The sequence below is a fragment of the Melanotaenia boesemani genome, chromosome 8 (assembly GCF_017639745.1).
Source record: "Melanotaenia boesemani isolate fMelBoe1 chromosome 8, fMelBoe1.pri, whole genome shotgun sequence".
NCBI lineage: Eukaryota > Metazoa > Chordata > Actinopteri > Atheriniformes > Melanotaeniidae > Melanotaenia > Melanotaenia boesemani.
The window spans coordinates 4,226,883-4,298,442 of NC_055689.1; the positions used below are offsets into that span (position 1 = coordinate 4,226,883).

At 43.3% G+C, this 71,560-nt stretch overlaps 3 protein-coding genes across 8 annotated transcripts; 1 reads left to right on the forward strand and 2 right to left on the reverse strand.

The window, feature by feature from the left end:
* Positions 1 to 8,243: 8,243 nt before the first annotated feature.
* ccr12a (chemokine (C-C motif) receptor 12a) lies at positions 8,244 to 14,310 on the reverse strand. Its single transcript, XM_041991301.1, has 2 exons — positions 14,230 to 14,310; positions 8,244 to 10,410 (listed from the first exon to the last, which is right to left on the reverse strand). Exon 2 carries the CDS (start codon positions 10,394 to 10,396, stop codon positions 9,287 to 9,289), a length of 1,110 nt encoding a protein of 369 aa, XP_041847235.1. The 5' UTR covers positions 10,397 to 10,410; positions 14,230 to 14,310; the 3' UTR covers positions 8,244 to 9,286.
* Positions 14,311 to 20,443: 6,133 nt separating this feature from the next.
* Positions 20,444 to 28,346, reverse strand: blvra (biliverdin reductase A). Its single transcript, XM_041993069.1, has 7 exons — positions 28,169 to 28,346; positions 27,328 to 27,447; positions 26,991 to 27,110; positions 24,923 to 25,020; positions 24,641 to 24,748; positions 21,723 to 21,891; positions 20,444 to 21,090 (listed from the first exon to the last, which is right to left on the reverse strand). Exons 2-7 carry the CDS (start codon positions 27,444 to 27,446, stop codon positions 20,835 to 20,837), a joined length of 870 nt encoding a protein of 289 aa, XP_041849003.1. The 5' UTR covers position 27,447; positions 28,169 to 28,346; the 3' UTR covers positions 20,444 to 20,834.
* Positions 28,347 to 36,290: 7,944 nt separating this feature from the next.
* Positions 36,291 to 56,221, forward strand: LOC121644320 (cytochrome c oxidase assembly factor 1 homolog). 6 transcript variants are annotated; one of them, XM_041992195.1, is made up of 5 exons: positions 36,291 to 36,383; positions 43,032 to 43,146; positions 46,821 to 46,972; positions 54,469 to 54,545; positions 55,194 to 56,220. In XM_041992195.1, the coding sequence occupies exons 2-5, from the start codon at positions 43,053 to 43,055 to the stop codon at positions 55,324 to 55,326; spliced, it is 456 nt and encodes a 151-aa protein (XP_041848129.1). In that variant the 5' UTR covers positions 36,291 to 36,383; positions 43,032 to 43,052; the 3' UTR covers positions 55,327 to 56,220. The 6 variants fall into 6 exon arrangements, 5 of the variants coding, with proteins under 5 accessions (XP_041848129.1, XP_041848127.1, XP_041848128.1 ...); XM_041992193.1 differs by having other exon boundaries at positions 36,291 to 36,375; positions 42,996 to 43,146; positions 55,194 to 56,219; XM_041992194.1 differs by having other exon boundaries at positions 36,383 to 36,455; positions 42,996 to 43,146.
* The last annotated feature ends 15,339 nt before the right edge of the window (positions 56,222 to 71,560 follow it).

Below are 71,560 nucleotides of genomic sequence, written 5' to 3' on the forward strand. Positions count from 1 at the left end.
TCGTCTGTGAAGGCAAAAATGTCTCTAAATTCTAGCAGTAGCTGCCACAGCCCCTCCCGCTGCTCAGCCTCCAGACCTTCACAGTTGCGTCTCCATAGCTCCTGCACCGCCGCCAATCTGACAGTTTCTGCGTCTGGGGGCTGCAGGACCATAGTGGGGGTTTGGACCGTGACTGTAGCACTGGAAGGGAGGGGTGCCGGTAAAACAGCAGGCGCCTGAAGCGGATGGTTGGTCTCCTGCTCCGTCTCTGCTGCTCTCAAGACTGGTTGCTGGGGACCTGGGGTCTGAGCGGGGTGTATCATTTTGACTGCATGACCTCCATCTACAGTCAGCGTGTTACTTCCCAGGTCTAGGACACAGTGGATGGTCCTTAAAAAGTCCAGCCCCAATATGCAAGGGTCCTTTACATCCGCAACCCACACCTTAAAGTCCACAGTTAATCCCCCCACTGATATAGTCACCACTCCTCGTCCCAGCATCGGGGCCAGCTCACCGGTCACCGTCCGAAGCTTCACAGCTGTCGAGTCCAACTGTGTGCCTGCTGGGACTACATCCGGCCTCATCAGAGTAGCAGTTGACCCCGTGTCCACCAGTGCAACACATGGAGTCCCAGCCAGAATGATTGGCACATGACAGACGTTCTCAGTGTGAGTCCAACCCACCACGCTGGCGGATTCAGCCCTATCGGCTGCTTCTGGGGGAAGTGGATCCCCACTTCCCCGGCTGTGGGGCTGGGCCGTACCTGATGACAAGGCTACAGTATGGGACGCTGCAGCAGGGATCTGCGTGGTCCCATCTACGCAGACCCCGGGCCGTTTCCCTGTACCCCAGCGTGCTTCGGGCACCGCACGCTGATGTGGCCAGTCTGTCCGCACACCCAGCACACAGGGGGATCCCGGGCCCGGCCAGGCCGAGAGCTGCTGCGTGGTGGTTGCAGTGTGACCGCTCGGATGAGTTCGGTTAACTCGGTCGCCCAGGCTGGTCTCTCCTGGTCGGGGCTTTCTCCGGTCGCCGTTCTCACATCAAGGCTAGTTTCACTTGAGGTGACCTGTCCTGCTCCAGCTCCAACCACCTCACGTTCCACAGCCAGTTCTAACGCCTCCTGCAGGGTACTGGGGTGAGCTAGTTGTGTCTGCACGCGCAGCTCTCTGGGGTTTATGGCTCGTATGAACTGGTCTCTTGCTAACTCACTCTGTACATCGGCAGGCATGTGGCTGTATGCCCGTCTTGCTAGGGTCTCAATGTCATTAGCCAGCGCCCTGAGTGGTTCTCCAGCCCGCCTCATCCTACTTGCCAGCTCTGAACGTAGCACACCCGGTTGGTTATACTGTCCAAACCGCCGCTTAAGAGCCCCAACTAATGCCTTATAGTCATTCCGTTCGGCCGGGCTGAGCAACAACAAACATGTCAGAGCCTCGTCTGTGAGGCACAGAGCCAGCTGAAGTGCCATGCCCTCTTCAGACCATCCGGCTGCCTGTGCTAACAGCTCGAATTGGGCATGGAACGCTTCCCAGTCCGCCTTCCCATTATACTTGGGCGTTTTCATTTGAAGCTGGCTACCATGGGCGCCGCCATCTTTGTTTACATGCAGTCTGGCGGGATGCTCGGCGACTCTCGCGGGGTTTTCAGCCCTCCCGGCGCGCTCTGCAGCGCCCACTGAGCCAGTCCCAGCCACACTAGTTAGCTTCATAGCCATATCCTTCACATGAGCCTTGCGGTCCGCCGGCCGGTCGAGCTCCTCGTCCCAGTCCGAACCCTCGTCCGGGTCGCTCATCAGCTCTTCCTTCACCCCAGGACAGATGTAAGGCACGTTGCGTCGAGCAGCCATCTTCCTCGTAAGACGACAGGGGTAGCCACGGAAAACGACAGTGCGGAGCAATTGGCTGTTCACTTCTGACACCAATGTAACGGCTTCTCGACTGTAAGGATGACTCGATCAGTTGCTTTTATAACTGCGCTTTTAATCAGCTGAACATAGGTCGCTGTTGGCCGCGACCACGCCGTACAACTTCCCCCGGAACTCTCTCTCTTCTTCTACGCTCTCCCCTCTTCTTCTACGCTCTCTCATCATTAACACTGCAGCATAACAGATGAACATGCAACTTAAGTAACACAGACTCAATGCTAAACACAACCATTACAGTATTAAGTGCTTCAAAAGTGTCAACATCAGCACTTCTCTGACAGCCTGGTGGGAATTTCTAAAAAAAAAACCAACTCTTCAATAATACCATATAAACTCACACCCATCTGGAACAATCCTGATATTTTACTAAACAAAAATATGCTAAATTTTAACCAATGGATTAACAAAGGAATCAAATACTTTCAACACATTATCCATAACAGAAACATTTTATCTTTTAATACACTCTCATCACAATATGGGATTAACAGCAACAGAATCTTAGAATATCAACAACTCAAAACCATAATACACACAAAATTCCCCCTTCACCGAACAGATCTGGAACTTCCTCCAATAGTAGCAGATTTTATGGACCTCTGTACCCCAAAATTACTTTAAAAAATATACAGATTAATGTTAAAAATAGATAGACTGGTGGGCAGTGGGGGGGGATTAGGGCTCATGGGGACATGTTCTTGTCCCTGGGGTGCCTAACCTTGGTGTTGCGTTGGCGTGGCCAGCGGTGGTTTAGCCTGGGGTGGTCGGGCCCCGTCGGGTTTCTGGGCGGCGCTCTGCTGGGGGAATGGGTGGCCCTTGGGCCTGTGGGGTGCCTGCCCTACATGCGGCCCAGCGCCTGCTGGGCCTGTTCACTGTCGCTCTGTGTTGCCCGGTGCCCCTGCCCCATTGCGCCGGGGGGCTCCAGTCTGGGGGCCCCTCTGCTCTGGTCTGACTGGGTCACAGCTTTGTCTGCTTTGGCTGTCCTGAGCTTAGTGCTCTGTGGACCTGCTGGGCCTTTGGGGCCTCAAGCTCCCCCCGTCTCCCACTGATGCTTCGAGGTGGGGTGTGATCACGGCCCCCTTGCAAGCACACATTTCTTCCTTGTTGCATGGCCACACACGCACCTTCACACGTGCATGCTCACAAACGTGCTCGTCTCTCCATCTGCTTCTGACTAGATGTAGCTGATGTTTGTGTGTTAGTACGTTTCTCTGCAGGTACGTTTGATGACTACTGTACTTTTTCATATAATCATTATCCTATTTTTCTTTATGTATCATGTAGTACTGTGGTAGTTTATATTGTTTTTTGTTTTTTTTTTGTGGTGTGTTTTAGGCAGCCTAGACAACTGTTTTTTACACATTTTAATCCTGTCCTTTTCTCCCTTTTTTCCCTCTTCCTCTATCTCCCTGTCAGGTTCGGCACTGACATATAAAGCCTAAAGAAAATAAGATTAAAATAAAAATAATAAAAATATCGAGGGCAGCCATGTATATAACATGTCTCCTTTGGTAGAGCAAATCTGTCAAGCAAAATATGGCACCCAGACCATCGTTCTGTATGTTAGGATGCTGGACAGGACAGAAAAAAAAAGTGAAGTTTTAGGGAGTTTGTCCTGTTGGACTGATCTCCCCTGCGTCCTTTTTTAAATAAACTTTCTGGTCGCAGTGATCAATAATTACATGGCAGGATTTTTATTTTTTTCTTACATATTGGATTTACTTTTTTATTTTGGACACTGTGGAGAAAAACAAAATATAGGACATGTCCTGTCAGGGTTCAACAGAATAAATTAAAATAAATAAACCTAAATGTTCTGGTGACAATGATACTGATACAATGATATATAGATATGATGTCCATGTGTTGTGACAAGCACCACCTTGCCTTAATTTTCTTTTGAGGATGAACTGGTTGATTATCAGGAAGAGGAAGAAGTGGATGAGGACTTTGTTAGATCCACAAGGACGGCCGATAGACCTTTTTGAACAGCAGCTTGCCACAGCTGGAATATTTGGTGCATGTCCCAGGTATTGCTGTTGATGCATTTTTATATGAGCTGAACAATTTTTTTAACTCTGCTTCACTCTCAGTTTCCAGTGGAGTTGTAAAAAAGGTTCTTGATCAACATAAGGTTCAACTTGAAGACAATTTAGTTAAGGATATAACAACTGCATTACCTTCATCCAATCCAATTTGATCCCTCTCATGAGGGATTGTTATTATTGCAGGGCAATATATTATAGTTGCAGGGCAGGAAGCAGCATCTCCTTTGGGGTGTAGGGTAGAGAGAAGTGGTCCTCTATTCTTAAATCTGCCCTTCTCCATTTGATGGCTTATCCCTTGTAACTTTTGCTTATCCTTGTTAGCTCCTGCTGCGCTTTGTCATTGTAATGCAGTGTGTGGAGCACGAAAGGCTCTGAAAGACTTTCTTCTGATGAAACTTTACTACCTAACAAAAGCCGCTTGTTTTTTAATGGTCTCTTCATCTCTGCTGCCCCTCCGTCACTATGCTTTGTCACACGTGAGACCGTACTGTGTTGATAAATTGTGCTGCACAGTTGCACAAAATGAGTCCTCAGCTTTTATCATGTGTATATTTTTAAAATATACATTTTTTATGTATTTATTTATTAACTGCTCATGTATTTAAAAATTTTGTTTTAAATGGCATATATGGTATTTATATTGGCTAATACTACTGCATAATATATAAATAATCATTCATTCAACTTTAAAAAACTCAACATCTTACACAATCAACCAGACCAATAGTGTAGGCTACTGAAAACACTCACCAACACATTGTACATGCCTTGTAAGCATCTTCACTGACGCTGCCCAGCCAAGGATGCGCCTCTTCCCACTCACGTCTGTATTTCTACAAGCGCTTTCGCTTTGGAGGACATAGAGAACCAGATATAGTAGACATTTTTAAAAGGCGCGGGTCCCAGGGTAACGTCTGGGCAGCAGGCAGGCACAGAGGGGAGGAGGCTGGGGCCTGTGAAGATCCTGCCCGAGACAACTTTTTTGCTGGCTGTTGTATTTCCTGTGATTTATTTGGTTAATTCTTTTTACATTAAGTATTGATGTGTGTGACCGACGTGTAGGCTATTGGACAATTATCAAAATACGGAACAATGCGCGTCCGGTATTGGTTCAATCCGGGACGCAACATTTATTTGTCAATTAAAGGACAATTACGTATTTTACGGGACGGGTGGCAACCCTAAGTCACTCCAAACGTCTCTATGAATTACACCAAACATAATTTAAATGAACTCAAAATAAAAAATAAATAATAAAAGAAAAAAAACAACAGTTTCCCCTGAAGGAAACTATTACAGGTTTTCCCTGTCTTACAAGGTTAGCATGCCTAACATACAATTTTTTCTACTTTACTAAGCAGCAAACATGGCATTTACATTGTTTTGGGACAGGATAGAGATGCTGTTTAAATTAAAAAGCAAAGAACAAAGCCATTGTTAAGTTTTAAAGCCTTAACAACATCATTATTCTCCTCAGCTAAGGCGCTTTAAGCTAGTTCAAAATTACTGCCTCACAAGCAGGCTTTAAAGCATACTAAACATAAATCCCTAACTAAACTAAAACTATTCACTTGTAACACATTGTGACCATATTGTGAAACTTACTGTTCCAAACTTTTAAGTCCAAATGCAGAATTTGTTTCCTTCTCAATCTGTTGTCTTCGCGCTGAAGAAAAGTCTTCTGGCACTCGTTTAAAAGACTCCGGCCCGGATCTGCTTTGACTGCTGATTCTTTGATGTTCCCGCCCTCTGACTCCGGGACGGATCTGTGTTAGAGTCAAAATACTGATGTGACTGTTACACGGATGTGCCGGCCTGGAGGCGGATCCGGTCGGGAGTCAGCTGATGACCCAAATAGGGGTCCTGGACCCCAGGTTGGGAACCACTGCCTTAGACTATGTTACTAATTTCTAGGACTACTTCACTACTGTACGCAACAGGGTTCCATGTGAATTTCAGCCTCTGGCTGAAGGGGAATTGGAATTTCAGCTTGTTAACACGAAAATTGCTGTTGTTGCATAACAACACGTGTGAATGTGTTACTGCTGATTACCTGTATAATAGTACAGGATTGAAAGTGAAGACTGAAGCAGTTAGCAGACTTCATGTGGAATGATGCAGCTGGACTTGAATCCGTGACCTTTGGAACCATCCTATTTAACCACTAGACAAGTCACACAATACAGACTTGGAGAGTAGAAGGATGTGTCCTAATATGTTTTAAAAAATAGTTTGCAGAAATAATTCTCAAGCAAAGTCAGTAGTAGAAAAATTGTGTTTGAATGTGCTAAAATGTTGAATAATTTATTGTAAAATTGAAAAAGTCACATTCAATGTTTCAAACTTTTTTCAACTTCAAACACTTTTTCATTTTTGTGCAGCTTCCACCCATTTGGATTCTGCAGCAAGCAGACTTTCCCAATTGCAGCACAAAGCTGAGAGCAAACATGCAACTTTGCAGCAGCGTTATTGGTATTAGCAGAAACAAAAAGTGGAATGCCAGCATGAAACCTGCACCTTAAGGCCAAAGTTGTGGCAAAGAGCAGCTGCATGGGCACAACCCTGCTGTGAGATGCTGGCAGCAACAATCAGAACTACAATGTAAAAGCTGTCAGTGATGAAAGACGTAGCACACGTCTGCAGATCGAGCCGAACATTTTGACACGTGAACGGCCGCAGTGGCACAAACAGCACAGGAGTTAAGTGCTGATGGTTTGCAACAGGAACTCGAGGGTGTGAATACGTAAATGCTTTCACACTAATAAATAGTTTGATGCCAACAATTTATCCCTTCAACTTGGCAAAACTAAATTCAGTATATTTGAAAATTGTACGCAAGAGTTTTAGGGCCACTGAAGAATAATATATATATATAATTCTGAGATTAAAGTCAGAATTCTGACTTTAATCCTCTAACAAGGATATCTGGTCTTCTGAGGCGCCTCTGTCTCGAAGAAAATCATTAATATCCAACTTTGTTATTTCTCTCCTGCTCTCCCACAATGACACAGACATCCTGGGGTTCCTTGTTAGCAGCAGTCTTGGGAAAAAGTCGATTCTGACATTAAAGTCAGAATTCTGACTTTTTTCTCAGAATTCTATTTTTCTTTTTTCTTCAGTGGCCCTAAAACTCTTCTGTAAAGTTGTATAACAACAACTATAACAAATAATTCTGGACAAATTTTAATGAGTGATGTGGAATTATTATCATTATTATTATTATTACTATTATCATTATTATTATTATTACTATTATCATTATTATTATTATTACTATTACTATTACTATTACTATTACTATATTACTATTATTATTATTATTATTATTACTATTATTATTATTTTTATTGTTATTATTATTCACAATTATGAATTATATAAAAAATAAATATAAATTATGCATTCAGAATTAATAATTTCAAATGACAAATAATCCAAATTTTCAACTTTTAAGCTATTTTAAACAAAATTGTCCACAGAGTATGGGTCTTACACCATCAAACGTCTGCTGACCGGACTATCTCCGCCAGCCCACTGACTCACCTTCTAGGGACGTTCGCTTCTCTCCGATCGTGCCCCCCCCCCACATCCCTCCCTCCCCTCCTCCTCCATACATCCATGCCTTTGGGGGTTTTGGGGAGCATGCCATGGCGGGGTGTGATGGGAGAGTGGCCGTCCCTATGGCTGGCTGCCTGGTTCTGTACTCTTAAGATGTTTCTTTATGGGTGTAGCAGCTGCTTGTCGGGTTTTTCTGTTTGGGCTAGGTTGCATAGTTGTTTCTCTTTCTCCTTTTTTCTTTCTTTACTGTCTCCATTGCTCCTCTGTTTACTTTCTCCCTCTGTTTTTCGTCGGTCCAGTACAAATTAAATAAATAACTAAATAAAATAATAAACAACAATATTTAAGATTCAAAGAGAGACTCATATCCTAAAGAAGGGTGTCCAAAGTCAGTCCTCGAGGGCCGCTGTCCTGAAGGTTTTCAATGTTTCCTGCTTCAACACACCTGACTCAAATGAAACGGCTCCAACAGCCTATTAAGTTTTGCACAATGACTGTTCAGTTTGAGTCAGGTGGTTTTTGAGCAGAGACACATTAAAAACCTGCATGTTTGTGGCCCTTGAGGACCGGAGCTGGACACCCCTGTCCTAAATGCTCGTCTTGGCAAAGCAAATTTGTCCAGAAAAACACGGCAGCCAGACTGTCATTCTGCTGTCATGATGCAGGACAGGTAAAAAAAATATATATATATATATATTATCATTAATGTTAAGAACAATAAAACATTCATTGCTTTATTTGCTTTATTTTCAAAGCTGTTTTACATACAAAGAAGAGAATGAAATGCAAATTATTAGAAAAGAATCAAAAGTAAAAAATAACATCCAGTAAATTTAAAAAATAAACATCAAAAACATTTTAAAAAAGGTGTGTTCTAAGAACTGATTTGAATATTGATTTTTTTGTAAAGAATTTATTGAACCTTGAGTGTATATTTACAACCACACCGATCTGAACAGCCCTGGTATCAGTCTTCATTTCTAATCCTTATCTATACATGTCATTGATATTTTTTTTAAAAACAAAGTAATATAAATGTCTGGTGTATCTAGACAGAAATAAGGCCATCTCTTCAGGGTTTAGTCCATGGGTGTCAAACTTTTTTCAGTTAAGGGGCCACATTCAGCACCGTCTGATCTCCAGTGGGCCCAGCCAGTAAAATAACATCATTACATTCAATGAAAACTCCACATTTTATGTTTTTTTTTTTTAAATACAAAGAAGTACAAGTACATGATCAAGATGTTTACATTTAATGAATTATGATTTTAGAAAACATTTTGAACAACCTTAAATTTCTAGAGATGATAAGTTTCGACAATGTTGTGCCTCAGTTACACGTTTGCATGTGCATTACAATCCACATCCCAGCCAGAAAGATAGAAAAGAATGAACAAGTCTCCCCCTGCCTTGGAAATATTTTACACTTACACATAAAAAACTAAACCTCATGTGGACAAATTAGGAATTAGTTACTTTTATTTTGAAATATTACAGTTAAAATTTTCTATATTATTTTCACAATGACCAAATTCATCCTGTGGGTCAGATTGGATCATCTAGGGGGCCAGTTTTGGACCGAGGGCCACATGTTTGACATCCCTGGGCTAGATCTTTCATCACCTCCTCGTTATTTCTATATATTTAAATGATTAGGATGTAAATGTGAAATTGAGGTTTGGCCACATTAGCAGAATTTTGATTCTACTAATTTCTTAATTTTAAGAAGTAAATTTGCAGTTTAAAGGCCAGCATGACATTAATCTGTGTCTATTCAAGCATCTGGGCAGTGTTGTGTATATGTGAGCTCATTAGCAGAGTGTGGTGCTCTCTGGGATGTGCTTCTGGTGCTCTGGCTGCCGATGGGGAAATGCCTCTTCAGACAGGGAATCTTCCTACTGATCAGCCTCCTGAAGTGGCTCTGAAACTTCTTTCCCAAGAAGGTGTAAAACACAGGGCTGATACAGCAGTACAGGTAAGCGATGTTCCGAGTCACGTAGAAGGCAAAGTCTAGACCGTCCTTGTCAGAGCATGACTCCTCTTCATCACCGCTGTAGGAGATCTGAATGGCTCGAAGGAGGATGACAATGTTGAATGGTGTCCAGCAGACGAAGAAGGTGAAGATGATGACAAAGATGAGCTTAATGGCTCGGCACTTTTCCTTCATGCGGGTAGACAGGATGCGCACAGTGATGCTGATGTAACAGTACATGACCATAATCAGAGGAAGGAGGAAGAAGAGCAGAAACTGTTGATAGTAAGTGACCAGATTCCAGCGTTCCATGGATCTGTCCGACAATCCAGACTCCTCACAGATAAATCCGTTTATTGGGTGCTGCCACACATTTCGTAGAACTAGCTCCTTCGTGCTCGCTGCGATGCTGATGGCCCAAACGACCACAGAGGCAATGATGGCATAGAGCTTCTTCCGGCTCTTGGCAGCTGCCACCGCATGCACTACTGCCAGGTATCGGTCAAATGTCATGAGTGTGAGGAAGAGGATGGAGCTGTAGAAACCGATGAAGTAGGCACTACTGACCACCTTACACAGAAAGGTCCCAAAAATCCACTCAGACCAATGGTATGTGGCCCAGAAAGGCAGACTGGAGGCAAAGAGAAGGTTGGAGAAGACCAAACTCAGGAGGAAGATATTTGTCACTGCAACAAGCTTCTCGTACTTGAAGATGATGAGCAGGACAAGCCCATTTCCAATAAAACTTAGGAGGAAGTTGACTACATAGAAGACTGGGATAAATTTGGAAGCAAACTCATTGACAGTCTCCTTTGAACAGAGCATGACGGTTTTACTAACGACATAGGCTGGGTCAGATGTGTTGTAGGTGTCATATAAAAGATCCAGGAAATCCCGATACTGGTCTTCCATGGCTGACGACAGCTCTGTGGCACAAGACACATTAAAGATCCATGTTAGTCAGATCAGTGCTAGTCAGGTCTATGTTGGTCAGATCTATGTTTACAGCATCCGTTATCTCAACTGGCTCTAATTGGTTATGATTGGCTATGACAGGTTCTACCTAGTTCTGACTGCTCCTGACTGGACTTGTCTTGTTCTGACTGGTCCGTTCTGGTTCTAATTAGTCCTGACCGGTCCTGGCTCATCCTGACTGGTCCGATCTGGTTCTGATTAGTTCAATCTGGTTCTGATTAATTCAATCTGGTTCTGACTGGTCCGTTCTGGTTCTAATTAGTCCTGACTGGTCCTGGCTCATCCTGACTGGTCCTGACTCGTCTGACTGGTCCAGTCTGGTTCTGACTGGTCCTGACTCATCCTGACTGGTCTGTTCTGGTTTTGATTAATCCTGACTGGTCCTGACTGGATTTGTCTTGTTCTGACTGGTCCTGTCTGGTTGTGATTAGTCCTGACTGGTCCTGGCTCATCCTGACTGGTTCTGACTGGTCCAGTCTGGTTCTGACTGGTCCTGACTCATCCTGACTGGTCCGTTCTGGTTCTGATTAGTCCTGACTGGTCCTGGCTCATCCTGACTGGTCCTGACTCGTCTGACTGGTCCAGTCTGGTTCTGACTGGTCCTGACTCATCCTGACTGGTCTGTTCTGGTTCTGATTAATCCTGACTGGTCCTGACTGGACTTGTCTTGTTATGACTGGTCCTGTCTGGTTGTGATTAGTCCTGACTGGTCCTGGCTCATCCTGACTGGTTCTGACTGGTTCTGACTGGTCCAGTCTGGTTCTGACTGGTCCTGACTCATCCTGACTGGTCCGTTCTGGTTCTGATTAGTCCTGACTGGTCCTGACTGGTCCTGACTCATCCTGACTGGTCCGTTCTGGTTCTGATTAGTCCTGACTGGTCCTGACTGGACTTGTCTTGTTCTAACTGGTCCTGTCTGGTTCTGATTAGTCCTGAATGGTCCTGGCTCATCCTGACTGGTTCTGACTGGTTCTGACTGGTCCAGTCTGGTTCTGACTGCTCCTGACTCATCCTGACTGGTCCGTTCTGGTTCTGATTAGTCCTGACTGGTCCTGTCTGGTTCTGATTCATCCTGACTGGTCCTTACTGGTTCTGATTAGACAAACCAATTAATTCCTGAAACATTTAGGTGTAATTTGTGCAATTTGAACTGTTGTTAAAATACAGTCTAGTACACGATTCAGAGCTTTCAGAGCAGACTGTTACAGACATCCTGGGTGGTGGAAGCTTCAGAACAACTTCTCTATAAGATGGAGAACAGTTTTTTCACCATTTTTTTGTACTCTTTGTGTTTCTTATGTTTTTTAAACATTTTACCATTTTATGGAAATTCAATTTAGCTCATTTTGAATCTGGTGACAGCAAGACATCTAGAAAAAGTTGGAACTGGGGCAACAAAAGGCTGGAAAAGTAACTGGTACAAAGCAGAAACACCTGGAGGAGCATTTGACAACTAACCAGGTTAACTAGCAACAGGTCAGTAACATGACTGGGTATAAAAGGAGCATTTCAGAGAGGCAGAGTCTCTTACATGGAAAGATGGACAGAGGTTCACCAATCTGAGACAAATTGGATCTAAAAATTGTGGAACAATGTTCCTTTAGAAAAAATGACCAGAAAAATGCTATATATTAATTTATAAATGTCAAGACTGAAAATTTCCCCATCTACAGTGAATAATGTCAGAAACTGATCTTTACCTGGGTAAACTTAGATGTCCAAGTACAAGTGAACACACTTTGTCATGTACTTCCATATGCTGCTCTACATCAACTTTACCATGTTCTATATCAGTGGTTTCCAACCTGGGGTCCCTAACTCCATAAGGAAATCACAAACAGCATAGGAGGGCTGCAAGGTTTAGACTGATCCATGGCCTTTTTGATAGTAGAATCAAGGAAAATACCACTGATGTAGGCGACGATGCGGGATTATGGGCCCGATACACAGGAGGCGACCAACAACAGCGACAGGTAAAACTCATCGCCATCCAGGTGAAACCAAACACACGGGATGCAACAAACAGCAGCGGCAGCGTCGCACATCGCGTTCTCTGCTCGCTTTTCTCCAAGATATTTGATTGGTTGAGATATTGGAGGGAATTTTGACTTTTTAAAAGCAGTCCGTGACAAAAAAGACATGAATTTGTCAGTAGTCGCGTCTTTGAAATAGAGTTACCAGAAAAACTGAAAACTTGCTAAATATAGCATCAAAATAGTTACACTGGCAACGCTGATTTACCGCAAACCGGAACGCTGGAATTCAGAGTGGGATAAAAATGCGTTAATTTATTTGTAATTATTTAATCGTATTATTTTCACCCCTAATATATATAAAGCTGTCGTCTTTTTTTGACAATAGTTTACATTGCAGGATCTCATAATGATTTTTTAATAAATGTACTATGAAGTTTCTTTGAGCAAAATCATCAATTTTATCAGGATTTCTTCATCATTATTGGTTGCTTAACTTCACATCTGGAAAATAAGAGTTATGTGTTTTGATTAGCTGCAACACAGATGAAATGATCAACAAGTAAAGGGAAGAGCTGAAGGGCTAATGATGCTGCATGAGAAAAAGACAGAGAGAAGCTTCATCCTGACGAAGTCTGACTGACAGGACTATGAGACTGATGCATTTTGCTGTCCTGTTCACTGAAACAATGCTAAGACTTCATGTGTTGGTGTGACAGAAAAGCCAATCAGCTGATCACTGACAGTCGGTGGCTGAAATAAGAACAGGAGGAAGAGGAGGAGGCAGTCATGACACACGGGGTCCTGTGAGTGACTAACCACATTTATGCAAAACTGGAAAAAAAAAAAAGTCTGGTTGTTGCAACCGCCACGTCCCCCACGATGCAACAGCCATGGTTCCTGCTGACTCTGTCAAACTGTGTTGATTTTGTGTTGTTGGAAAGAGAGAAGAGAAACTGCTGACTGGAGAAAACTAATCCTGACTGATGTACCCGAAATGAGTTGAGTTAAACAAGTTTACATTTTTCACCTCTCCTTTAATAGTCATCTCTGTCGTGTTGCTGGTCATCAGAATGAGTTGCTTTGCCAAATTAAACACAGCTTCACTCTGTATTTTGTATTTTTATTGGTTTAAAATGAAGTCTTGGATCTGCTGCTGTGTTTCAGCATCACTTCCAGGATACAGGGAAAAATTCTTTGTCCTCCTCTGAAATTGAAAGCAGCCACGTAGCCTTGTTTCTCTCCGTACAGACATCACCGTCCGTGCTTGTATTCCTTTAAAAATGCTCTAACTGCTGCAGTTTGTACCTTACAAAGACCAGTTATGGGTGCAGTCTTGTAGGTACTTTATTTTCGGTGTGTAATAATGGACAATGTGATATCCAAGATTTCCAAAGAGATTTAAATTCTTCTGACCACAGAACAGTTTTCCACTTCGCTTTGGTTTAATTGCATCGGTCTTTGGCTCAGAAAAGACCGGGTCAGACCTGTTTGTAGTTAGGGCCCCTGAGGGCCTGATGTTAAATGTACAATGCTAAATTTTGCTTTTCAAATTTAAAATGTACAAGAGATTTAGACAATTCTCAACTTCAGCCTACTTTTACAGCTGAGAGACTCTGCCTCTCTCAGGTGCTTTTTTTCTACCCAGTCATGTTACTGATCTTCCTCCAGGTGTTTCCTTCAACATTCAACAGGTTTGGTGATGTGGTGTATAATGAAATATTGGTTTATGAAGTTTGAATATCTCTTAACATATTCCATACGAAATATTTAACACATTTAAATAAAAACACTCACCAGTGCAGCTCCGTAGATTTGTGGTGGAAGGAAGACAGAGGTTTCTGGACTGAGCTGTAGCGAGGAGGGCTGTCTTACACCGTTTTCCTGTGTGGGTGTGGAGGGGGGGGGTGTCAGATAATTTATTTAGACTTTATCTGTATCCTGTTTTTATTTAAACACAGCTGAGTGTGTGTGCAGCTGACACACCAACATGGTCTTTTATAAATACAGAAAATAAAAATGAACTCTTCTGCTAAAGCTGAAATATGCCTGGAAATAATTTTCTGTCCTCTGTGGAAAGTGATTTAAGACATTTTAAGGAATTCTTGCTTGTTATTTTTTTTAAACAAAATACAAAGATGGGAAAAGAAAGGTGTGAGAGTTATGATTTGTAGACGTGTACATGTCCTGTGTACTTCTGTTTTTCACTTCTCTTTATCGTTCATCTGAAACTACCAAAGTTGGCAATGAGGTTACTGGTAAAACCAAAAAAGAAAAAGGGGAGAAGGATATCTGACAACCCCAGTCTTTACCTCTCAGCTGTAGAACCAACAGCTGAGCTTTCAAGTCAGAATGAAAAAAGCTGTTGTTTTTATTTACTGCTGACATTTTTCTTCAGAAGAACCACAGATCTGTTATCTCTGCAGCAGAATCAGTGGTGAACAGGAAACACTGCTGTGGTCTGACTGGACGATCAGTGGCTTTACACCCAGTCACACACTTACAGTAAACATTAATGCAGCACTGTTGTTTCCCATCACTCATATTTACACAACGCGGGGTGCAGCATTTTACCACTGGTCCTGTGGTTCTATCTTCTCACATCACTTTTACAGACACAGTCCAATTCATTGTAGTCCAGTTATAATCCAGTTACAACAAAGAACATATGCATCATCTGGAGGTAAAACATGACCACAGAGGGAGATGGCTCTGCCTCCAGGAACAGCATCCAGTGCTTTCTCAGTCTTTAGTAAAAACTGGTGCAACGAAGGAATGAACCAATACGAAGGAATGTTTCAACTCTGGATTTTAATCCTGAAACAGTTTGACATCTCAATCTCCAGGGCCCGGATTTAGTCTGGATCAAAATTATCTGGATTGGATCAAGTCTTTAAAACAGGCTGTTAAAAAAAAAAAAAAAAAAGATTATGTAATCTGATTACATCACAAAATACAACCTTTGATTTTATCTGAATCAAAGCATCAGTTTGTGTTGTTTAAAACTTTTGGATTAGGACACATTTGATCCAAAAAAGCTGGTTTACTCTGATCCCAGGAGAAGGATGGATTCAGCGTGGATTCCACTAGTAACATGTAATTAAACTAATTTAAAACTGCTCAAATAAGATATTGTATCATGTAGCGTTTATTTACACAGTCAGTTTAATTTGCAAATGGTTTGTTCTGCCATTAAAGACAAATTACAGGAAGAAGGCAGATCCTCAATGGGAGAGCCCGTTGTCAGGGCAACAGGACCTCAGAAAACTCAACCAAACATGATGATGATGCCTACAAGATGCTTCTTACACAAGAAACTGAAAGAGCAGGTGTGCGGATTCATCTAGCAGACAATCACTCTTGCTAAGCTACAGCAAACCAAAGCCAGACTTGAGATCCTAAAAGCACTGCTTTTAGGAGACACTGAGTCTTTGTTAAGGGGTGCACCAGTCTTTATTGTTTTCTCTAACCCAGGGGGTGGACACATCTCTACCAACCTGCAGCATCAGCAGATTAATACCTTTGTTTTAGAGGAATAAAAGCAAATATCTAAATTCATCTCTAGAGTTACTCTGAGAAAACAGGATATCCTGGTAGTTACATGAAACCCTAGCAGGATGCAAAGTAGAGAGAGAGACAAAGCGTTAGAGGCATAAAAACAGTAAAATGAAGCTTCACACTTACTGAATGTTTTCATCATTTCTGTGAAATCAGGTTGAATTTTGAAGGTGTGAACTTTGCGGCAGCTCCAGGAAACTTAATACTGCAGATATTTACTGAGGTGTCACGTTTAGACTGCCTAAAGAATGATGTATTTTTTTGGTTTTGTTCAGGTTATTTAAGTCTGTGTTAGGCTGAGCTCAGGCAGGGGACCCAAAAGCAGGACTTCCAAGACAAGTGAAGTTTAACAATTTATTCCAATACAGGCTTGGATTCGGATCAGGTTGTCTCAGATTTAACGATCTGGCAACGGGCTAAGGAAAACACACAGATTATATACAGACAGGAAGAAATGGATTCCAGGTGAAATCAATCAGTGCAGGACAGACACAAAGGCACCTGAAATGAGAGGAGAGTTAGAACTTCAAAATAAAAACACACTAACCAAGTCCGGAAACAGACTAGACAACAGCAAACTTAAACATGATGGGACACAACAGTCTGTGGTTCTGGTGGGGTTAGATTTAGACTGAACTCTCCACCACAGACCGACAGAAGATATGAAACATCTTGGTTTAGACATTGAAGGATCTCAGCTACTACCAGCAGTACAGTCTGATCTGTCCATTCTTCTAGATCATGGGTACCCAAACTTTTTGTAAGGGCCAAAGTGAAAATGTACCAGTGAGCTGCAGGCCAAACAAAGCGATTTTAAGGGTGAAACACAAATAAATATAAATCATAGTTCTTTTCATTAATGTTCATGCATGCAAATGCATTCTTTTCCATCAGTGCAAATAGCACGTTACAAACATCAATATGGCAAAATAAAAATAAAACCATAGTTAGAAGGACAACAACATAACTGAAGGGCACTAAATTGTAACCAAATATGGTCCAAAATGTCAACAACAAACCAAATGTTCAACAAGACATTTCTAACTACTGGGACACATGACTCTAATCTTTGAACATTACTAGCCTTTCAATGTTAGGTTGCACCTGGCTCACTCGCTCAGGTGTGAGTCAGTCAGGGTGTCTCTGAGTCTGGACTTATTAAGGCTCATGACACAGGTGTGTTTTCTCTAACCCAGTAAGGTGGACATGTCTCTACTAACCTGCAGCATCAGCAGATTAATACCTATGTTTTAGAGAAAAAAACACAGGATCTGTAGGATTTCTACACACAAACAGGTGTGGAGAAATCCTTCAGATTCAGCGACATGAATCTATTTTCTAGCTCAGTATCAGATTGAAACTCAATCAGTTCCATCTGAATGTGGTCTGGGACAGAGTCAGGGCTAACACTGAAGGGTTGAGAGAATAGTTCCATGTCTCCAGCACGTTTCTAAAGTCCATAAAAAGCACATCAAACCCCCCGTTTAGGTTTATAACAGGTTCTGCATATACAGGCAGCTCCTCCTCTACCAGGTTTACTTCTCTCAGACTGGGGAAGTTAGCCACATTTCCTGGGAAAAAAGTAAACAGCACACAAACCGGCACAGCTGCCATATAAGCTTAAATTTACAAACAGCATGCGGCTCCAGTAAAGACATGCATCGATGCCATTCACCATAAATTAGAGTGCACAAATACAGTTTCACAGACAGGGGCAGCACAAACTTAAATCAAGTATAAATACAACAGATATATATAAAAAATACATTGAATAAGGTTGTCAGTATTGTGAACAGGTGAACAGGACACAAAGCCGAGGGGGCCAAAATTAGTCTCGAGGGGACTTATTCTCTGATACTGACTGCTGGTGTTTCACCAAAATCTGTGACCCATCAGAATCTGTGACTGCCCAGGGCTTAAGTGTGCACTTCTCAACATATACGTCTTAGAATACGAGTGAAGTCCTGAAAAGACTTTTACTGAAGTCTCAGTTAATTATAATGCAGGTGCAGTAAAGTCACACATTCTGAACTGCTGAGTTTGACTCATTCTGGGTGCGTGCTCCGTCAAAAATAGCACAAGTTTAGCGGAGGGCCGCCACAAGGCGCTTTTGGGACGCTTCTGACGCGCACCGTGGCACCCAGTAGGAACCTAACCAGCGGCCCATGCACCAGGTGGAAATGACAGATGATGGGTTACAGATTTTGGTGTAACACCAGACAATACATTGTCCCATTTATAATACAACTCCTTGCCTTTAAATACATCTTCATTTGTATTTGACTGATGTCGGGAGAGTAGTCCCAGCTTCATTTGAAAGGCCTTCACGATGTCAGACAGCTCCATGATAATCTGCTCCTTGCCTTGAAGCTGAATATTCAGTAAGTTGAGCAGGTCTGTGATGAGGGAATTGGAGGTCACTGCCCTTGGTTTTCAGAAACTCCATGATGGCATGGCGCAGCTCAGAGAATCCTTTGAGCTCTTTCCCTCTGCTGAGCCAGCAAACTTCTTGGTTGTACAGCACATCACTGTATTGCACATCAACTTCTTCCAAAAGGGCTCTAAACTGGTGGCGTGAAAGAGCCTTTGATTGTATGCAGTTTGATTTTAATGACATTGCACACCGTGTCTCCAAGCCCAGTTGATTACCAACTTTCCTCCATAATCGTCAACTTTCTGAGCAACCAGTGTGGTGAGGCCTGCTTTTTTACCAATCATGGCCGGGGTACCATTCGTTGTTAACCTGACCATTTTCTTCCAGCTCAAATAGAACCCAGCTCCTGTGAGATTTCCATGATGTCACTCACTCCTTGGATGGAAACTAAAAGCTGTGCTGGACCCGAGATATCCGTGCTCTCATCACATGCCACTAATAAAACAGTAAATTTGGACGTTTTGGTTTTAGTTTTTCTCATTTGCCAAATGCTCAGTTGCCTCAACCCACTGGTTGAATCAGTCACTCTTTCGACAAAACCATAAACAGTTTTCAAGAGTTTAGATGCAACCTGCCAACACATTTTCATTGTGATGCACCTGTGTCGCATAATGGTGAGCACTGAGCACAGGCGGCAAAAGTCAAACAATTAAAGCAAAGGTGCCACCAGGTGAACACGACTCGAAAAGATCGAAAGCTTCTCTCCTTTTCTCCACAAAACCTCAGGCTCTTCTTGCAAAACCAAACTCCCCTCAAAACAGTTTAATCTGCCCAAAACTGAACTATGTTGTCACATCGTGTGCCGAGTCAATCATAGCTAAAAACACGACTGAGCTGAGGTTTTGTGCCTGTAGCTTGAAAATTGGGTTTTGTGTTCACAGTTTGGAGAAAAATAGAGAAGCTTTCGAGAAATGTGTCTTTGCAATTGAGAAAAATTGTAAACCATTCCGTAATTTCTCAACTCATGTTGTTGGCAGGTCACTGTGCTGCAGGAAAGGCTGATTTGAGAGACCATCGCCTGAGATGGCACACTAACCCTAACCTGCTATGGACAGAAACAGTCCCCAGTTGAAAAGGATCTTCCAGTCTTGGAAATTAGAGCTAAAATTTCATAGCTGGCCCGTGTCATGCTGTCCTGGATAGTTTAGGGCCGTGCGAGGTCACTTTGCTGTGAGCAAAGTTTATACCAGTTCTTCTTTCCAGCCTCTCCTTGGTACTTAGAAAACGCCGCTGCTTATGGTGCTCCATGTTGATGGCTGAGCCCGCAAGCTTAACACTGAAAGGCTTATGGGGGATCTTTGTTATAACACTGTGTTTAATGGCCTTTAATTCCTCAAGTTGATAGAAACAGCAGAACCATGAGTGAGGTGTGTAGTCCCACACAGCCCTGAAGTACTGGAGACCTTAATATAGAAAATAATGTGGTAACCACCATTACTGTCCGAATTCTCAGAAAATGTGTGTGATGGCAGATGACAGGACTCAGAGTTGTATTTGGAAGTCTGAGGTGTACAGTGTGAAGAGAAATGGTGAGAGTCCAGGCCCTTGTGGTGCTCCAGGTCTGCTGACCACCATCTCAGACACACAACCTCTCAGTCTCATATGCTGGTCTGTTTGTCATAAATCCAGGTGGTGGTGAAGGTTCCACCTGGAATTTATGCAGCTTCTCACATAACCGAGCAGCTGAACTGTATTAAAGGAAATGAAAGAACATGATCTTCAAAGTGCTGCCTGGTTGGTCCAGATGGGAGTGAGCTCTCTGAAGCAGGTAGATGACGGCGTCCTCAACCCCAATAATATTACAATAAGAAAACTGTAATGGGTTCTTAGAGGTGTTGATGTTTATTTCCTTTATTTTCATTAATCATGAGTTGACGCAGATTAAAAGACAGAGAATAATCCCATGTAAATTTTATAAATGGCAAAGATAATCTGGACACAGATTACATCAGCTGTTGTAGCTGACGTGTAGATAGACCTCCACCTCTACAGAAAAACTCCATTAAACAGACTTAGACGTGGTCGGAAAAGGTCTTTTAATAAACTCTTCAAAGTTTCTGTTCCATATTCATTCTTTCATTTCTGCCTGAGGAAGAAAAGCTTTTTCACCAGAACTGAGTCAGACCCTGCCAGTTTTACAACGGTTAGTTACTGATTAGTTAAATAAATACTCTGTCTGGAGATAACTAGTCAGACTAAGATAAAGACCTGCAGCTCCTCAGAAGGCCAGACTAGTTTTAGATCATGCCTAGCCTAACTAGTCTCTGCTGGAGATGACTTCAAACTGAAATAATGTGAAAAAAAAAATGATGACATGAAGCTTATAGAGATCAGTACAAAACTTAAGGACACGGTGATGAAAAAACAAAGTTCAAATCAAATCAGACATGAATGACTTAAAAGTCCTGGTTTAAGTTTGGGAAAGTTGCCGTATCTTCTCTGCCACCTCCAGGCAGTGCAGGATCCTGGTCTTCTCTCTCTGGAGCTCCTGGGGGTTCACCTGGCCTGACAGCTTGGCCGAGAACTGGATCAGGTCTTGCATAAAGAGTCCTACGGTCCCCCTTGGAGCAGGAGGGATTTGGGTCAGAGTGCAGGAGTCAAAGACGAAGTTGACCTTCTTCTTCCTCGGTAGGCCGGCCTGTCGTTCTTCCACCCATGTCAGAGGTCTATGAGGAAAAACAAAACCTCTGTTTCAGATGTTTCATGTCTCTTTAACCAATCAGACCCCCCAGTGGCTTCTGATCTTATAATCCTTAATCCTGATTAATCCAAATTAAATGTGGAACTCTAAACAGACTGGGCTTATTTCAGAAGAAAAGAGCCTCCAAAGATGCTGGATGTCAGAGGTTCAACCAGGCTGCTGGGAGATGTTGGCGTCCTCCATCCTCCTGGATGGGGTTAGCAACTGACCGTAGCTAGAAATCAGCCTCTACACCATCGCCTATCTGCTTGCTCCACCCCGTCCAGGCAGATCGGATCCAGTCCTGGAACCTAGCTGTTAGCAGCTAATGGTTCTGACAGAATCTGGCCATACTGGGAAATCTAGGAACTACCATGTGAAAGTGGTCAGATTTCTGAATCAAAGAGAAGATTTGATCCATTCTGTTGTTTTCCTTAGCTAGGTCATTATTTTATGAACTGGTTTATATGAACAGTTACTATAAATGGACTAATGTGGATCATAGAATGGGTTTCTTTTAACTGGATTAATTTAAAGGGACTAAACAACTGGAAGAAGAGTGGTGTAGTAAACAGGAATAAGTGATGAGAGGGAGGCGGACAGGTGCATCCTTCTCACTTGTTGTCGGCTGTCAGCAGCTTGACGGTCATCTTGGTGTAGCCGTTTGCAGAATCCTCCTCAAACGTCGCCGCCATCACCGACAGCTCACCAAACAGGTCCACCAGCCAGGTGAGGCGGGATATGCCGCTGAAGGCTGGGAAACCAAACCCTGGCTTCAGAGCTCCTCCTGACACATTTAAGAAGAAATCATGTTAAACCACATGCTCTCCATCTAAATCCTTCATCCATAAATCACATTTCAAGCCACTTTTACAGAAAAGGTCTACTTCCACCTCGGCCTCTCATCTTCTTCTACTCCCACAGTTCTCATACTGTAGTACCACTAGTGCTACTCTCATCACACACCCACTAGTGGCACGATGAAGAACTTTCTCATATCAACCTAGTCACAGATCACACACAGTGACCTGTAGATTACATCAATATTATTGTGTTAATCAATCTAAACCATCTTTCTCTGGTTTTCATGACCCATCAATGTCAAACAAACTGGGAGAGATTCAGATCTAAACTGGTTTATGCCACAGTTCTGTGAAAATGTCACATAGCTGAACATAACGCGGTGATCACAGATTGGAGGATTAGGGTGATAAAGGTGCACTAAGGATTTTCTAGTAACCAGACGGTTTTCAGACAGATGAGTTTGTTTAATGACGTTCTCCTGTTGATGTGAGAGGACGGAGACAACAGGTTAGAGACAAGAAGGTCTCTGTCCTCTCAGGTCTGAGATCGGTGGGATCAGATCATCGTCCAGAGTAACATCAACCCAGCTCACCTGGAGCTGCCGTCACTGGAAGGTTCACATCTAAAACTCTCTCCCAGTGTCTGTGTATGTTGATGGATACCAGTGAGACGGTGGTTTACAGTTAATATTATACGAGTGTGAGGTAGTCATTTTACTAAACAGAAAAACGGGGTGTTTGTGGGTTAATTGGTTAATTGTACTTTTATCAATTCAGATATTTTTTTTTCTGTATTTTGGGCCCAATATTTTAATAAAATAGGTTAAAGTGAAAAGAAAACTGAAAAAGAGATATTAAACGTGGTGTAAACATTTTTTATTTGGTATAAAAAGGCCAAATTAAAATCAATCCATCAATTGCTTCTATCTCCTGTATCTTTGTCTCCTCTTCCTTTTCATTATTCTCCTTTTTTTTTTAATTCCCTCTGGTCAGGTCCAGCGAGATTACAAAAATTCCATAATTCAAAATAAATAAAATATGAATGAATGAATTCAATCAGATCATCAAGAGGAGCCTTATACCCATAAAGCTCCACTTGGCAAAAAAAATTTGGTCGGCACAACACAGCAGCCAGACCATCATTCTGCTGCCACCGTGCTGGACATCAGAATCTGTGACCTTGGTCTCCATTTCTGACAGGTATGACAATATGTGCCTTTACTGTACCTGCATTACAATGAACTCAACCCTAAATACAAGTGTTTTCTAGACTTCGCTCGTTTTCTAAGGCGGTCATGCAGAGAAATGTACACTTTCGCCTTCTGTGGTCACAAATTCTGATGGGTCACAGATTTTATTGTAACAAAGGCAACAAACTAGAAACTGCTGACTCACTGCAGCCACATGAGGCCGAGCATTGTCCTGCATCAGAAGGAACCAGGTCCCCCTGCAGCAGCATATGGGCTGCCAAAGGGGTTGAGGAGCTTATCCCAGAAGCTCATCCCAAATGCCAACTAGGTGCATGGTATGAGCACAGGCCCCACTTGTGGACATCGGACCCTCAAACCACCCTCATGAAGTCTGTTTTTGACAGTTTGAGCAGAAACATGCACATTAGTGGTCTGCTGGAGGTCATTTTGCATAAAGGAGCAGATTGCGGTCCTACTGCTGGGTTATTGTCTTCTTGCGACCCCCTCCACGTCTCCTGGTATCTCTTCCATGCTGTTCACACTGTGCTGAGAGAGACAGCAAACCTTCTTGCCACAGCATTAATTAATGTGCCATCCTGGATGAGCAGCACTACCTAGTGGCGAGGAGACTGGCTACATGCTAATGTGAGCAAAAATGAGTCAGAAAGGATGAAGACGGATAAATGGTCTGTGGCTTCCACCTGCAGGATCATTCCTTTATAGGGGTTGTCTTCCTAATTGCCTCATTTCCACCTATTGTCTGTTTCATTTTTACAACAGCAGGTAAAACTGATTCACAGTGTTGATTCCTAACTGGACACATTGATATCCCAGAAGTGGGACTGACGTTGAGTAATAATTATGTGTTCCCTTCATTATTTGGGCAGTGTATTTTATTTGGAAGTAACCTGAAGTCTGACAGAAGACTACTGGCTCTAATGACTAATGAGGTGGTATGTGATGTAAAACAGAACTACGAGCTGTGTTTCCATTACAGTTTTTCACAAAATAATTTGTGATTTTTCTAAAATTTTGACAAAGTACATTGCGAATTGCAGGTGTTTCCATTGAATGGAGTTTAGCGCATGAGCAGTAATTCTCATGAAATCTCGTCATAAAATCTCACCCCATGTAATTTCTTGAAACAGCATTTCGTTGTTGTTTGCTATCAAGGACGGCGGTTATACTTCCCTCTGCTCCTCCGTCCATACATACCTATATCTTCACTTGAAATGAACTGGTCACGGGACTGCCTACATCACGTCCGGTGATGTAGAAATGTGAATAAAAGTGTTTCTATTACACTTTTGTGATATACTTTTATATTAAAATGTCTAAAAAATAACCCACCTCATTAGAGCATAAAACCTTTTAGCAACATTTAAGTGGTTTTTCAAAATTTAAGTGTTTCCATTACCAGTTTTTTTATTTGGGTTTTGCACAATTCTAGGAGTAAACAGAATCCCATCTATTTCAAGCTTCTCCTGTATTTATGAACAGATGAAGTCCTCAGCGCGGTCCACGGAGGACGTCCGTCTCCTACCTGTAAAATGAAGACTTCCTTCCAGCAGGGTTTTTCCCTCCACCTCTTTCTTCAGAAGTTTGTAGTCCTCCGTCAGCAGCTCAATGTGTTCTTCATGAAGAATCACTCCTGACACACACACATGGACACACACACTTCCTGAAAACATTTCCTACAACCAGATGCTGGATCTCCTTGAGTCACCAAGCAAAGGCCTGATCCAAAGAATCATGACTCCTACATCCCTCTGAACTTCTCTTCGGGTAAATGCAGTCATTTAGATTCAAATGACTTCAGTCTCACCTTTTTCCTTGGCCAGATCCCAGAGCTGCAGGGCAGACTTGTAGGACATAGTCATGGGATACTCCACACAGACATGTTTCCCTGCCTGCAGAAACGCTCTGACGAGACAGAAGGAAGACAGTGTTCTTAGACGACCATCACAGTTCACTTTACACTCCTCATAAGAGGATGTTTACACCTTGTGACTCCTTATTATGTCGTCCTGATGGTGGAACAAACCTCCACCTGCTGACCAGAGGAATGTTACGTTCAGGACATTCCCGTCTCATGGTCTGAAACCTTCTCCATAACAAACACTTCCATCACGAAGCAGCAGCAGAAACTGAAAGTAAACGAGTCAGAAAAGAGTTCCTGTGCTGTGGGAAACGTCCTGCCATGTTCCAGTTCCTAAAAAATCTGAACCAGATGACTACAGAGCAGAAGCCCTGACGCAGACCTGGCATTGTACGGCCCATGGGCCACACACAGCCCTTTGGTTGAATTTTACAGGCCCATGTAAGGTTAACTGAAAAAGTAAAATAAACATATTTACCAATTTTACCTCATGCATGGACTTAAGAAGTCAGCTGATCACCTCTGCAGGTACTCGTCCATGTGAGAAGCACTGCATGGAGAGTTTTCACGGCGATTTGAAGATCAATAACGATCGAGGATGAAATGCACACGAATTTCTTTCTCTTTACCTGCAGCGTGGATACTGGCAGAACACTTTTAAGTCAGGATCACTGCTGGATTTTTACTCTTCTCTCAAGGATGAGAACTTTCCACACTTGAGGAGACATGCTCAGAAGATGCTGGTTCTCTTTGGCTCTACCTACATATGTGAACATTTTCAGTGATGAAGTTTACCACATCCAGGTACAGATCCTCTCTCACTGATGATCATTTGTCAGCTGTGCTTTGCATCTCCACGTCAGTCATTCAACCTGACTTCGATGCACTTGTTAAAGCCCAGCAGAGACTAGATTTCTCTCATGGAACAAAAAAGAACTAAAAAACACCAAACCATGACACTTCCGTTGAGTCCCCTTTTCTTAAAATCACAGTTCAGTGACAAATATTATTATAATGTCATTGCTTAATATTTGGAGTACAAAGATAATATCGTGGTATTTAGAAAACTTAGAACCTCTTCCCAACAGCATATGAAACTAATTACAGACTTTGTAATGAATTAATCTTGATTAATCGCATTTTAATAATGTAACAATATCTGCCTTGAAAATACATTAATATTATAAACTCAAGCGCTAGTAAGCTTTGAAAAAATTTATTAATTGCATTTTTAATTCAAAACAGTGTGAAAAAGAACTAGAAAATATCCCTCACCAAAACTGAACAGGCCTAAAGTTAAAGTGTCATTTTAAGTATTTAAACTAGCATATATATATATATATATATATATATATATATATATACATACATACATACATACATACATACATACATACATACATACATACATATACACACACACATATATATATATACACATTCAAATATTTACTGTTACCTGACCCTCCCTTGGGTAAACATCAGATGTCCAAGGGTCAGTAAATGCAGCATGTAATGTATTTCTATATGTTGCTCTCTCTGTGAACATCTCTACCACGTTCTGGATCAGTGTTTCTCAGTCCTGGTCCTCAGGGACCCCTGCCCTGCATGATATTGCATATTAAAGTGTTTCTCTTTTCAGGTAATGAAGCATGCAATGTTGCCAGAAAATAAAGGAAATAAAAATTTAAAATAAATAAAATGGAGATGTCTGTTAATTTCTTTAAATCAAAGTATTTTGACAGATTTGATCAGTTGGACGTATCCTGAACAAAACTTACTCCCTACCAGGCCATGTTCACAGCATATGTTTCCATATTAGCTTACCTAAATTAGCCATTTTGGAAAACCCAAGATTTCCATTTAGTCTAGGTTAACATAGCCAGTTAAACCATTCAACCAGCTTTTTGGAATACCCCCTGGCCTCTGGTGGATTTTTAAGGGGTAAACAACTGAGGGGTGTTTCTGTGGATCCAGGTCTAAGGTTTCCTGTATTTGGTAGTCTGATGCATACCTGACGTTGTCCTCATGGGAGTCATTCTCCGTGCAGATAAAGGCAGCATGGATGTCCTCTCTGCTCAGAGCCTCCTCCATTGAGATCTGACTCACGTCCTGCTCGGTGTTCAGGTTTCTTCTGTTGGACCACAACATCCATTTGCTCAGCACAGATAAGACACTCACACAGACAGAATCTGTTAAATCTGATCCTGAGTTTGGAGTTGCTAATTCCTGCTCAAAAACCACGCTGTAAAATGACTGCTTTCTAACTCTCCACCTCATACTCCTGCCATGGTGGGGGGGGGGACATCCTGCAGACCTCCTACAAAACTTTACTGTCTGATAACTATTACCTGGATATGAATCCTCTTACAGAGAGTTTCTCTGCAACACTGCCAGGATGGGGATTCAGCATGTCTCTGATCCGGACCAAGCCTGCTGCACCGATGCCGATCACCACTGCCCCGAACATACTGACCAGGAAAAACAGAAAACAGGCTGGACATCAGAATGTCCTGAAAACATTTATAATGTCCAACAAACTGGATGGATGGATGGACGGACAGACAGACAGACGGATGGACAGATGGATGTTAATATAAAACATTGAATAGTCAAACCAACATCATACATACTTACATATCTAATAAATTAATATAAGGCCTTAACTCTGGTTCTTTGTGGATTAACTCTGGTTGCAAAACTCCTTCTAAAGGTGAAATAGTTTGTTTCATCATGACAGAGTTGAATAATAATCATTCTAACAGGAGAAGCTGACAGCAGGAATAACTAGGTAAACAGGTTTTACCCTCAAATGTGAACAACACATCACAGGATCAGGAACTCAAAACTAGCTGAAATGACGAGATTTTACTGTCAATAGAAGCTGACCAGAGTAGAGATCTCGCAGCATCAGAATCAAGCTATTGATCGGTTTTCAAACAGATTAAGATTGAGCAGAATCTCCGTCTTTGATGAGAACCGACGTTAACTACCACGTGCGAACTTGGCTCATCACTCCTGACGTAACCTTGTTGAATAACCAGAAAGCTTTTTGTTTGTTGGGGTTTTGTAGCATCATGGAAGGACAAATGTGGCTTGGTGACTATTTAAAGCCGTTCAGTGCGTGTGTCCTCCTGTACAGAAGAGTCCAGCTAAAACTGTTGTGTTCATGTCACTGCGTGTTTCTCTTACCTGCTTTATTTTCCTCTTCTGCCACCGACACGGAAGAAAAAAAAACAACTTCTGTTGGACAAACCAGCAGCTGCTCGCAGAGGTCCCTCAGGATGAACTGGAGGACAGTCCTGCTGAAAAAGCCGCTGGAGTTGTGTAAGAGTGTGTTGTAACATGTCATCCTACCCATCGAGATGTACGTTAACTAGAGAGAGGGGCGGAGCTACGGACCGGAAGTGGCCCCAACCAAAATAAAATAGAATTAGATAACTAAATAAAATACATTTAAATTCAATAAAAATACAATAAAGTAAAATCAAACTAAATTCATAAAGGTTTAGTTAGTTTTGAGTCTCTGTCTAGTAATTGTTATCCATTTTGTTTTTCCCTGTGTGTGTTGTTTGGTTTGGCCAACCAGTATAAGTTAACCTCATTGTCATTGTATCAGGTCAGTTTTTTCTCTGTGGAGTTTGATTTGCTTACGTTACACTTTTGAGTATCATTATATTTAGTTGACCTCTTTTATTGGCTGGCTAGTTTATTCATACTTTTGGGTTTTTGCATTCATTTTGGGTCAATAAAAACCCAGTTTTGAAATGACTTTGTGTCCTCGTTGCTTTACTGCCTGGTCCCTGACACATAGACTGTGTATCTGTCTATGGGTATTTAGTTTGAAAAACTACAACTGAAATGCATGAAGGATTGTTCTGCTTCTATATCAGATGAGTTCACAATAACAACAACAACAACAATAATAATAACAATAATAATGGTTTACAGTTATCTGGCCATGTTTTGGGTGGAAACTCAGTGACATAGTAAAAAACATCTCAGACACACCCATTGACTGGAGACAGATTAGACAGAGACCAACTGTCCGTTAACAGCAGAATCTCTAAAGTGGCTCGTTAATGATGATTACAGTTCATCTTTACACTCGTGTGGTTACCACCTTTTTCCCTTTTAATATGATCAAATAATGAATAATAAATGGTTAGAAGTCCTGTATTCACTACATCTCTTGTTTCTGATAGATTTACACTATAAACCAAACTCACCCATTATATACCCACTCCATCCAGATGCTCTCTGCCCTCTATATTTACGTCAGCAGATGTTATATGTTTACTATTCACTAGTATGTAGCTTGAACCTCTCTTCAGCCATGGTATATAAATTCTGCTGTAAAACGGTGCTGCCAGATAATCGGTAGAGGACGGATGGACAAGCAGAGAGAATCAGAGAGCAGTGAGAAATAATAACTTTCAATGTACAATGTTTTAATCAAAAGTCAGATGGCGTCTTTGTCCAACGCTTCTTACAGTCAAGCTTCAGAACTTAAAGAACAAAAATGTCAGATGTTGTCTTTACTTGAACTGAAAGTGTTGTGATTTCATGAAGAAGTGGACCCCAAATGCAGGATGGAGAAGACAGGAGGCAGACGGCCGTGGAGCCGGTGGTGACACCGCAGATGTGTGCCGCCAAGATGGTGTAGAGCAGGGGTGCCCAAGTTCGGTCCTCGAGATCTACCATCCTGCAACTTTTAGATGCAACCCTTCTCCAACACGCTTGAATCAGGTACCATCTGCATGTCATTCAGGTCTGCAGAGGCCTGGTAACGAGCCAGTCATTTGATTCAGGTGTGTTGGAAAAGGGTTGCATCTAAAAGTTGCAGGATGGTAGATCTCGAGGACCGGACTTGGGCACCCCTGGTGTAGAGTGACAGACTTCAAGCAAGTTCTTAAATGGGGCGGCGTGGCTCAGCAAGGTAGAGCAGTCATCTTGTAGCCTGAGGGTTGCCGGTTTGATCCTCGGCCAAGTCGAGTTCATGTTGAGGTGTCCTTGAGCAAGACATCGAACCCCTAATTGCTCTTGATGGGTTGTGGTTGAGTGCATGGCAGCTTCCTCCAGCAGTGTAGTGCGTGAATGTGTGAGTGAATGAATAGTGGACACATTGTAAAGTGCTTTGGGTTCCTTGAAAAATGCTGCGTAAATCTAATCCATTATTATTATTAAATCTTCTTTGGCTTCAGTCAGCGAATCGACTACATCCAGCAAGCTGAGGTACCAGGGCTTGGCAGTCATCAGATCCACTACCCCATTGGCTGCTGCCATCTGTACCAGGAGCGGGTAAGGCCCCGCCATACAATCAAAGTAGGCCTTTGTAGCCTGGTGTACCTTCATAATAGCCTTCTCATTGTCTTCACAGGTCCATGGTAGTCAGATCATTCTGTCATGATTTAAGGAGGAAGTAGGCTAAAATGCAGAACAGAGAAGGCAGGAGGTGGATGGGTGCAGAAATAAAGGTTTTAATAAAGAAACACTTACATGACCAAACAAAGGAGACACGACTGGGAAACACAACAGACGATCTGACAAAGGACATCTGAAAGCAAGGGGTATAAATACAATGAGGGACTAATAAGAAGCAGGTGACGTGAATGAGAAAATCAAACCAGGGGAGCCAGTGAACGAGAAGCAAAACAGAACACAATACACAAGGGGAAATAACCTACAAAATAAAACAGGAAACCAGAGCTAACCAGAACATGACAAGGCAGAAAAAAGAAGATCATGACAGAAAGTGATTCTAATGTCTACCAGAAGGAATTTGAGAGAGAGACACAAGAGGAGAGAGTTACAGTCGTCCGTGTGAGAGGTGATGAGGCGGTGAACAAGGACAAAAGTGGTGAAAGAGGTGAGGGAGGGGTGGAGACCAGACATGTTGCGTAGATGGAAATATGCAGAGCAAGTGACATTACTGATGTGCGCATGAAATGATAATGAGCTATCAAGGGGGACACCCAGATTCTTAACTTGAGGGGAGCAGGAAACTGGGGAGCCATCGATAGAGAGGGAAAGATGGTCAGCGTTGGATTGTGCAGATTTGGTTCCAATGAGGAAGATTTCTGTTTTATCGCTGTTTAGTTCAAAGAATTTGGAGGTGATCAGGATTTTATTTTAGATAAGCAGGTTGTGAGGGAGGAGGGTGGGACTGTGAAATTAGGTTTGCTGGAGAGGTAGAGCTGGGTGTCATCCACAAAGCAGTGAAAATAAATGTTGAATTTGTAGAAAATATTACTAAGAGGAATGAGGTAGATGATAAGGAGGAGGGGCCCCAGGACTGGGCCCTGGAGCTCACCTGATGTAACGGAGGAGGGGTGGGATCTGAAGGACAGTCAAGATGCAGATGTTATTGAGGGGAATAGTGTGGGAAACTGTATCAAAGGCTGCACTCAGCTCAAGGAGGATGAGAACACAGAGTAAACCGGAGCCATGAGGGCGTCATTGGTCTTTTTAATGAGAGCAGTTTCAGTATTGTACGTTCCACCTCCTCGTCCAGCTGAGCGAGGTGTTTGGGTAAATTCTGCATTGACAGAAAGGGCAGCTGGTGTAGCTGTGTTTTCTGGATGGATCCAAGTTTCAGTCAGGGCTAGGACCTGAATGTCAGAGACATTTATCAATGAACTGATGAATTCTGTTTTGTTCACTGCAGACAGACAGTTCCAGAGACCAAAGGTAACAGAGGGTGTGGCTGACGTGCATGCCTTTGGAAAGGACAGGTTTTGCGGATTGCGGTGTCTATGGGTGACATGCCTTTTGTCATTGAAGAACAACATTATGGAATCACAGGGGCCAGTTGAGTACAGGTTGAGAGGGATTTCAGGGGTGAAATGGGGGCTCACTGCAAGAAGGAAACATAGCATTTTTTTTGCTGGAGCAAGACAGTTAAGAAAGTTATTCAAACTGTTGTGAGAAGCAACTAGTTCATCTGGGGTGGAAAAAGGGTTAAAGATTATAATGTTGATGCTGGAGGAGAGAGTTTCCGTGTCATTGTCCTTAATATTCTGGAAGGAGATTAGATGTGGGGTCTTGGTCATGGAGAGACAAAGTGTAACATTAAATGAGAGAAGGAAATGAGTTTATTTGCTGTACAGTAGGAAGGGGGTAGACCTGATCAGCAGAAAACCAGGAAAAAAAACACACTTCCATCCAGTTACCATCCAGTTTCATTAATGAACGTAGATCTTAAAATAATCAGCAAAGCCAGGATAGAAAAAATAACCCCTCTAATAATACATCCTGACCAAACAGGCTTTATTCAAGGTAGACATTCCTCTAATAACATGCTTAGATTAATTAACATAATAAATTATTCTAACCTACATAATCTGGGATTCACAGTCATTTCTTTGGACGCAGAAAAAGCATTTGACCGAGTAAACTGGAAATTTTTATTTACATTAAGCAAATGTGGGTTTGGGTCATCTTTCATAGACTGGATAAAATATTATATAACAACCCAAATGCATGTGTGAAGACCAATGATCAAACTTCTCCAAGCTTCTGTTTACAGAGAGGCACCAGACAGGGCTGCCCTCTTTCTCCATCACTCTTTGCTATTTTTATTGAACCCCTAGCTGCTGCCATAAGAAAAAATAAAGAGATTAAAGGAATCCATGCCAAAAATATAGAACACAAGATAAGCCTTTATGCTGATGATGTATTACTTTTCCTCCAGAACCCACTGACATCTCTCCCCCAGACAATCACACTTATTAACACATTCTCATCAATATCTGACTACTCTATTAACTGGTCTAAGACTATTATTATGCCCATTAACTGTGACCTACAAAACATACCCAATACTACAATACAGCCAGGAAACATTAGATATTTGGGTATATTCAACTTTATTCAATATTTCTTAGCTAACAAGCTAAAGCAGAAGGAGGCGGTTGGCCCGTGGGCCAGGGTCCGGGCTGGCTGCACATCCACACTGAAAAATATGACTGGCTGTTCTGTTTTTCCAAATTTAACATTGATGACCACTTAACTTGTAATAATCCAATAATTACTTACTAAAATCTAGTCCTAAAAAAATCTCATGTGTAACACTTTTCCTGGTCAGTGCCTAGCCCCATCATCAAGTCTTTTCTAGACCTGCCCCTGCATATAAATCTATTACCTGTCATCCACCTGGTTAGAGAAGGTCCTGCTCGGATTTGTTCAAATATCAACCAGTTCAAGAAAATGTATAAAATGTGCTGTTCAGTGGGTGATTATTGTTTTTATTTTTTATTATTTTTTATTATTTCTTAATTGATATGACAATGAGATGAGAGGTGGAGAAGTCTATGTACTGAATATTCTTTTCACTCCTTTTCAAATATGTTAATCATTTTCTTTCTTTTTTTGATTCCATAAATTAATTCTATATTTTGTTGTGCAAAGAATTACTTTAATAGTAATAGGGAAGCCAATGAATGATTGAATGAATGAATGAATTAGAGAAGACGTCCTCTTGTTTAATCTTGACACCCGTTAGATGTCTGAACCTGATACATCTGGCTGTGTTTTGACCTGCAGATTTACAGCTGTCACCAGCAAACCTCAGCTAATAATGAAAATAATAGAAAATGAATGCAAGCTACATAATTAAAATGAACTAGGAAACCTGCTAGTTTCCTCCTCCCCAGCACGAGCTGAACGATAAACAAACAACAAGAGAGACCATGCTGGGACAGAAAAGGATCAACTTATCACCACAGTTGCTCAAGGAGCATCAGAAGAGGAGAGGAGGCAGCTGTAGACAGAGGCGGTCCTAGCTAGTTTTGCGCCCTGGGCGAACCATCCATCAGCGCCCCCCACACCCAACCACAAACCCCGCCAACGTACAAACACAAGGATATTATTTATGTTATTTTTTATTAATATTATTTATTTATTATTAAATACAAAAGTTAACAAGAATAGATAAAACAATAAGCTAGATAAATGAAATAGAGTTAGTAAACACCAATGTAAATTGTACAAATCCTTCATCACACAAATACAAATGAATAAAATAAAATAAATAAAAAATAGTAATAATAATTAACATAATCTTAATTCAGTGCTCAGACTGTAGCAGATTTTTCAACCTGGGTCTTTCATCCTGTTTACACCTGGCACACACACACACACACACACACACACACACACCTGACATGTCCTGAAAAGATGTGGCTGCAGAGGGAGGTGGCTCTTCATTTTGGCCATTGGGAGCTGCTCCAAAATATTTCAGAAGTGCCCCTGAGTTTACAATTAAGATACAATGTGTAAGTTAGATCACACTTAACATGCATCAGTTACCCAATTAAAATAAACCATAATAATGCACAAATTATCTTCATTTGTCAACATCCTATTAATTAAGCATAACACAGTACAAATTATTAAAAAAAAACTATATCACATAAAGCTTACAAAATGTCATGTCAGTGTATATTGACATGAATGTTATATAAGTTATTTAAGTTAGCATAGACCCACGTATAGCATTAAAAATTCCACAGTCAGGACGTCTCTGCACTTGTTGTGTTGCAAACCCAAACTAGCCTATTGGTGAAATTAACTGCATATGCCTCAAATTTAAAAGTTGCTTAAGTAAAGCTAAAAACGAAATACAGTCGTCTTCTGTGGCTAAGTAGCAACATATTAGCAAGAGGATAAATAGTGTGTAGGCTACTGTTTCATTACATACACAATTAACGTCACTCATAGAGACTTGCATACTTTTATCTTTTGAGGGTTTCTCTTCTTCTTTTCCTTCTCTTTTGTGTCACCCTTTCTGTCCGTCAAACACCCAGAGGATCATCAGGCCCCTCCTTGCTTTTCCTCTGAGACTCAACCTGCTCACAACCTCTGCAGTTGCGAGCTGATCCCCCGCCCGTCTGCCCCCTGGCTTTTCTTCTAACACACACACACAACCTGTATACATGACACACACACAACCTGTATACATGACTCTCAGCAGCAAGTTTACACGATAGTATAGGCGCCCCAGCGCCCATTAACTTGACGTGGAAATGAGCCGTATTAGTCTAGAAAACTGGCGTTTTTTTGTTTTATTTTTATTTTTATTTTATTTTTTTTTTTGAGGGCGCTCGTGCACCCCCAAATAGATTGCGCCCTGGGCGGTCACCCACCTTGCCCATAGCAAAAACCGTCCCTGGCTGTAGATGTTGTTGCGACCTAGAAATATTGGAGAAAATACATTTTATGGAAAATATTCTCGTCAAGCAGAAACATTTCTGTTACTTTTTGTCATGTATTAATTGTTCTATGCCGACTTATTGTTGTACACACAGAAATGTGGGGCAGTTGTGAGCAGCACGGTACATCACCTGCCTGCGTGCAGGCATGTCTGAGTTAACATTGACATTTTGGTTAATGACATCTACCAGTGGTTACGCCTATGGCTGTCTTCTGAAAATAAAAATGACATTTAAAAGGGCTATATGCACCGCTGGGACTGGGAGAAAGAAGTTGCTGACACAAAGATGAGGTCCTGTCTGCTGTAATTGTGCAACATTAACAATATCACGGTGTCCTCCAAGCTTCACCAGATCTCTCCAGTGAAGTACAACTTAATCCCATTTGTCTGGCCATAGCGGGCACAGTTTCCCCATAAAAAGCCACACACATTTTTACCACAAAATGTTATAACGTGATAAGTTTTGCCTTTTTTACTATAAACTATCACATAATAACGTGATAAGTTCCACCTTTTTATTATAAACTATTATAACGTGATAAGTTCCACCTTTTTATTATAAACTATTATAACGTGATAAGTTCCACCTTTTTATTATAAACTATCACTTTATAACGTGATAAGTTCCACCTTTTTATTATAAACTATCACTTTATAACGTGATAAGTTCCACCTTTTTATTATAAACTATTATAAAGTGATAAATTCCACCTTTTTATTATAAACTATCACATTATAACGTGATAAATTCCACCTTTTTATTATAAACTATCACTTTATAACGTGTTAAATGAATAAAAGAAATTCAGGGCATCTTTGTGTTGCCATGGTGACTAGTGCTTTCCTTTTCCGGTGGAGGTAAGAGGGTGTCCCATTCCCACCCAGCTTCTTTATGCCCTCCCCTCTAATTAAAGTACCCTCCACAGCTGCGAGTGTGCCTTTATTGGGAGTGATGGGTAGTCTGTAGGGGCGGTTTGGGATCGAGCCTTCGTCATAACTCTACTATCATGTGAGAAGGGAAAGAGCATACGTGTCATGACTCCTCCAGACCAGCGGGGGGCAGTAGTTCAATAAAACCTGGCATGTAACCCACATAAAAACCGAAAAGGAAGAAGAGAAAGAAACGAAGAAGAAGAAAACGTCAACACTTCACGTCGAATGTTCTGATTTCCTCCAAACGTCCAAGGTGAGGAGGTTTTCTGGGTGAAACGTTTCTCTGGATTCAGACACGAGGTTGGGCAGATTATAGGAAGGAGGGAAGGAAAAGTAAGACCGTTGTTGACTTTCTGTCCACATTTATGTCCAGAGTTTTCACTCTGATCCGGGTTTTATAACCGACCTGAGAACGAGAAGCTGTATTTCCCCCTCAGAAAGCTGTCCATGAGGAGAGATGAAGTAAGGATTAAAAACAGACCTGACTGGCTCCCGGTGTTACACCAAAATCTGTGACCCATCAGAATCACAGGAGGCAACCGTGTAGATTTTTCTATTTTCTTGTGTCACGTTTCAAGCCCCCATGTGCACGTCTGCGTGAACGAGCCCAACATTTCACATACTGTCGCTTGGCTGGAGGAGGCAGCGATTTTCGCCTCATCACGCAGGTTCCATAGAAAATGATGGAGAAGGAGCGACGTCACCTCCTGTGTGTCGAGCCCATTAGAAGACTAGCGAAGGCTTGACCTAGGTCACCCCTCTTATAGGCTGGACTCTTCTAACATAATGTGACCCTCATAAAGCCAGGATCCCAGCGGTCACCGTTTCTAATAGCCATCAGAATGTGTGACTTTACTGTACCTGCATTACAATTAACTCAGACTTAAAAATAAGTATTTTCAAGACTTTACTCTTCTTCTAAAACAGGAAAATCTACCCTGTGGTCACAGATTCTGATGGGTCATAAATTTTGGTGTAACACCGGAAACATCATCCTGATGGAGGGTTAGTTCTGATGCACTGAACTGTTTTCATAAACTTAAACCAGACCTGACTCCTTCAGGAAGTCTGAAACTTGTTAGCTTACGTTTGGTCAGGAGTTTTTTTTTCTATATTTTGGTTGTAAATGGACACAGTAAGCCAGAGAGAAGATTTTAGTTTGTTTCTGCTATTGTCCACATTATCTACTTAGTTTTATATTTCTGTTAATTTCACAGTGAATTCAATAGTCAGGTGTGCAACAAACCAAGCCCTGCAGAGTAAGGACGAATCTGTCCTGCAGAGTGAGGACGGATCAGGTTGTCTTTGTCTTGCAGAGTGAGGACGGATCAGGTTGTCTTTGTCCTGCAGAGTGAGGACGAATCAGGTTATCTTCGTCCTGCAGAGTGAGGACTGATCAGGTTGTCTTCGTCCTCGCTCCGTCCTGCAGAGTGAGGACGGATCAGGTTGTCTTTGTCTTGCAGAGTGAGGTCGGATCAGGTTGTCTTTGTCCTGCAGAGTGAGGACGGATCAGGTTGTCTTCGTCCTGCAGAGTGAGGACGGATCAGGTTGTCTTTGTCTTGCAGAGTGAGGACAGATCAGGTTGTCTTTGTCTTGCAGAGTGAGGACAGATCAGGTTATCTTTGTCCTGCAGAGTGAGGACGGATCAGGTTGTCTTCGTCCTCGCTCCGTCCTGCAGAGTGAGGACGGATCAGGTTGGCTCCGTCTTGCAGAGTGAGGACGGATCAGGTTATCTTCGTCCTGCAGAGTGAGGACGGATCAGGTTGTCTTCGTCCTCGCTCCGTCCTGCAGAGTGAGGACGGATCAGGTTGGCTCCGTCCTGCAGAGTGAGGACGGATCAGGTTGTCTTTGTCTTGCAGAGTGAGGACGGATCAGGTTGTCTTCATCCTGCAGAGTGAGGACGATTCAGGTTGGCTCTGTCCTGCAGAGTGAGGACGGATCAGGTTGTCTTTGTCTTGCAGAGTGAGGACGGATCAGGTTGTCTTAGTCCTCGCTCTGTCCTGCAGAGTGAGGATGGATCAGGTTGTCTTTGTCCTGCAGAGTGAGGACGGATCAGGTTGTCTTTGTCCTGCAGAGTGAGGACGGATCAGGTTGTCTTTGTCCTGCAGAGTGAGGACGGATCAGGTTGGCTTCGTCCTGCAGAGTGAGGACGGATCAGGTTGTCTTTGTCTTGCAGAGTGAGAACAGATCAGGTTGTCTTTGTCTTGCAGACTGAGAATGGATCAGGTTGGCTCCGTCCTGCAGCGTGAGGACGGATCAGGTTGTCTTTGTCCTGCTGAATGAGGACGGATTAGGTTGGCTCCGTCCTCGCTCCGTCCTGCAGAGTGAGGACGGATCAGGTTGGCTCCGTCTTGCAGAGTGAGGATGGATCAGGTTGTCTTTGTCCTGCAGAGTGAGGACGGATCAGGTTGGCTCCGTCCTCGCTCCGTCCTGCAGAGTGAGGACGGATCAGGTTGGCTCCGTCCTGCAGAGTGAGGACGGATCAGGTTGTCTTTGTCTTGCAGAGTGAGGACGGATCAGGTTGTCTTCATCCTGCAGAGTGAGGACGATTCAGGTTGGCTCCGTCCTGCAGAGTGAGGACGGATCAGGTTGTCTTTGTCTTGCAGAGTGAGGACGGATCAGGTTGTCTTAGTCCTCGCTCTGTCCTGCAGAGTGAGGATGGATCAGGTTGTCTTTGTCCTGCAGAGTGAGGACGGATCAGGTTGTCTTTGTCCTGCAGAGTGAGGACGGATCAGGTTGTCTTTGTCCTGCAGAGTGAGGACGGATCAGGTTGTCTTTGTCTTGCAGAGTGAGAACAGATCAGGTTGTCTTTGTCTTGCAGACTGAGAATGGATCAGGTTGGCTCCGTCCTGCAGCGTGAGGACGGATCAGGTTGTCTTTGTCCTGCTGAATGAGGACGGATTAGGTTGGCTCCGTCTTGCAGAGTGAGGATGGATCAGGTTGTCTTTGTCCTGCAGAGTGAGGACGGATCAGGTTGGCTCCGTCCTGAAGAGTGAGGACGGATCAGGTTGTCTTTTTGTCTTTGTCCTGCAGAGTGAGGACGGATCAGGTTGTCTTTGTCCTGCAGAGTGAAGACGGATCAGGTTGTCTTCGTCCTCGCTCCGTCCTGCAGAGTGAGGACTGATCAGGTTATCTTTGTCCTGCAGAGTGAGGACGGATCAGGTTGTCTTTGTCCTGCAGAGTGAGGACAGATCAGGTTGTCTTCGTCCTCGCTCCGTCCTGCAGAGTGAGGACGGATCAGGTTGACTCCGTCCTGCAGAGTGAGGACGGATCAGGTTGACTCCGTCCTGCAGAGTGAGGACGGATCAGGTTGTCTTTGTTCTGCAGAGTGAGGACGGATCAGGTTGTCTTCGTCCTCGCTCCGTCCTGCAGAGTGAGGACGGATCAGGTTGGCTCCGTCCTACAAAGTGAGGACGGATCAGGTTGTCTTTGTCTTGCAGAGTGAGGACGGATCAGGTTATCTTTGTCCTGCAGAGTGAGGACGGATCAGGTTGTCTTCGTCCTCGCTCCGTCCTGCAGAGTGAGGACGGATCAGGTTGGCTCCGTCCTGCAGAGTGAGGACGGATCAGGTTGTCTTTGTCTTGCAGAGTGAGGTCGGATCAGGTTGTCTTTGTCTTGCAGAGTGAGGACAGATCAGGTTGTCTTTGTCTTGCAGAGTGAGGACAGATCAGGTTATCTTCGTCCTGCAGAGTGAGGACGGATCAGGTTGTCTTCGTCCTCGCTCCGTCCTGCAGAGTGAGGACAGATCAGGTTGACTCCGTCCTGCAGAGTGAGGACGGATCAGGTTGTCTTTGTCTCGCAGAGTGAGGACGGATCAGGTTGTCTTTGTCCTGCAGAGTGAGGACGGATCAGGTTGTCTTCGTCCTCGCTCCGTCCTGCAGAGTGAGGACGGATCAGCTTGTCTTTGTCCTGCAGAGGGAGGACGGATCAGGTTGTCTTTGTCCTGCAGAGTGAGGACGGATCAGGTTGGCTCCGTCCTGCAGAGTGAGGACGGATCAGGTTGTCTTTGTCTTGCAGAGTGAGGACGGATCAGGTTGTCTTTGTCCTGCAGAGTGAGGACAGATCAGGTTATTTTCGTCCTGCAGAGTGAGGACGGATCAGGTTGTCTTTGTCCTGCAGAGTGAGGTCGGATCAGGTTGTCTTTGTCCTGCAGAGTGAGGACGGATCAGGTTGCCTTCGTCCTGCAGAGTGAGGACAGATCAGGTTATCTTCGTCCTGCAGAGTGAGGACGGATCAGGTTGTCCTCGTCCTCGCTCCGTCCTGCAGAGTGAGGACAGATCAGGTTTGCTCCTTCCTGCAGAGTGAGGACGGATCAGGTTGTCTTTGTCTTGCAGAGTGAGGACGGATCAGGTTGTCTTCGTCCTGCAGAGTGAGGACGGATCAGGTTGTTTTCGTCCTCGCTCCGTCCTGCAGTGTGAGGACGGATCAGCTTGTCTTTGTCCTGCAGAGTGAGGACGGATCAGGTTGTCTTTGTCCTGCAGAGTGAGGACGGATCAGGTTGTCTTTGTCCTGCAGAGTGAGGACGGATCAGGTTGTCTTTGTCTTGCAGAGTGAGGACAGATCAGGTTGTCTTCGTCTTGCAGAGTGAGGACAGATCAGGTTATCTTTGTCCTGCAGAGTGAGGACGGCTCAGGTTGTCTTCGTCCTGCAGAGTGAGGACGGATCAGGTTGTCTTTGTCTTGCAGAGTGAGGACAGATCAGGTTGTCTTCGTCTTGCAGAGTGAGGACAGATCAGGTTATCTTCGTCCTGCAGAGTGAGGACGGATCAGGTTGTCTTCGTCCTCGCTCCGTCCTGCAGAGTGAGGACGGATCAGGTTGTCTTCGTCCTCGCTCCGTCCTGCAGAGTGAGGACGGATCAGGTTGTCTTTGTCTTGCAGAGTGAGGACGGATCAGGTTATCTTCATCCTGCAGAGTGAGGACGGATCAGGTTGTCTTCGTCCTCGCTCCGTCCTGCAGAGTGAGGACGGATCAGGTTGTCTTTGTCCTGCAGAGTGAGGTCGGATCAGGTTGTCTTTGTCCTGCGGAGTGAGGACGGATCAGGTTGCCTTCGTCCTGCAGAGTGAGGACAGATCAGGTTATCTTCGTCCTGCAGAGTGAGGACGGATCAGGTTGTCCTCGTCCTCGCTCCGTCCTGCAGAGTGAGGACAGATCAGGTTTGCTCCTTCCTGCAGAGTGAGGACGGATCAGGTTGTCTTTGTCTTGCAGAGTGAGGACGGATCAGGTTGTCTTCGTCCTGCAGAGTGAGGACGGATCAGGTTGTTTTCATCCTCGCTCCGTCCTGCAGTGTGAGGACGGATCAGCTTGTCTTTGTCCTGCAGAGTGAGGACGGATCAGGTTGTCTTTGTCCTGCAGAGTGAGGACGGATCAGGTTGTCTTCGTCCTCGCTCCGTCCTGCAGAGTGAGGACGGATCAGGTTGTCTTTGTCCTGCAGAGTGAGGTCGGATCAGGTTGTCTTTGTCCTGCGGAGTGAGGACGGATCAGGTTGCCTTCGTCCTGCAGAGTGAGGACAGATCAGGTTATCTTCGTCCTGCAGAGTGAGGACGGATCAGGTTGTCCTCGTCCTCGCTCCGTCCTGCAGAGTGAGGACAGATCAGGTTTGCTCCTTCCTGCAGAGTGAGGACGGATCAGGTTGTCTTTGTCTTGCAGAGTGAGGACGGATCAGGTTGTCTTTGTCCTGCTGAATGAGGACGGATTAGGTTGGCTCCGTCCTCGCTCCGTCCTGCAGTGTGAGGACGGATCAGCTTGTCTTTGTCCTGCAGAGTGAGGACGGATCAGGTTGTCTTTGTCCTGCAGAGTGAGGACGGATCAGGTTGGCTCCGTCCTGCAGAGTGAGGACGGATCAGGTTGTCTTTGTCTTGCAGAGTGAGGACAGATCAGGTTGTCTTTGTCCTGCAGAGTGAGGACAGATCAGGTTATCTTCGTCCTGCAGAGTGAGGACGGATCAGGTTGTCTTCGTCCTGCAGAGTGAGGACGGATCAGGTTGTCTTCGTCCTGCAGAGTGAGGACGGATCAGGTTGTCTTCGTCCTGCAGAGTGAGGACAGATCAGGTTGTCTTTGTCTTGCAGAGTGAGGACAGATCAGGTTATCTTCGTCCTGCAGAGTGAGGACGGATCAGGTTGTCTTCGTCCTCGCTCCGTCCTGCAGAGTGAGGACGGATCAGGTTGTCTTTGTCCTGCAGAGTGAGGACGGATCAGGTTGTCTTTGTCTTGCAGAGTGAGGACGGATCAGGTTGTCTTCGCCCTCGCTCCGTCCTGCAGAGTGAGGACGGATCAGGTTGTCTTTGTCTTGCAGAGTGAGGACGGATCAGGTTATCTTCATCCTGCAGAGTGAGGACGGATCAGGTTGTCTTCGTCCTCGCTCCGTCCTGCAGAGTGAGGACGGATCAGGTTCGCTCCGACCTGCAGAGTGAGGACGGATCAGGTTGTCTTTGTCTTGCAGAGTGAAAACGGATCAGGTTGTCTTCGTCCTGCAGAGTGAGGACGGATCAGGTTGTCTTTGTCCTGCAGAGTGAGGACGGATCAGGTTGTCTTTGTCTTGCAGAATGAGGACGGATGAGGTTGTCTTCGTCCTGCAGAGTGAGGACGGATCAGGTTGTCTTTGTCCTGCAGGGTGAGGACGGATCAGGTTGTCTTTGTCCTGCAGAGTGAGGACGGATTTTTGCTCCATCTTCATGATCTTGTTGAACTTTCACCACATTTAGATGTGTAGAAGTTAAAAAAACAAAGAAAAAAACACGATCTTAGCCTGAGGACTCCTGGATGCAGGTCTGGGTTCAGGATCTGGGTTTAGATTTGGGTTCAGGCTGAGTTCCTGACTGAGGATTCAGACCCACACTGGTTGAGCGTTGTCATGACCAGATTTATGTTTTCCCAGTTTCCAGACCTGCAGTGTTTTTTCCTCCAACCAGAGAGTGCAGGGAGGAAGACCACCATGAGGGCTTCCACCAGTCACCTGCAGCAGCTCACCATCTTCACCACGGTGCTGACGGGCGGCGGGGTGGGAACCATGTACTACCTGCTGCAGAGTGAGTGTTGTCTCCTGAATCCACATCTTTCTTGATGTGTTCCTGTGGATCACCAGAATTTTTATCCATTTTAGTCTCCATCTTTCATCAGAAACTGGTTCAGAAGTGAGGACAGGAAACCAGACTGAACATCCGCAGACCTGATGGGGTTTATTCTGATGTTCACACTGAAAATAAGTCCAATTAAAGCCGCAAGCGGCATCCATCGGGTCCGAGCGTCCTGGACCCCGCCACCCGATGTTGCCATGACAACAGGTGGTGTAATGCGTCAAGGACCAAACAAGTATGAATACTGTCAAGTTTGGTGCAGATCCCACGTATTGTTATGGAGATATAAGCAAACCGTGTTTCATGGCGAGAAGGCATTTTTCCGTCGGTTGCCACGGTTACACGCTTTTTCCTATTACAAAGATTTGAGGAGCGTTTGGTCCCCAACCTGTCAGGAAGCTTCCCACCAAGTTTGGAGTCAGTCGCACGAATCCCCTCAGACTAGTTCGTTAAAATGGGAGTGAAATCCAAGATGGCGGGCAGTCCGTTGTCATGGCAACAGGTGTTTGATTGACTTCTTTGCTGGACTTGGGGTGTCACACGTATGATTACTGTCAAGTTAGGTGCAGATCCCACGTATTCTTATGGAGATATAAGCAAACAGTGTTTCATGGCGAGAAGGCATTTTTCCGTCGGTTGCCACGGTTACACGCTTTTTCCTATTACAAAGATTTGAGGAGCGTTTGGTCCCCAACCTGTCAGGAAGCTTCCCACCAAGTTTGGAGTCCGTCGCACGAATCCCCTCAGACTAGTTCGTTCAAATACGATGTGTGTAAAGTGCAAAAAATGGCAAAAAAATGACCGTACACGCCAAGATGGCGGGCGCCCCGTTGCCATGGCGACAGGTGTTATATTGAGTTTTTTGGTCAACACGGGGTGGTACACGTGTGTGCCGAGTTTCGTCTTCCTACGTTGAAGTAGACTTCCGGGGCCCCATTCATGTGGTGATTTTTGGTGACTGTAGGTGGCGCTGTTGAGCCAATTTTGCATTGAATAGTATGCGGACCTTATAATATCCGATTTTCGCCGGGCTTGATGTGTGTGCCAAGTTTCACAACTTTTCATGGGTGTTTAGGGGGTCAAATTTGGCGTCGAAGCGCTTAGAAGAACGAGGAGAATAATAAACATTTCAACTACAATAGGGTCTCGCCATACTTTGTATGGCTCGGACCCTAATAAGCTGGTTTGTACTGGTTCAGAATCAGCTGGATATCAGATGAAGGTAAAGTTACAGGAATTTTATTTAAACATGGTTTATTTTCTAAAACAAAACACGATGAGATTTATTTTCTTTTTGGACATGAACTGAGACAAGTTCCCTAAATAATGGAAGTTTTACAGATGATTCCCAGTTCAGAGTCCTGGTTTATTTCTGATGTCCTGCTGGTTCTCCTCAGGTACAGGTACTGTACTAAAGTAAGCCCGTGGTTGTCATGTTTATCCACTTTTATCTCGTTTCCAGTGTCAGAAATTGACTCTGAAGGTCACACACTCTAACATCAGGTTGGCCCGGCATTAGTGTTGATTCCAGCAGCATTCGCTGTGACATTGTTTTCAATAAACTTCTGCAATGTCACAAGATTTATTTCCATCCAGTGTTGCATTAAGATCTTGTGTTGATGGTGGAGAGTCTGACCACTGAGCGAAGCCTCTCCAGCACATCCTAAAGATTCTCTTTGGGGTTCGGGACTGGACCCTGTGGTGGCCAGTCCATGTGTGAAAATGTTCCACTGTGGAGCCTGTTCACGCTGTAAATAACATTTAGTGTTCTGATCAAACAAGCATACAGTCTCCTGTCCTCATAAAAACATACATTTCAATTACTGATACCTCTTCGAATGTTTTTGGCACATCAGCTGATTTTAATATGGAAAATATTGATAATTACGTATGACAGGCCCAGTATGCGGACTTAAATTGTAAGCCTTAAGATATTTAGCTGTATGTTTTTTTACTAATGACAAAATGACTTGACCAGTTATTTCGAATCTTTAGTTTCAGTTTCCATGGTCGGGTTCTGCTCATCACAGTTTAGTTTTCATTGTATTCAATGTCAAATGTTTAAATTTGGTTAAGATTTTAGGTACCTTGCACCACAAAGAAGTGAAAACCATTAAAACCATATTAATTATAATTAGCCTGGTGACATTAACCCCAGCACCTTGTGTATAATAGCGCGGGAAAAAAAAAACTTCTGCCAATGATTCAGGTGAAAAAGAACATAAACAGAGTTTTTCACACAGTTACCAGCAAATCTGAAGAAAGAGAAGAGAAGTTTTCATACAAAATGATTTGTTATTTGTTGTTCAGCACTTGGACGAGGGGTGTTGTGTTTAAATTGCTCTATAAATAAACTGGGTTGGAGAATTGCAGTGAAGACATCATCGGGCGCCTCCAGGCCAGTGTTCAGGGCGTACTGAGAATAAAAACTATTCAATATGAACAGCTTTACAGTCAGCAGCATTTGGCCAGACAGGTAATGAGTCTTTCCAGGAGCATAAAGATGCCACAGTCCTTCTCATGATTGTTGAGGAAAATCCCAGCTTTTTAAAAAAGGAGTTTGTAGATTGGTTTGTTTTACAGTTCTGTTGAATTCAATTATACTTGCTGTAAAGTTTTACCTGCATTTGCAAACGAGCTCCTTCCCACTTCCAGGATTCCAGGATGAAAGTTTTCTAAAACTGAAATAAAGCTGCATTCACAACCAAGTAGTTAAACAACAAACATTGAAGACATCTATCTACAAGCAAGTTAAAAAAAATAAATGAACAAGAACAGACACACACAGTTTCTCTGCACGTGGAGGTGCCACTGGAGGCTGGACGGCCTGGTTGGTTTGAACAGTGATATAAGCTGCAGCAGGTTGTGCATGTTTTAATTTCAGCTTTTCCATTGGACAGAACAGACAGGTGCATCTATAAAAAACAGAAGAGCTGTTGGTCATGACACATACAGGAGGGATCCAGCGCTGTGCCAGAATTCGGACATACTGTCGTCCATGGGTGTCACCCATGGGCTGGGTGTTTTAAAACCCACACTTTTCATGATGGAAAAAGTGTTTTGTTTTTTTTTCTCGTTGTTTAGGTTGTTTAGTAATGAGAAGCTGCCCATTGCACCAACTTGTTGCATCTGAAAGATAATCATCCATGCTGCAATTATCCAATAGGAGGAGGCTCCTCGCTATAATAATAATAATAATAACAATATAAATTATTATTGTTATTATTATTATCATTATTATTAGTAGTAGTAGTAGTAGTAGTAGTAGTAGTCTGGGGTGGCTACAGCTCAGGAGGAAGTCTTCTATCAAAATTGGTGGCTCGGTTACCATGACTACATGCCGTAGAAGTGTCCTTGGGCAAAACAATAAACTGCAACTTACCTCCTGATGTGTCTATCAGGTTATGAATGTCTGTAATTAATAAAAACACACACAGTATAACAATGGATGTCCTGTATGAGTGTGTGGGTGAATATGACATGTAAACCACTTCGAGTCGTCACGGAGAGTAAAAAAGCGGTGTAAAAGTACAGTCCATATACTATTTAATTCATTTTAGTCATTTATCATTATTATTGGTAATCTTATACACATTCTGTCACCTTTCTGTCTACTATCCAATCAGAGAAGTTCTCTGAGTCTGACTATCATAGGCTGGCTGTGCAGGCGCTGGAGGCTTGTCCGGTTGCCATGGAGAGTCTCGGAGCGCCGCCTTTAAAGGTCCATAATCTCCACCTGACCGACAGAAGCAACCGAATATATCAGCTGACTGCACAGGTACTGAATTTCTGACTAGATCCCTCTTTGTGGGCTGGGCTGGATTTACCTGTTTATGAAGACGGGGACGGAGGCAATGATGGGGGGGGGTGTAATGGAAAATTTATTCATATACCCTTATAGTTTGTAGGTTACACTTTGTATGTCTGTGTATTTAGATAAGAACTCCTTCTCACACCTTCCCCCCTTTTTCATCCCCTCAACAGATGTTTACAGTTTAGTGAGCTTCCTCCTTTTGCACCCTTCCCCCTTTCTTTTGACACCTTAACATTTGTTGACTGCTATGTAGAGAAAATTACAACAATGACCTCCTACTGTGATGTTATCAGCTCATGCCTGGTATATTAACCAAGCTCACTGGTATCTCCCCAGACTCACACAGACAAACTCCTTTGACTGTGGGACCCTCATTGCTGATCAGCTCTTAATAAATAATACTTTGTTCGATTCTCACTTAGTGTGTGATCTTTGATAACTAAAAATTCCACAACAATTTGGCGTTGTCGGCAGGATATCTTGAGTGACTGACCGGAGGACCAGAACCCGTGATTGCGCATCCTGAAGGATACTTCAGCCCCTTTGTCAGCCTTAACCGACAGGGGACGGTGGAGGGACTCCGTTCAGGCACCACTGATATCCAGAACGAAGTCTGCGTGTGGAGCAGCATCCAGAATCACACACGGTGAGAAGTTTTCATATTGGAGTCTCATTTACCAGTCCTTCTCTCACTATCTTATGAAAATAGGGTAGGAATCCCACTATCTTGTGAAGACAAGATAGGTTTTCACTATTCTGCGAAAGCAGGGTAGGTCACTATTCTACTGCGGTAGGGTAGGTTAAGTCCGGTGGTGGAAGTAAGAGGCTTTTTAGTAATTTTTGTGCCTGAGTGTGGACTACTCGAAGTGAGAAAAATCCAACTTGGAGACGTCCTAGTTGCATAAGGGAACACAGCTGGTAAGGAGAGGGAGGGTGAATGGGACTCCCCAATGTGTAACAAAGAAAAAAAAAAAAAAATAAATAAAAGGGCCAAACAATAATATTTAAGGATATATATAAGTAATAAAATAAATATATGAAAATGTCAAATAGGTGCACCTTATAAAATAACTAAAGAAGAAATAAATATATTACATAAAATAAGTGTATTGCTGAAGCATAAAAGGGAAGAATAATGATACCAAATAATAAGAAGATAACGAAAGAGTTAAAGTGTTAAAGTGTGTGGTTGGATATTTCCCTCACATTCCGAAGTAGCAGACAGAGGACACGCTGCCGGTAATAATGAAGCTCTGTCTAACAGTTTAAGTAGGATTGAGAAATCTCATGAAGAAATAAAATGGGTACTTTTTACAGTAAAAACTAAATTAGAAGGAGATGCTAAAATTACGTCTGGAAAAGATCCAGATAATGAAAAATGATCTGATCAGGCTGAGGAAATGTTTTGCTCTGCTCCAGAATACTTAATACATACAAGGACACCTTCGGGTTGTAAAAGCTGGTTGTTTGAAAAAACATAGTTTTTGAGTCTCAGCTGGCTTGTATTTGCATTTATAAAATATTTTTATAAGACTTTCAGTCCTTTCTTCCAGACACCTTCATCACAATGCTTTAATTTTATTGTGTTCTTTCTACTTAATTTGTGTGTTCTTTAAACCTTGTCAAACATAAACAATTTTTACCTTAAAGGAAATTAGATACACACACTGAAGATTTATTTTTAACTTTGTCAAATCTCTGAGAGAAAACACCTGCAACTTTCCTCAGACACATGCATAATCTTTGTAGGATAAATATTGACCCTATTTTCTTTTTCTTCTTTTCCTCCTTCCTCCGTCTCCGTCGGAGACACCCTCTACTGAAGCTCACAGGCTGCATACCTGACCCGACTCAGTTCTTCCGCCTGGATAAAAGTCAGCAGAGACCCACCGATATATATATATATGTATATATATATCTAAAATTTCTATCACCACCATGTCCTACGAACTGATACGGATGCCCATATCTACCAACACCACCTGATGCTCTACAAGATTCAAGAGAAGAAACAAAGACATCTGATATCCAACAATATCCTAGTTTCAAAGAGACTGAAACCAGATGTTTGATGGACGGGTAAACATCTGTTTTTGGATGGTAGGACACCATCCTCCACAACGCTCCTGATCATGCGTTTTGTTCAGAGAACAAGAAGACTAAACTGGGACAAGAAACTGACTGTGAGCTCTGTAGTCCAGCTCCGAGGTGGCGTGGCCGCTGGACTTTGAGGGGCGAACCGAGAGGTGGGTGCTGAAGACCCGAGGTTGGAAAACCATCCGGTTCTACTGACCAGAGAGAGAACATCCACATGGTGAAAAAGGGTCATTGGCCATAAAATCAAAAGGCGGTTTGCCGTCTGACTGATCCACGGCAGAGCTGACTCGGGGATGGAAGCAGTCATGTGACCAGTTAAAACAATGATGGTGAGACTGTTCTGATTTCTTACCACAAATAATTAATGATTTCATTCAAAATCTTTATTGAAGTTAAGCAGATCTACATCGTTTATGGAAAGAAAGTGTTAAAGAGTAAACAGAAGAAGCTTCACGTCTAGACATTTCACACACAAAAGACTAGTTCACAGCTGGAACTAGAGACACCTTTACATACACAAATACACGCACGCTCACTGCAACGAAGTACTTGCTTGCTACTGACATCACATAACATGAAATGATGAGCTACTAACCCTGTCTTGTTTGGTTTCACAATTTAGAAAGAACAGAACATGTTTAGTGAGCTGGTGGCAACAACCTTTCCTCAGTTATCCAACACTGATCGGCTCATTGTTTTATAAAAGAAAGAAATGAGTAAAACGGGATAAAAATAATGTTTTGTTTATTTTATCCCTTCAGATGCATTCTAATTGTTACTCAGTGACACATGAAGTTATATTTTCTCTACATTACCCTTCTAACCGTTGACCCAGGATCAGATAAGATGGTATCTCTCTCATTACTACAGCTGAAGTAGTGAGAGTGAGTAAAACCTTCCTGCCAGAGGTGGAAATGCCAACATACTGATCCTTATGTACATTTCTGTAATACTGAATGGCAGTTTCCCTGCTTGGTTCTCTGTGGTGATGCAAACTGCAAGTCCCCTGATTTCCTGAAAACCTTAAGTGTGTGCGTGATTTGCACCAAAACCGTTCATGTGTCTCTGGGTCCTGATTATTTTAAATTTTTATCTTTCACAAATGGCTTAGGTTAGGGTTTTAGTACTCTTGGTACTGTATCTATAATCTATATTAAACAAGAATTGAATCTGAAACAGTTTTAAAGATACAAACTGAAAACATAATAGATTTATTTTTCAGTCAAGCAAACTAAAAATCTGAAATCTGTCTGAAAACAGATGAATCAATAAATAAATTGCTTAGAGGAAATTTCCTAAGACCTAAAGAAAATGCTGATGTATAAATTAAATTGCGTTAAAGGAGCTCCTCTATTAACTGTCATCAGATGTAACTGTATGCAAATTACTTTTAGTAGAACAAAGAAAACCTTAAACACTAAAACAACAAATGTTGAGGCAGATAAAATTACTTTCAGGTCATTGTTAGCTCTGCATTAAAACAGGAAAATGCACTATAAGATGACCATTGAGATACCAGAAGAAAAATTAAAACTTGTTTCATATTGGTCTGATATCCATGGATATTTTAAACTGATTCTCTTATACAAATAATAATAATGAAAAAAGGGTTTTGTAAAAGACTAAAAGAGGAAAGCGCTGCTCGAGCAAATTTGGCTGATGATGGACACATCATTAAAAGAATTTTAATTGGGTTTACGTCCATATCATCTTGGAGTTGAAAGCATTAATAATAAAAATCTCCAAAACAATTAATGTTTTCCAAACAATTTCAAAATGAACTTTAAGGATCCTCATGAATGCAGGAAAATTGACCTGCTCTGATTTGGCCTTTCTGCGCAGAACAACTGACGTGACTTTGACAAAGTTTCTGACTCTGACCTGACGACAAACCACTGATGGACTGATATTGAATGAACTTTTCTTCCAGCAGGTTCTTATCAGGATTGTTTCCACAGAAGAATGATTGCTGTTTTATAACGCTGTTAATTCTGCTGCCATTAACAGCTACACACATTTATTGTCATGAAAAGCAGGACTGATAATCTGTTTACAGGAGGAGGAGACATCTACTCTACATCTCTTTTTGTAAAATATGTGTATGTGCATTTTAAAATAAAAAATGACTTTGACCCTCATGACATTTTGGGATAAACCTTTACAGGTGGAGTGGAATATATCACCATGTACACATGTGCTTATGCTGATGAGGATTGTTTTTACAGGGGGATGCCGGAACAGGCAACTTCAGGATTCAAGCATACAAGAATTTTAATGTTTTGTGTACAATTTCACTCTTATCTAGGATAATGTGACATATTTACACAGATGGGATGTATATCAGTTTTTGATAAATTGACTATTCCACCATGCACCCCTGGTTCTGCAGGTATTGTGCGCGCTACTGATGGACAACCCTGCCTTTCTTATCATTCTTCCTTGTCATTTCTTCCAATGGTTTGCTAGGTTGACACATGGGGTGGACCATGTGACAAAAGGGAGGTGGTATTCTCAATAACATCTCTGATTCCTTTTGAACAGAAAGTTCTTTCACAGATACACAGTGTGAGTAAGGAAGGCCTGCCACACCAGCATCAGATCTGCTCCACTCCTTGGTTCCGGGAGACTGGATCTTGGTCCGGGAGGCGAGAAGAAAGCACTGGCGTTTTGAAAGGTGGCTGGGTCCATTCCAGGTCCTGTTGGTCACTCATACAGCAGTGAAGGTCGCTGAAAGGCCCACGTGGATTCACACATCCCACTGTAGGAGGTTCCAAGGTACACCAACCCGAGCTCCAGCTGACCTCTCAACCACAGGGCAGAATAATCCCTGAGGTCAGCCCCGTGCGAGATAGTCCATTCTCCACGTGACAACATGAAGTACACCCAGGCTGCCATGAGGGGATGGTCGTGCGTCATCCTCTTCATCCTTGTCGCCTTCCTCCTCTGATGCCTGGATCCAACCGGGCCTCGCCCAACACAACGCGCCCTAGCTTCGTCCCAACCCGCCAGATGACTGCAGGGGACAGAAGCACCCTCCTTGAGGAAGCACCACCGAGACGACCACACTCTTCAGCATCATGACAACACTGAATTTTCCAGCAATACAAACTCCACATGTGTTTCATCCAGAACTGTTTTTTTTAGCGAAACGGGACAGATGCACTATTCTTTTTAGGACACTCTAGTTTGTCAGCGTATTATTCCAGTCTCATGTATATCCTCACCTTCCCCCAAACACTCTGACTCGTTCACCTTAAATTCTTGTGATTATTCCCTGGCTGTTCTCTTTCTACAGAGTGGGGCTTAAGAGTTGTTGTGTTTAAACATTGCGGCCTTTTCCTGACCCTTTTTATCACGCCCATCTGTTAAATGCGGTATCTTCTCTCCACAGATGAAAGGATTTATGATGGCTTTGCCCTGGTGGGGGGTTGGAGAACTGGTTTGGGCTGTGGAAGATCTATCAATCTCTTTGGAAAATTTAACCTCTTTAGTGGATTCTGGCTTTAGTTTGCTGCAAAAGGAAGTTTAGGCTTTGAAAAAATGTCTCTATAAAACAGGATGGCTCTTGACTTTATTAGCTACACAAAGTGACACTTGTACTCTGATTGGAGATCAGTGTTGTGCCTTTGTCCCTGATACATCTGTTAACTTGTCTGTGATCCATGATGCCCTTACTGATCTCTGGGACTGGCTTACTAGTGGTTCTTGTATTTCTCCATATGGTGGTTTGAAGTTCTTTGAGTAAATTTTCTCTTTATGTGTGATTAATATGTTGCATTTTAATCAAAGGGGTGGATTGTAATGGAAAATTTATTCATATACCCTTATAGTTTGTAGGTTACACTTTGTATGTCTGTGTATTTAGATAAGAACTCCTTCTCACACCTTCCCCCCTTTTTCATCCCCTCAACAGATGTTTACAGTTTAGTGAGCTTCCTCCTTTTGCACCCTTCCCCCTTTCTTTTGACACCTTAACATTTGTTGACTGCTATGTAGAGAAAATTACAACAATGACCTCCTACTGTGATGTTATCAGCTCATGCCTGGTATATTAACCAAGCTCACTGGTATCTCCCCAGACTCACACAGACAAACTCCTTTGACTGTGGGACCCTCATTGCTGATCAGCTCTTAATAAATAATACTTTGTTCGATTCTCACTTAGTGTGTGATCTTTGATAACTAAAAATTCCACAACAGGGGATTAAGGTGATGATAAAAGTGGATGTTATGGTGATAATGTCAAGGATGGAGGAGGGAATGAAAGAGGGAATAGAGGCGGTGATGGATGTTCAGAGTGTAACTATTCTTTGGCCGACCAATGCTCTGGCTGAATGTAGCTGTTAAGTTTATTACTGTTCCAGTTTTCTTATGCATCTTTTTGACGTTTATGCTACTGTGACTGACATTCATGGCACTATAACCAAGGTTTAGGCATGACTATGACTCAGCAGTTTAAGGAGACAAGGCAGAAGGCACACCTTCTGCCTGTGGGCAGAAGGTGTTGCTTCATAAATGATGTTTATAGCACTACTTTAGATCAGGAACCCTTGCTGCTTGTACCTTGCCAGTTGCTCCTTTATGTGTTAGGCTGATTTTATGTGACTTTATGTTCAGGATAAACATAGCAGCTATGTTTGTTCCATCTAGTTTGACATCTGTATTTTCATGACGCTAATACTCAGTACCTTTATCGTCAGGGAAGCAACTGTTCTCTAACAGCGGGGATTAATGTGATCATGAAGGCGGTGATGGAGGCAGTGATGGATGCAATGACAGGTAATGATGGAGGCAGGGATGAAGGTGATGATGGAAGCGGGGATGGTGGTGATGATGAAGGTGGGGTTTAAGATGATGAAAAAGGCGGGGATGAAGGTGTAGATAAAGGTGATGATGGAGGCCAGGATGTAGGAGGGGTTGGAAGCGAAGATCAAAGATGGGGACTAATGTGATCGTGAAGAGGCGGTGATGAAGGTGATGACGGAGGCAGTGACGTATGCACTAATGAAGGAAGGAATGAAGGTAAGGAAGACAGCAGGAATAAGGGCGTAGATGAAGGTGATGATGGAATTGGGGACGAAGGCTGGGTTGGAGGCAATGATGGTGGTTAGGATGAAAGCGGGGATGAAGATGATGATGAAGGTAGGGTTTAAGGTGATTAAGAAGGCAGGTGAAGGTGAGGATGATGGCAGAGATTAGGGCAATGATGGGGGTGAGGATTAAGGTGATGATGAAGGCGATGAAGAAGGTGATGGAGGTGGGTTTAAGGTGACGAAGAAGGTGGGGATAAATGAATCTTTTTCTGGACAGTAACAGACAGATTTCTTTAAAACAAGGAGTTCAGAACTGTTTCTGTGTTGCAGATAAAGATTCCTGTCACAGGGTCTAAAACTGGAGGTTACCTGTATACTTCTTCATTTAGAGAACCAGAAGCCCTCAGGTGAGTCCTCTGCAGCTGACGGGGAGAAATTAAATAAACGCTTTCCTAAAGTTCCCCTCTGTGGAATGAAGATTCTGGATGGGTGCATATTTTCATTTTTCATCGTGACATAACGAAATGAGACAAGTCCATGTGAGACTAACAGGAGCTGTCAGTCCTTATTACAGCAGGTCCAGGTGTCAGTCCTGGACATATGTTCCCTTGACTCTTCATTCACTTCAGTTCAATTAAAAGTAAAGAGAGCAGAGCGGAGCCCAGCAGCTTCGATCTATAGCAGCAGAAGTAAGGATAAGGGGCACCAAGCCAAACCTACTACAAGATTTATCATAAGTGATGCTGGAGGTGGGGATGGAGCCGGTGTTGAAGGCGATGATGTAGATGTGGATGAAGGTGGGGACGGAAGCTATGATGGAGGCAGGGAGTAAGGTTCTGTCTCCCATTCTACTTGTAGAACCTCTAGGAACCATCAGTAAATCTGCAGTCCCAGAGTGACGTGCTCTGTTGGAAACTCTGAGATCTTTAAGATCCAGTGGAGCTTGGTCACTAAGCCAATGAAGAGAAGATAAAATAAAACCATTAAGAGGAACAGAGTTCTGGTTCTGTAGACCTCCTTCAGTGTGTTGGCTGAGCTGTTCTCTCTCCCTGCAGGTGGCGTCTGAAACAGGCGGTGCTTCAGCTGAAGGATGGAAAAACCATTGACCTGCTGAATAACTCACCATCCACATCCCAGAACCAGGCAGCAGAGCACACTCAGGATCTGGATGTGGACCGCTGGTACTGAGCAGGTCCAAGAACCCGAACCATAGAGGAAGATGTCTGGGTGAAAGCAGCTGGACATGGTGGGATGGATATTTACCAAATTCAGGACTGGAACTGGAGCAGAGAGCAGCAGATGTAGCTGGACTTTATAGTCCTCAGAAATGTTCAGGTTCTGTTTAGGAATGTTCTGTTCAGGTTTTGCACCATGATCTTCTGTAAAAGCTGTCCATGAAACACGTCAAACACTCGGTCAAAATAACAATAACTGGAAGCACACAGAGAGTGCAGACCTTTGGCAATCCATAGGGTCACTCATCTGAGGAAAAACCCCAAAAGGCCCAACAACCCATGCAGTACTCCCTATATTTTTTTTTTAATTTAAATTTTTATTGAGTTTTTAAGTAGAAACATTGTTAAAACAAATAAACATAAATAAAGTTTGGTCTGTTGGTATCAGGGGGGTATTCCATTAAGGTTGGATTAAGGGAAAGCTGGGCTTATCTTGATAAGTCTGGCCCATTTAAGCCAGACTTCCTTCCATCAATGTGGCTTATGTGAATGCCTGCTGAGTAATCATGGTAACATGTACACCAGAACTAGGCTGCTCAGGGGCAGGCTAACCTTCAAGCTTAGCTTAGCTGTGTCTCAAAAGACACCCAAAAGAAAGTTCCACCTGGTAGAATGCTGCGCTCCCGCCGCTCATTCTGGTATAAAAGTAAAAGAAAATAAAAAGAAAGCACTTGTTATCACATCACTACTTTGTCTTGAATAATTAATAAATCTGTCAGTGCCAATGTAACTAAAGAAACGCAACTATACACATACTGAACATGTTATTAAATTAAAAAGAACATTGTATTCATTAAAACTAGTTATACCATGGTCTGGGTGAATACTCAATTCTGATTGGCTGGAGGGTGTCCATTAAAAAGTGATAATAGACACATATGAAAGAAGTTCCAGTCAAATAGACTTATTGTAAATTATTGCGCTGACTAAATGCTAGTTGGTATCCGTGGCAACAGAAACTCAGACGCCGGGCTGCAGACTCGCCAGATCATGTCTGTGATTGCACATCGCTGTGAAAGCAGCTGCAGGCTTATTGGGCTCCGTCAGTCCAGGAGAGACGAGAATGGAGCAACATTTTGTCGTCCTGCAACGTCCCAACCAGCAGCGGTCAGAGTCCACAAACGTTAAAGCTCCGTCCTTCAAACGCCACTATGGACATGCCAGTATCTTTATGAAATGTGACGATCAACGGCAATGTTACATTTAATTTTAAATAGGTCGTCGCCTGTCTTTCTGTCTTGATTACCTTACTTACATACTTGATACAAAATGAATGGTGGATAACTTTATAAAAACGATTTAGGATAAACTTATTTGATACACATTTAATGACCAGAGTGAATGGTGGATAATATTTCTTGCAATAAAAACGATTTAGGAAACTGTCTGTGGACTTTGACTGTTTGAAACAAAATATTGCATCATCCTCTGGACTCACACAAGCTGTAAGAGCTGCACCCGCCCTCTGAAATGTGTGTGTCACGTAACATAACTGCAGGCCGACCGCACTGCTGCCAACTCCTCAGTAAGAAAAGTAGCTATTGGTTGTCCTGACAGTCACTGGAAGTCGCTAAATGATGTCCTCATCTACTTTGTATAATCAGCCTAGTACATGTAGTTGTAATGGATGCTGCCTAGAGAGGAATGTCATGGGAAAGGCAAAAACTGATGAAAAGACAACCTAAAAATGTTTAGAACAGCCAAATAAAATTCTGTCTTTGTCTTTTAGATCAGTTTTTTTAAGTGCAGTTTGTTTATTAATTAGGGCTCTGCAACATGCCACAACAGTTTTAACCTTTTAATTATTTTTGTCCACATTTTTCATTAATAGACATTACTCTGCCGGTAAGCCAGTGCAGGATCCTCCAGCAGCAGCTTATACATTTTATTTTCAGCCTGGTCACGTGGTCAGGTGATCATCTCCTGCCCTGAATGCAGCTGAGAGCTGCTGCTGCAGCGTGAAGACCTGGTAAAGACCAAGCCTCATGAGTGCTTTTGGACGCGAGATGGGGTCTGTGGAGCACCCGCTCCTCATTGGGAAGCGTAAACTATGTTCAGTCACATCAGTCTCCAAAAGTCTCCAATAATAACAGAAAAAGTCACTAGATTTGTCACTAGTCGCTTTTGTTTTTTTAAAGAAATCTCTAGAGGGGTCTGAAATCTCGCTAAATACAGTGATAAAGTCACTAAGTTGGCAGAAGTGGCCGACCGACATTGGTTGAGTTCAGAAGGCTCTGGTTGATTGATGAAGCACTGCACTCAGCGCTAATTTTTCACATATTAAACTTGAGCTGGGGGGCATGGTTGTGAAAACATAATGACATAAGACTGTGGTTCAGACTGTCATTAAAAAGAAGGTGCAGAGCATATTGATGAGCATATGTCATAGCCAGATGGTTCCCACAAACTGTGGTCCGAAATCCCAATATAAGTCAGTATAGAAAAAGTGAAAATATCATGTTCTCAATAAAAACAAACAAAAAAAAAAACAGTTAACAAATAATGTTGAATCAATTAAAGGTGTTGATAAAAAGTTTGAGATTATTTGTCTTAAATGAAAAAATGTGGTATTCATGTCCATTTCCTACACCTGTGTTAGATGTTCATATGACCTCCAAAAAAGTTACAGAGTCTGACGTTCAGACGTTAAACTGCATATTGATGTCCAAGTGGGGTCATAGTCAGAAGTCAAAATAGAAGATCTGTTTTTCACATCGAGTAGACATCCAGAATTGGTTATGAACCGATGGACACAATATAGATGTTATCTGCACATCCATCAGACGTCCATCCGAGGAACTGAAGTCAAAAAACAATCAGCTGAATTCCCTGATGGAAGTAGCCCACCAGCAGTCGATTCACATAGTGTTGCTGAAAGCGGCTCTCCAGGACACCATGACTTGGGACCCTGCTACTTCGCCCCGGCCTTCTTCTAGCACCACGCCGAAACACCTGCCATCTTGGTCTGAAGTCATCTGTTGCCTTAAGAAAGACTCCAGCAGTGCTTGCCTGGTTTTATCCAACTGTTTCCAGGTTTGGTTTGACGCTCCGCTGCCCGGCTGACTCTGTGTATGGAAATGCTAAAATTTGCAGGGTGAGGACCGTCACCCTCATGGTACTTTATGGCTCCCAAGTTCTCCCTGTGTTTACCTTTCAGGTGTCTCACCCGAGCACCAACCTACTTGGTTTTGACCTGTTTTGTGCCCGTTGGCACCACCATTCTGACCGTTACCACACCTTGGCAGCACCGTTGGCCGTCACTCTTTGCCGGACTGGGCTGTTTCCAACCGCTGCACCGGCTGCCCCTCGCCCTACGTAACAATGTAACGGCGGAGTTACATAAACTGTTGGACTCCGGCAACATCGAACGAGTCGACACCTCACGCTGGATATCCAATCTGGTGGTGGCAAAAAAAAAAAAATCAGGCAGCCTGCGTACCTGTGTTGACCTCAGACAGGTGAACAGGGCAGTTATACCAGACAGATACCTGCTGCCCACCATGGAGGAGTTGTCAGCAAAGTTCCATGGGTCAACAGTCTTCTCCAAGCTCGACCTATGCCAGGGCTATCTGCAAGTTCCGTTACACCCGGACAGCCACAACCTCACTGCCTTCGTGACCCACATGGGGGTCTTTCGTTACACCTGCATGCATTTTGGTCTAAACTCGGCCCCCAGCTGGTTTCAAAAGATCATAACTACCATCTTTGCGGGCATCCCAGGTGTGGTTGTGTACTTGGATGACATTGTGGTGCACGGCGCATTGACCTTCCTGCATTACGACCGCCTTTCCAGGTTGCTCGATGTGCTCGCCCACCATAATCTTAACGGTGAGAAGTGCGTTTTTGCAGCATTTGCGTGCCCTTCTCAGACAGGATGCCCCCTGGTCTTGGACCCCTGCATGCTCTGCTGCAGTCCGCCAACTCAAATTGCAGCTCACCTCCCCCCCAGTGCGCACCCATTTCGACATACTGAGTCAAACGTTTGTGACCTGCGACACCGCTAACACTGTGGTCAGTGCTGTTCTCTCCCAACTTCAACAGGATACCAAGCACCCGGTGGCATTCGCGTCAACCGAACAGAAGTACTCGGTTGGGGAGAGGGAAGCCCTGGCGTGTGTCTGGGCATGTGAGAGATAGCACATGTACCTGTACAGGTGCCACTTCACGTTATGGACAGATCACCAAGCCCTCACAGCCCTGCTGGCCACAACTGGATCAGGTCACAGGCCCCTGCACCTTTATCGGTGGTCCGAGAGACTGCAGGTGTATAACTTTACCACACAGTTCACACCCGGCAGGGAGAATGTGGTAGTGGACCTGCTCTCCAGAGCCACAATCAACCCCACACAGGATGCTGTTCTGGACCCCTTATGGCCAGAGCTGATCCTCATGCTGCACACGTCCCTTCAGACGGCCATTTCCCTGCAAGAACTCACATCCAAGTCGACATCTGCGCCATGGGTGCCGGATCCTCCAGAGCTAGAACCTGATCTGCCAGCTAGACCTCTCCACCCAGGACACCGTCCTGCACGGACCTGCTGCAGGCCTTCTTACACTGTATTGGTTTGGATTTGTGAAAGGGAGGGTAGATGCGGTGTACGGTTGTGCACAGTACTGGAGTGGGATGGGACAGAAAGACCTCCACCCTAATATAACCCCTCACTCACACCCTGCCCTGCGCTGTACCCATAAGCACTCACTATCACATAGTCACATCACACTTAACCCACTCACCATGCTCTGTGGGAGACGTCCCAGGCAAACCAGAACCCCAATTCAGGTCTCCACCCCCAGCCACCACCCATCACCTGCCACCTAGATGCGGCCTGTCTAGGCATCCCCCAGAACCAGCAGCCCCCCCATCAGTGCAGCCAGGGCAACCACCTCCCCCTGTCTGCCACCGGTGGTGCCCGAGGGACCAAGGGTGTGCGAGGTTCCCATTGCCCTCACCCTACTCGCTACTGTTTGTGGTGTGTGTGTTGTTTGCAAGTAAATCTGAGGGGCAGTGACCACACTGTGCTGGGAGCGGACCATAATAATTAATTAATAGAATTCTATTCTATTCTATTCTATTATTAGCAGCCCTGCCCTCCATGCATTACATGACATGTCCCCCGGAAGTTGTTTGTGTGTTGTGTTTCTTGTGTTTTGATGTCTAGGTGTAATTAGAACTGAGAGGCAAGTTGCCACAGGGTGCAGCCAAGGAGGCCACTTGGGTAGCCCCCTCCGCTACACCCTGCATGATGTGCACACCTCCCAAATCCCTACATTTGTGTGTGTGTGTGAGAATGAGAGAGAGGGCGGGGAAGAAGAGTGGTCTAGGGATGTAAGTCCAGAGGGAAGTTCTCTTCCCAATGTAAATCACTGTATATAGACGCTGTTAAACTTAACTGCCGCCCGTTCCTCCAGCCGCTCCTCGCCGTTATTTCTCAACAGCCACAGGCTACACACACACACACACACACTCCAGAGCAACGCTGGGCTGAGCAGGGCTGGACTGTGGGTTGGAGGGTCTGATTAGCCCTGTCACTAACGTCAAATGAAGTTACTGGGTGTCAGATTACAGTAGTTTTTTTTTTTTTTTTTTTGCCAACATTATTTTTATTGATTTGTAACACAAGAAAATAAACACAATTGCATGTACTGAACATACATATTGAACCAGTCCCTTACCCCATCCTATGTTACAGTTCTTGATTGGGGATCAGGTGTGTTTTGATGCATTGAGCACTGCAGAGGGCTACTGTTGATACATCTCAGTCTCCTCCATCATACCTGCCAAGTCTGTTCCTGTTACACAGTTAATAAATGGGTCCCAGGTCTGATGAAAATCGTGTTGCTGATGTTTTATTGTGTAAGTAATTTTCTCCAGAGGAAGTGTTGTTGATAACTCAGATATCCATCTGCCCACTGTTGGTCTTTTGACATCTTTCCATGTTCGGGCTATTACTCTTTTGGCCAATAATATACTTAAATCTACAAATATCCGTTGATTCTTTTTCACCCTCAAATTATCTGGATATAAGCCCAAAATAACTAGCCGTGGAATTAAAGGTAGTTGAATGTGTAAGATATTTTGAATGTTTTGTTTTACCTCTTGCCAGAATTTCTGTATTTCTGTGCACTGCCAGATACAATGGAAAAGAGTACCTTTTTCCTTCCCACACTTAGTACAGGTGTTGGGTATGGCTCTATTATATCTATTAAGTTTTTCAGGGGTAATATGCGTTCGCATGAGCCAGTTATACTGCAGCAATTTCAGACGGGTATTAGTAGTTCTTAATTGTGACGTAGTACATGCCTCCTCCCATTCTTCCATTGAAATGTCCTCATTCAGGTCACTTTTCCACGCCTCCAGTTGCTCTGCAGATGTTTCTGTACATTCACCTACCAAGCATTTATATATTTTGGATATTAGGCCCCTCCCCACACAATTTATATCCATTAGTTTTTCTGTAGTAGAGTGTTGTGGAAATTTCATATTATTCCCTTTACTATATTATGTCTACTGATCCCTCTCGGGGTAAACAGCTTGTTTAAGTTTTTGGTAATTGAGTTTAATACTGAGTAGCCTGTTGCTATCGTAAATGTGGATGCATTCTTTAGAACAGTTCGCTCTGACCTGTGTGATTTATCTGATACCAGCCAGGCGCCTCAGGATGACCCAGCCGGGCACTGGGGTTGTTTACGTGCTCAATAAACTGAAAAAGCTCATTAGGTTTGCTGAAGTGTCTAATCCTGTGTGAGGAACAGACAATCTCTTTGTTTGTATTTCATGATGTGCTGTGACGTGATCATTCTGCTTAAAAGATGCTGCATGTATGTTTCTTATCAGATTCTGTTCAGATCTCTGTGCTGTCAGACCTCTGAGCAGTCTCTCAGGAATTGCAATTCCATTCTTTCTATTCTTCCTATTCATTCTATTCTTTGTATTTTAATCCTGTGTTCAATAAACTTGTAATCATTTTTCACTTCAGCACCAGACTCCTCATTCCTTGACAGAGTAACTTTTTGCCTCAACAGATATTTTGAATGTTTTGTTTTACCTCTTGCCAGAATTTCTGTATTTCTGTGCACTGCCAGATACAATGGAAAAGAGTACCTTTTTCCTTCCCACACTTAGTACAGGTGTCGGGTATGGCTCTATTATATCTATTAAGTTTTTCAGGGGTAATATGCGTTCGCATGAGCCAGTTATACTGCAGCAATTTCAGACGGGTATTAGTAGTTCTTAATTGTGACGTAGTACATGCCTCCTCCCATTCTTCCATTGAAATGTCCTCATTCAGGTCACTTTTCCACGCCTCCAGTTGCTCTGCAGATGTTTCTGTACATTCACCTACCAAGCATTTATATATTTTGGATATTAGGCCCCTCCCCACACAATTTATATCCATTAGTTTTTCTGTAGTAGAGAGTGAGGGAATGCACAAATATTGATTTTGCTGTGTTCTAATAAAGTTTCTCAATTGTAGATACTTAAAGAAATGTTTGCGAGGTATGTTAAATTTATCAATTAATTCTTCAAATGTCAGCGCCTTCTGTGCCTTGTATAGAACTCCTATTTTTACCAATCCCTTTTTGGCCCATGATTTCAATCCCCCATCTTCTTTACCTGGAGAGAAGGAGTAATTCCCCCATATTGGGCTGAAGACCAAAAGAGAAGAGGTTTCTCTCAGATATTTTTTAACCCTATTAACTATAGGACTTGTTGATGCTTGGCCTCTGCTGAATACAAATATACAGGAAGAGGTAAATTTAGTTGGAGTTTCTTCCAACTTCTTCCAAAGAGGAGTTTCTTTTCCAGTGAAGTAAAACAACAATGTTCTCAACTGTGTTGCCCAGTAGTACAAAGATGGATTGGGACACTTAAGTCCCCCTCTGTCAAAGGGAAAGTACAATAAAGACAATCGTGTTCTGGGACGCCTATTATTCCATAAAAATCTGAGTTGAGCAAACAGGTTACTTGGAGGAGGAAGTGGAAGATCTTGGAACAGGTACAGCAGTTTGGGCATTATGTTCATTTTAAGAACATTTCTTTTTCCTATGAGAGACATCGGTATAGATCTCCATCTATACAGCGACTTTGAGATTTCTTCCACTAAAGGTCCATAATTACTGGCCACAATACATTTAAGTTTCAGGACAATTTGAATACCCAGATATGTAAAATGTACAGTTTTAAATTGAGTGGCTCAGGGGGACTGTTGTTTTCCGATACGTTTAGTAACATTATGATGATTTAGATCTATTTAACTTATAGTCTGAGATTTTTCCGTATACATGAATAACTTCTAATAGTTCAGAAATGTATTTTTCCACATTTTTAAGAAATATTATGACATTATCTGCAAATAAAGCCAGACGGTGTTCCCGTTGCCCAGTTGTTATACCCGTAATGTTTTGATGTGTTCTTATAGCAATTGCCAGTGGTTCTATTGCCATAATAAACAACAGAGGAGATAAAGGATCTCCTTGTCTGCATCCTCTTTGTATCTTAATGGTCTTTGAAATATTACGATTTGTTATTATTTCAGCATAGGGTTGTGTATAAAGTAGTTTTATCCACTTATTAAAATTTTCTCCAAGGCCAAAAAGTGTTAGGATTTCAAACAAATAGAACCACTCAACCCTGTCGAACGCTTTCTCAGCGTCTAGCGACAGAAGAGCAGTATCTGGTGTCCCTCTTTCAAAATTAAGAATATTTAAGACTCTCCTGATGTTACCTTGTATGAAGCCATTCTGATCTTTATCAGTAATATTCACAATTATTTTCTCAAGTCTCTTGGCTAATATTTTGCTAAAAATTTTTAAATCTACATTCAAGAGACTAATTGGCCTAAGATTTTCCCACTTATTATTTGGCTTACCCGGTGTTGGCAATAAAGTAACTAGTGCTCCTCTTAAGGATGGTGGAAGGATTCCATTGTTAAAAGACTCTTTGAACATTTCTAATAAAGGTACAATCAGTTTATGTTTGTACATTTTGTAAATCTCAACAGGTTTCCCATCGGGCCCCGGAGTTTTCCCTCCTTTAATATTATCAATGGCCACAGATACTTCCATTACAGTGATATCTTTTTCCAATTCCCTTTTAATTGTATCCGATATTCTGGGAATATGAATATTGTCTAAAAATGGTCTAAGTCAGATGTGTTTGAGTCCATTTCAGAACCATATAGTTTTTCGTAAAATGTCTTAAAGGTTTCATTTATTTCAATTGGGTCAACTATATTTTCATTATTGTCGTCTAATAGTGAAGTAATAAGTTTCTTATTCTGCATTTTTTTTTTTTTTTTGAGGCGCCATGCCAGCACTTTGCCATGTTTTTCATGGTCGTAGAAGGTCTGTTTTAATCGTAATAGACTTGACACTGCTTTTGTTGCTGATATTTCATTATATTGTGTTCTTAGCAGAAGTATTTCTTGGTGAGTATCTGGAGAGCCTGACTGAAAATATTCTTCTTCTAACGTCTTTATCCTTGTTTCCAATGACTTTGTTTTCTTATATGTTTCTTTGGCTTTAAAACTAGTTATAATAATTATTTGTCCCCTGATAAAGGCTTTAAATGCTTCCCATCTAATACTCCTCGAAGTTTCTATTGTGTTAGTTTCAAAATAGTACTTAATTTTTTCATCTAGGAAAGAGACAAAGCCAGTATCAGTAAGCCATTTTGTTTTAAATTTCCACTTAGGAATATCACTGGTCAATTTTGGATCATGATAAAGTAATGAAATTGGCGCATGGTCAGACAAAAGTATAGGATCATAAGAAACCTTTTCTATTTTATATTTCAATAAAGCTGAGACCAAAAAAAAATCTATGCGTGGATATGACTGATATGTACTAGAGTAACATGAGTATATTTTTTCTGTGGGATTATCTTCCCGCCACACATCCACTAAATGAATTTCCTTCATGAAAAAGTGAATTACACCCCTACTTCTTGATTGAGATTGGTCCACTCCTGAACTTTTGTCCCACTGCGGGTTGAGAGTGCAATTAAAGTCACCTGCTATGATATAAGTACCAGGTAGAGAGGCAACTGTAAAAAAAAGGTTTTGGAAAAATTCTGGTTCGTCAGTATTTGGAACATAAACATTTATCAGAGTTAATTGTTCCCTAAGAATACTACTGTGAATAATTAAATACCGCCCTGCCTTGTCGTTGATAATCTTATGACTCTGTAGTGGAATGGAGTCATGAACCAAAATCATGACACCCCTTGCCTGACCAAGTTTTACCCTTCCACCTCCTCCTCACTTTAAGTTCATCCTCGTGTCTTAGATGAGTTTCTTGAAGGAATACTATATTGGATTGCAATACCTTAATTTTGTTCATAACCTGCTTGACCTGTTTTGTTTTTTGTAGCTCTCTGCAGTTCCAGGATGTGATCTTAACCCTTAATCCAACTGACATATTTGCAAATGATAAGGATTTTCCCCAACATATTGAAGAATTTCTAACCAAATAAAGGGAACATAAAACAGAAAAACTAGATTAATCCCCTCAAACATGACCCATACATGAAAAAACAAAAACATCAGGTCTACCCCGCCTTCGAGTACTGGACTTCCAGAAAGCAAAGAGCTGCTCCACACAACATGAGGATCAGTATAGCTATGCTGATGCAATTGTTACAACCAGCCTTACGGTTATAACAAAACAACGCCGAACAACCAAGAAAACCAATTATAATTATTTATTAAACCAAAACTTAAGACAAAATAATATAATCATGAAGTGTGATTGTCTGCAATATCAGTAATGTCAGGGCGTGCTTGGTTGTGTGTACAAATATAATGAATGCAGTGTTGTATGATGTAGAACTAAACCAAACACAATAACGAGGTGCAACGGCGCAGGTCCGGCCTGGGAGCGGAGCAAAGAAAGAAGCCACCAGGCCGATTGTAGGCGGGTCTTATATACGCCCCGCCGAATACTCCAGCTGCACCTGCACACAAACATAATTAACAAAGCCACAAAAGAAGAAGGGGTCGTAACACCACCCCCCATAAAAACGGGGGTCATGGGGAGTCATCCCCGTGAACCACCGAAACAAAACCAAAACAAAAACAAACGTGTACAAACACCCAACCAAATTTACCCTCACCATCACCTCCACCGGCACCTAAAGGGGAAGAGAAGGTGAGAAACAGGGCAACCACCACACACCAGGGAACCCACAGACCGAACCACAGGAGCCCTCGACAACGCATCAGCTCTAGCAATGTCACGCCCCGACCGAACACAGCAGGGGTCATCCGGCACCGGAACGGACGACCCGGCACGTTTTAAGAAAAGCAGACACATCTTTTTTCGCCCCCGGCCAGAAAAAATGCCTGCGGAGATGCAAATATGTTTTCCGCACACCAAAATGACCAGAGTCGTCATGAGCAACTCCGAGGACAACAGTGCGAAATATAGATGGAACCACCAGCTGAAACACAACCTCACGCGCCCGGTCGCCCCCAAATGTCCACTTCCGAAACAATAAACCATCATGCACAAAGTACCCACTCGCCACGCTTGCTATTGCCGCCCCTGGGACAGCCAGACCAAAGGCCACTGTCAAAGACGGACCAGCACGCTGTTCCCGGACCAACTCCTCGTGAGACACCTCAAGAGGAAAATCTGCCACAGACAAAGCAACGTCCTCCCTCACAGCGACCGCATCCAGCGAAGCCGCGCACATAGCACGCATATCGGCACACGCTGGAAACACCCTAGGAGGCGGAGACAACCCACCCCCCTGAACAGACGGACACAGCGCAACCACAGGGGAGGCTGTCACACGAACACCACTGTCACCAACAAGCGAAGCGGCAGCGCGCAGCAAGAAGGGATCAGCAGACCAAACACGGCCGCCCGCCAGGCCATTCCCCAAAATAAAATGAATTCCATCCACGGGCAACGCGGCCCGCACGCCCACAGACACTTCCCCACGCACCAGCTCACAGTCCAAAACCACTCTATGCAACGGAGTAGGCAACGTCGTCAAGCCCATGCCACGACCCACAACATAATCACCAGTAGCCGAACGGGAAGAGAACGGGAGGACCGAACCCACGACATACGAATCATACGCACCCGTGTCTCTCAGAATCCGAACAGGAGTCTTCGCGCCACCTGTCAAGGACACGAACCCAGTCCGAATAAAAGGGGCATACGAATCCAGCGCGTCGGGGACATGCAAAGGAAATGAAGTGCACACTCCAGCAGCGGCAACAGGAGAACCACCCGGATCTGCAAACGCGGCCGGATTAACATTCTGTGCCGAGGTTTTCCCCCTAGATGACAACACAGGACAATCCCCCTTCCAGTGGCCCCTCTCACGGCAGTAGTGGCACACGTCCGCCCCGGCACGCGCGTCAGACGCCACATCCCCACGACGCACGGACGCAGCGCGGCGCTCACCACGCCCACTACCCGGAGAAGGCCCATCACTATACAGAAACTGGGACTTATGAGTCAAAACATAGTCATCCGCCAGCGCCGCAGCCACAGCCACCGTCTCGGCCTTTTGCTCACAGATGTACGTGGCAACCACACACGGCACCGAATCCTTCAGCTGTTCCAAGAGAATCAACTCACACAGCCGCTCAAAATCAGCCACTTTCGCAGCTGAGCACCAGCGCGTGAAATGCAACTTCAAATCCCGAGCAAACTCGAGATAACTCTGCCCAGCGGCCTTTCCGCAAGACCGAAACCGCTGTCGGTATGCCTCAGGCACCAGCTCATAAGCCTGCAAAACAGCCGCCTTCACCTTAACATAATCCTGGCTATCCGACACGGACAGCACAGAAAACGCCTCCTGAGCGCGGCCCACCAGAACGCACTGCAACAACAGAGCGCGCGCCGAACTGTCCCACTTACGTGCGTCGGCCAACCGCTCGAAAATCAGGAAAAAAGAGTCCGGATCGTTCTCCTGAAACTGAGGCAAAAGGCGCAAGTTACCAAGAACATCAAAAGTGTCGGCAGCAGAGGAACCCGACAACGAGCGCACCGCAGCGTCACTGTGCCTGCTTTCCCTTATTGACTCCAGCTTCACGCGTTCAATCTCAAACTGTAAGCGCAGCAATTCCTTTTGCTGCTCAAACGTCAAACCCGGCGGTAACGAAACCGCACCCGGCGTCAGCGAAGCTGCACCCGGCAAAGAATCCGACGGAGGCTTAGCCAAAAAAAACACCTTTCTCCGTCAAATTGGCAATCAGGATGGCCTTAAAATTCTCCTTAAGACGTTTGCTATCAATCTCAACGCCATAATAACGACCAATCTCCAACAGCTGATCTTTCGTACACTCCTCCAAAAATTCCAGCGAGGGAGAGCGAAAAAACTCCGACACAGTCACCATGCCTGTCCCCACACAACACAAACACCGCAAGCCAAACGACAAAAACGGCACCAACAAACAGCAGCAGACCAAATGCCCCGCTACCACACCTGCCTAACAAAACTTACCTAACCTAACACCAAGCTCAACCCTAGTCTTCACGCAGGTCAGCGGCGGGTACTTACGCACTGAAAACCAGCGGGGACGCGAGGCAATCTACACAGATCACCCCCTCAAACCCCGCGGACGTGCCCCCGAGATCACTGCTGGCGCAGCGAACACTAGCCGCGTCCCCGCGACACTAACAAAAAAAACACAGACGAAGCCCAAAGGAGCAACGTCTCCACACCTAACCGGGGCACCGAGCCTGCAACCGACCGGCTAAGCCTCAAAAAGCAATCAACTCACCCCGGCCAAACGAAACTCCACTCCCAGCCAACGACGTCACCGCGGGCTCTTCCCTCCGTCAACAAAGACAGCCGCAGGCGCCAAACACCAAACAAAGAACAACCAAAACAAACCACCCAACGCAAACTCAAAAGAACAACCACGGCGCACCCAACGAGAACACAAAAACCCGAGAACAACAAGGACGAGCCCCCATTTGTTACAACCAGCCTTACGGTTATAACAAAACAACGCCGAACAACCAAGAAAACCAATTATAATTATTTATTAAACCAAAACTTAAGACAAAATAATATAATCATGAAGTGTGATTGTCTGCAATATCAGTAATGTCAGGGCGTGCTTGGTTGTGTGTACAAATATAATGATATAGTGTTGTATGATGTAGAACTAAACCAAACACAATAACGAGGTGCAACGGCGCAGGTCCGGCCTGGGAGCGGAGCAAAGAAAGAAGCCACCAGGCCGATTGTAGGCGGGTCTTATATACGCCTACAATTTTCTTAATGAAGTCGTCGGCTTCTTCGGCTCTGTTGAAGATGTGTGAGCGGTCCTTGTAAGTCACTATAAGCCGGGCAGGAGGGATCATGCTGTATTGCAGTCCTAGTAATCGAAGCTGTCGCCGTGCCTCTTCAAACGCTTTCAGATTCTTGTGCATCTCCGCTGTCATGTCCTGGTAAAACAGTACTGGCTGATTCTTGTAAAGGATCTGTCGTTTTGTCCTCGCTGCTCTCATCATCGCTTCTTAGTCCTTATAATTCAGGAACTTCATTATAAGGGTTCTAGGCGCAGAGATAGTTGTGTGTTCCCGTCTTGGTCCTAGTCTGTGGACTCTTTCCACCATGAATTTCCCCGGGAGTGGCGCTAACTCCAGCACCTCCGGGATCCAGCTCTCGAGGAAGCCACAGATGTTGCTACCCTCCTCGCCCTCGGGAAGGTTTACTAGTCTTACATTGGAGTGACGTGATCGAGCTTCCAGGTCCAGTACTTTCTCCTCCAAATCTTTGTTCTTCCCTTCCAGACGTTTCATCTTATCTTGAAGCACAGTTATGTTGTCTTCTGTTGTCGAGATTCTCACCTCTGCTTGCGTAACTCGTTCTGAGCAGTCCATAATGTCCCCTCTTATGCTATCAATTGCTGTGAAAATGCCATCAAATCTGGATGAGAACTCGGTCTTCATGTCGTTAATAGCAGACATTAAAGTGACATCGGATTCCTCAGATGCCTCTGCCTGTTTCTCCGTGCCAGCATCAGCAGGTGCGCCAGTGCTAGCTTCCATAGCCTTGTTGTTAGCAGTGAGCTTGGCTTTGGTTAATGTTGTGAAGTTAGACAGATTAGATTGTTGTGTCCGGCCGCGGCTGGTCTTCTTTTGTGACATCGGTAACATCCTTAACACTGACGATGTAATTGGGTTCAATGTCTCATTTAAAATAAGTTTTTTAGACAGGATTTTATCGATTTAGTGGCAGAGCAGACTTACATGCGTCTTTTCTCTTTATTAAAGTTACTTGATAAGTCGGCCTCCCATTTTGAAGTTGGAAGACAGATTGAGTCTTCTAGTCTAGATAATAGTCTATATGTTTTTGATAATAGCTTTGGGGCATGGAGGTTCAAGAACAATGCCACCCTGATAGGTAGCTGCAAGTTTAGTTGATTAACGATATATTTCTTTTTACATACAATAAATTTAAGCTGAAGCAAGAATATTAAATGATAATAAGTTTCTATTTTCTATTATATATTCTGTTTTATTCCTTTATTTTTCCATTGAGTAAAGTTAATCATCTTTTTGTTTTGCAGGATGTCAGGGTTGATCCAGATGGGTGTAAATGTACATGGAAAAAGTGAAGACTTAGTCACTTAGAAATTCCCACCAAGCCATTAACAAGGAACTGATGTTGATGATTTTAAAACACTGATGTGTTTTGATGGTTGAGCTGATGAATGGCAGGTCAGAGATAACCAGATCCTCACACAATGCTTGCTCTACATCTAACCATGGTTCATCCAGACTGCTAGGTTTAAGCCATTTGGAGATATACTGCAGCTTGTTAGCTAAGAAAAAGTGATTAAAGTTGGGTAGCTCCAATCCGCCTCTATCTTTAGTCTGTTGTAAAATTTTTAGACTGATGGCTTGTTTTTCCATAGAAACTTAGATATATGTGAGTCCAGTGACTTAAACCAGCTGGAGGATGGTTTAGTGGTATCAATGAAAACAGGTGGTTTACTCTAGATAGAACCATCATTTTAACTGTGGCAACCCTCCCCATGAGCGATATGGGTAAGCGCCTCCACCGTGACAGATCATCCTCTATTGCTTTAAGTAGCTGGACATAATTTAGCTTTGTTAGTTCTGATAACCTGGGGGAAATGTTTATGTCTAGATATCTAATGTTTCCAGACTGTATTGTAGTATTAGGTATGTTTTGTATGTTGTAGGATGTA

What these genes read in the sequence shown, in the direction of transcription:
- ccr12a (XM_041991301.1), bottom strand. Translation starts at nt 10,396, where the DNA reads ATGGAAGACCAGTATCGGGATTTCCTGGATCTTTTATATGACACCTAC.
- blvra (XM_041993069.1), bottom strand. Translation starts at nt 27,446, where the DNA reads ATGTTCGGGGCAGTGGTGATCGGCATCGGTGCAGCAGGCTTGGTCCGG. An exon ending in GTAAGAGGATTCATATCCAG is followed by an intron (nt 27,111 to 27,327) that starts GTAATAGTTATC and finishes GTGGTCCAACAG; the next exon opens with AAGAAACCTGAACACCGAGC. An exon ending in GGATCTGGCCAAGGAAAAAG is followed by an intron (nt 24,749 to 24,922) that starts GTGAGACTGAAG and finishes TGTGTGTGTCAG; the next exon opens with GAGTGATTCTTCATGAAGAA.
- LOC121644320 (XM_041992191.1), top strand. Translation starts at nt 42,972, where the DNA reads ATGACCAGATTTATGTTTTCCCAGTTTCCAGACCTGCAGTGTTTTTTC. An exon ending in CATGTACTACCTGCTGCAGA is followed by an intron (nt 43,147 to 46,820) that starts GTGAGTGTTGTC and finishes CTATCCAATCAG; the next exon opens with AGAAGTTCTCTGAGTCTGAC. An exon ending in TATATCAGCTGACTGCACAG is followed by an intron (nt 46,973 to 54,468) that starts GTACTGAATTTC and finishes TCTGTGTTGCAG; the next exon opens with ATAAAGATTCCTGTCACAGG.